This window comes from Sciurus carolinensis, chromosome 3 (genome assembly GCF_902686445.1).
Source record: "Sciurus carolinensis chromosome 3, mSciCar1.2, whole genome shotgun sequence".
NCBI classification, from domain to species: Eukaryota; Metazoa; Chordata; class Mammalia; order Rodentia; family Sciuridae; genus Sciurus; species Sciurus carolinensis.
The window spans coordinates 6,538,665-6,600,568 of record NC_062215.1 but is presented as its reverse complement, the minus strand read 5'-3'; the positions used below and the strand labels follow the sequence as shown (position 1 = coordinate 6,600,568).

Here is a 61,904-nt window from a genome sequence, read left to right as displayed (position 1 = left end):
AAGAGAGACTATTAGGGACTAGGGAAGGGGGCTGGGGAGGGGGAGAGAGGGGAGGACCAGAGAGAGTAGGGAGGGTGGAAACCACTAAGCAAGACAGAGGCATGTGGAAATGTCACAGCAAGACCTGTTGATCTGTACAATCAACACAAGTTAATATTCATAGTTTAAAAAGATTCGAGTAGCCAGAAGAATGAGAGGTTACACTGTTTATGGATGATGCAATAAAATGCATTCTACTGTCATGCATACCTAGTCAGAACAAATCAAAGAACAAAAAGAAAAAGATGTGGGTATAGAGGGGATAGTGGTGGTTTCATTGACAAAAAACAAAAGTCAAGTGGAGGAAAGATGTTTGAGAATGGAGATTTGATGAGTCTACGGGGAAGATGGAACCTCTTGCTTAGAAACTTCTTCTCTATTTTTAACCCCAGGGGCACTTTACCACTAAGCTACATCCCCAGCCCCTTTTGGTTTTTCATTTTGAAACAGGGTCTAAGTTGCTGAAGCTGACCTTGAACTTGGGATCCTCCTGCGTCACTGGAATTACAGGTGTGTACACCTGGCTCCTTTTTATTTATTTATTTATTCATTCATTCTGGTGCTGGGGATTGAACCCAGGGCCTTGTGCTTGTGAGGCAAGAACTCTACCAACTGAGCTATATCCCCAGCCCATGGCTCCTTTTTATTATTTTATTTTGAGACAGGTTTTGCTAAGTTGTTTAGGGCCTAAGTTGTTAAGGCTGTATTTTAACCCATCAATCATTATGCATCATCCTGGGAGGAATTTATGCATGTGGAGGAAGAGAGAAGAAAAAGAGAGACAGACAGTTATAGCCCAATTGACCAGGGGCCTCCTTACATGAGTCAAGTAGAGTCAGTTCAGGGGTTTAAAAGGCAAGCATGACACATCCTTAAGTATGTGCTGGTTCTCGTGGCAGTAGCAAGCCCTGCTGCAAACCAGCCAGCTCCAGCAGCAGCCTGAACCAGAGACCAGCACAAACCTGGGACCCTGCAGGAAGGTTTGGTTTCCACCAATCTTTACTCGATTTATTATATTTGTCAATACCAAGGCTGCCGGCTGCTTCCTGCCACTGTTTATTAATAACTATCTGCAACACATGCTCCTTGGGGAAGTCCAGGAAGACAGTCCCAGGGCACAGGCTGGCATCCTGCCAGGCGTCTGAGACAGCCCCAGGGGATGAAAGCACTACCTTTCCCAGCTCCTTCCAAGGGAAGTGAATCCCACTGTGGCTCCCTCTCCAGGTCTTTGCAGGAGTCCAGGGCTCAGCTTTGGTGGGGACAGATGACACAAAAGATGGGCCATCGGCATTAGAGTCTAGAGATCATTCAGAAAACGGAGGACCTGAGGAGACAGGAAAACCTGCTCCAGGTGGCTGGGCAACTTGGAGGCAGAGCTGACACTAGAGTCCTGCTTCACCAGGGGCCTCCTGAGACCGGGAATCTTTCCACTGCGCTCCCTGCGAATTTGTAGTTATCGTCACCAAGAATGGAGACAGCAGCGTTCCAGATCAGCTTTCTCGCACTGTATGGTGACGCTTCCAGCAGGCAGGGAGCCAGAAGAGTACAATTAACAGGAGTTAAAAAGCTGCGGGTATCTTCTTGACCTACATTCTAGGTTTTGTTTGCTATGGGGTAACTGAGGCGGGCCTTCTGGAACACGCCCCAGCTAATCCGCGCGCTCCCCCTGCATCACTCGGAATAATCCTTTACCCACCCTCCGAACCCCTCTGCCACTGGACAGTGGGTGCAGACACAGGCCCGCGGCCACCGCCCTGGAGGTGTCAAGGGGCAACAGGTAGGCAGACAAGCAGCAGATGACGGTGGCAGCAGGGACAGGGAGCGCGTGGCTGGCGCGCACGCACCGGGGCGCAGTGGGACTGGCCCGGCCTCGAGCCAGGGGCTTGGGCAGGCGCCGAGAGCTACCAAACGGACGCCGCGGCGCTAGGCAGACTCGCTGACGCGCCGAGGGCTGCAGGGACGCCAGGCGGGCACTCGCAAGGCGGGCAGCGGCTCAGGTCTCGGGCGGAGGCGGCCGCTCTCGCCGCAGCGCGGGAGGGGCGGGCGCAGGGGCGGGGCGACGCCGGCCCCGCCCTCCGGGCCCCGCCTCCGGGTCAGCGCTTGGCCGCCGGCGCGTTGTTGGTTTCGGGTTGTCAGGCAGCCGCGGCTGCGGGGAGCCACCCGACGGACGGCGGTGGGGGTGAGGCTCGGCCATGCCTGGTGTCGCGGCCTGAGCCCCCCCACCCGCCGCAAGCATGAAGGACAGCGGGGACTCCAAGGACCAGCAACTCATGGTGAGACTCTTCAAGCCCCTCCTCACGCCCCTCCACGACCCCGGAACCAGACCACCTCAGTCCGCGTCCTACAGACACTGTCCCCTAAGAGGACACGCAAGGGACAGAGCCTGGGACTGTCCAGAGCAACTTCGCCTAAGTCCCAGAGAATAGGTGTCCAGAAGGTATCATGGCCATCCATCTGAGGATGGAAAGTTAGCCCAGCTTCAACCCATTCCCCCCAAGGACCGCCACCCCCAAAGCTGGAGCAACCTCAGGGACAAGAGTGCTCTCTGATCTGGAACAGGTTGGACCTTCTGTCCTGAGAAGGAAAGTGGGGGTTTCCTGGTGAGCCAGTGGGGTTCCCCCAAAGGGGTTTGGAGTAAAGATAGCTGAGGACCACAATAGGAAGACAAGCCCCCACCCAACCACCCGGTGCCAGGAGAGATGCTTGGGCTGGGTAATAGCTGGCCCATGGACTGCAGCAGAGACACTGTCCAAGTCAGGACTCTGAATACCTGGGAGAAGTTCTGGAAGTGGGTTTGGGACAGATGAGGACGTGGGAGTGAGGGTGGGGGCATGCAGGGACTGAAGGTGTATATTCTTGGTTATCAGCAGTCCTGGTACGGAATGATAGGAGGGCACTCAGTGGCCCCAAGGCCTCCACCAGTCTTGGGTAGGGGTCTTTGTCTCCCAGCCCACTTCTGAGATCCGGGAATGGGCCTTCAACACCAGCAGGTGTGGTGATGCAGCCGGAGGATAAAGTTGCCACCCCTGCACCCTCTGTAGGGTATCCTCACTTCTGCAAAGGGAAGCCAGGGCCCCAGCCCCAAGAAGCCACGGGCTCTGGAACATCCTCTCCAGTAGGAACAGGGCCCTCCCTTCCCCCAGTGGAGTTCAGCCAGGAGGCTGATGGGCAGGGCAGGAGCTTCTGAAAGTGAAGTGAGGCCCTTAGTTTCACCCACACAGCCAGCAGGTGTGTCCCTTTGATCAGCAGAGGAAACCCTCCCTGGGGAAAGATCCTGGCTGCATCCCAGCTGCCAGGCCCCATCCCACAGCCCACGGTGCCTGCACCTTCAGGTGTAGTGTGTCATTCACAGACACACAGCTGCTCCGGTGCCCAGGGCTCCGAGTTCGGCCCAAGGGAGCTATGGATGTTTAATTTGGGTGACTGATGCAGCCTGAGCAGACAGGCCTCTCCCCTGATGTGGGATTGTCCCTGAGGCACGGGCTCCTGGAGAGGCTGGTAGACTCACGCACAGCCTACATGCTGTGGACCCTTTGCCCTCTAACCTAGGCAGTGACCTTGACTCACTGGGTTTTCCCTAGGACCAAGGAGCCTGGGTAGCTAGACAGGACACTAGGAAACCATGGCTGTGCCTACAGGACCAATTCTAAAGCCCTCTCATCCTTCTCTCCGTGGCCTGGCATGGCCCTCTCCTTCTCACCCTGGGGCGCTGGTCTTCTCTCCCAGGTGGCACTCAGGGTCCGGCCCATCAGTGTGGCAGAGCTGGAGGAAGGAGCCACCCTCATTGCCCATAAGGTGGATGAGCAGGTATGTGGGGCGCAGCCAGGAGCTGCAGGGAGAGGCTGTGCAGATGGCCCAGTGCACCTGGCAGGGGCAGGAAGGGCCTGCGGCTCCCGGGCGCTTCCTCCTTTACCCCCGCACTCCTGACCGTACCGCCGATGACCTCACCAAGGAAGCCAGGGGCTCTTCTTTCAGGAAGTCTTTCAGGTCTGCTCCTGGGAGACTGAGCGCTTACGTAGCCTGGGTGGGCCTTGGTCACTCATCTCTCAGGTGCCTGTGGCTTGACTCTCGTGTTATTTACGTGACCAGAGCTGTAGCTCACCTCCAGGGGTTCCTGCTTTGTAGTCTTTGTCTGCTCTATTGATCCTCATGATGACGGGGGCAGGACACAAGGGACAACAATACTTCTGCACAACGTGCTGGGGACCATTCTAGGAGCTGGAGAACTACAGTGAACAGAGAAGATCCTGTCCTCCCTCCATTACCTACAGTCCAGAGCAGGGAGATGAGGCATTAATGGATCGAAAAAACAGAAATTTGAAGCTAATGAGGGCTGTAAAAATTGCATAGTGTGGGAGAGTAAGGGGAAAGACGGGCTAGTCTTAGAGGTCAGGGAGGGCTTCCTTCAGAGATGTGCTGAACTCAAACAGAGGGTAAGAGATAAAGAGGAGCATGCACAGGGGAAAAATTTTGACCAGAGGAACTTGCATGTGCAAAGGGCCTGTGGTGAGAGGGATTATAATGCAGCGGGATAACTGAGAAAAGCCTGGCTCAAGCTGCAGAGAGGGGCAAGAGGTGTGAGATGAGGCTGGAGACATGGGCAGGGCTGGGCCACACACTCTGTGGACACAGCCTGGGTGTTTGATGTCTCCGGTGCTGGGAAGCTCATGGCATGGTGGTGAGAGCAGGTTTGGTGCCGAGTGGACGCATCACGGTGGTGCTGTGGTATGAGAGCTCCTGGCGGCCTCTTGCCTCTGCTCCGGGGCTGTGCCGTGGCCTCCCCCAAGGGCTGGGGCTCATGGGGACGGTGTGATGTGCTGATGGCCGGGGAAGTCAGAACGGCACCACGCAGCACAGAGCAAGGCACCTGGGGGCACAGCAGAGCCCCTGGACCAGCCTCCCGATGCCCTTCCCCGGATCCTGCCGGGTTCCTCAGAGCCCTCTGGGAGGTGCACTGTGACAGAGAAGACACCTGAAGCGGGGAGGCCGGCTGCGGCAGGTGAGCGCGCGGAAGGACCGTGTGGGGCAGGTGCTGCCCCCACCGGCTGCGCGGCCCTCAGGTGCCTCATGGGCTGGTCCGTGGGGACGAGTCGTAACGCCTTGTTTAGAGGGTCTCTGAGGGATGAAGTGCACGTGCTCACCTAGTGCCCGCCCAGGGGAAGTGCTCACAGGAGGTGGTCAGCCTCACCTGCTAGGCCCTGAGGTCCCCAGGGCCACGGGATGGGCTCAGAGAGCTCAGAGCAGAAACCTTCCAGCCCAGGCCACTCCCTGTTTGTCCAGCTTGTTCCCAAGGAAATCGCGTCCTCGTGTTGAGACAATGATGTGTCTCTGGTCTGCTGCTGGCTCCCGGCCGCCCGGGGGCTGATGACTGTTAGCGTATGGGAGCGCTCCTCGAGGGCACGGCCCTCCTCCAGGGCACGGCCGCGGTGTGCCCGCCTCAGCAACACGCTCTGTTCTCTCTCGGCAGTGGGAGGGGCTGCTGGCGGTCCTGCCTAATCTGGGTGAGCTGCACCTCCCCCCGGCAGGAGGCCACCAGCAGTGGTCCCCACAGGGCTGGCCCTGTGTGGGTGCAGAGGTGCAGAGAGCATCGTCTGAGCCTGCGGCCACAGGGCTCCTCTGACTGATTCCCTGCAGCCTCCTCTGTCAAGACGGCTGACCTGGGGGCCTGGCCTAGTCCCCGAAGCCACAAGTGCTAAGCTGGGAACCGCCTAAGGCAGGCTGTCCCCCTGACAAATGAGGCCCTGGTAGCATAGGAGTTAGTGGACAGCAGATGTCCCTTGCCTCGCCTCAACCCCGCCTCTCTCCAGTGACCGAGATTCCTCTGAGGCTCTGGCCTGGCGGGGCTCAGGGTTCCAGCCTTGCTCAGTTTTGCAGACGAGGCCAGTTGGCCGGTTGACTCTGCCTGCGTCCCCCCAGGGCCTGAGGCCCGGTGGTCGCTGGGCAGTCTGGGAGCTTGCAGGACAGGACAGAATGGCAGTGACGTCCTTCCAGACAAGGTGCGCCTGGGCCCATGCAGCCCGCACCGTGCCCTGCCTCCTCTAAAGAAGGCATTGCGGGGCCGTCCACCTGCTTTCCGTTGCTCCCTGGGTCGCGGTCATCTTGACCAGTGTGGCCCAGCCCCTCTGAGCGTCCCCTGGCCTTGGGCTCTGGGCCTGGCCTCTTGCTTCCTGCTTCTGTCTGCCATGGTGACCGGTGGATTCCTTTCCCGCTGGTGTCATCTGGGGCCCATGGGTGGAGAAGCCCTGAGTGGCGTAGCCTAGAGCCCCTTGGTGGTCAGCAGGGAGGGGACAGTGTTGCAGCCCAGCTGTCCTGAGCAATGGGGTCCTCATGAGGTCCCAGGGCAGCTTTCCTTAGAGGCAGACATCATTGTTCTCCGGGGACACCTGACCTCAGGAGATGATAACCAATCTCAGCAGAGGTGGATCCCCCACGGGCAAAGCATCCTTGGGGACAAGAGGTCGGTGCTCCTGGATTCTGCAGAAGCTGGAGTTAGGGATTGGATTGGTAAAGGGGCCAGTTCAGGTACCTTTTGGGCCTGGGGTCCCAGGGCTTCAGGTCGACTCAAGGCAATCGTCATAACACCTTTGCTTTAAGGTCCTTAAAGGACCCTTTGTTAGAGGGCTCGTGCATTTGCCTGCTATGCAGCCGGGGGTAATTTATGTCCATTTATCTCAAGGACCAAAATATGGGATGTTTTCAGGCCCCAGAATTAAAAATCCTCCTGCCTCCCACCCCCTGTGTTGGAGAGCTCAGTGTGTCCCCCGGGGCCACCTCCCTGCGGACATGTTCCTGGAAGAGAGTATTGGAGCCTGTGCCTCAGCAGCATCTGGGGTGGGACTAACCCTGAAGCCAGGCCCTGGAGGGAGGCCTAGGGGAGGGAGGGCCCTGGGGGAGTTCCAGACTGGGGGAGGAGCCTTCTCCCTCCCCCTGCCCCCACCAAAGCCTGCTGACCCTCCTCGAAGCTTCCCAGCTGTTTATCTGCAGGACTTAAGTGAGTGGACAATGCGTATGATCCTATAATTAGCATTTATCTGCTTGCCGCCCAACTGCCACCCCCTTGGTTCCTGGGGTCCTGTGGATCCAGGCAGAGGTACAGGAGGCCCAGCAGCAGGACAAAGGCCAGTTGGGCAGGACCCCTGGGAGGGGAGAGAGGAGCAGAGCCAGAGGGGCTGGCGGGGTGTGCCTGGGATTCAGAGGACCCAGCCCTGCCACATCCTGGCTGGGTGTCCATGGGCAAGCCACAGACCCTCTCTGGGCCTCTGCTGCCTCCTCAGAAGGGAGAACAAGAACCTGCTCCCCTATCCCAGGGACAAAGGTGATGATGTGGGGGGGGGGGGGCTTCACAAATGTGGGGCAGTTGTGAAAGGTCAAAAAGCATTAGGTGACAGATATGAAGAGCCAGAGGCAGTGACTCCTTTGGGGCAGCTGCCTGGAGCTCCCCTGCCTGCCTGGGGGGCAGGAGAACTACCCACCAGCCATCTGGAGGCTACTTAGCCCCATTCCCCCAAGAGCTGAGCATGGTGGCAAAGGACCAGGGAAGGAGGAACGATCCTTTCCCTCACCCCTTCGCCATCCCTCAGTGTCCCCAGCCCCTCCCACACTCTTGACCTCTGAACTATTCGTTCTGGACATATAATGTGGTTGGGTGATACAATATATGGTCCTGTGGCTGACTTCTTTCCCTTGGTGTGGTGTTTGAGGTTGGTCCACGTTACAGCTTATTTCAGAACGTCCTTCCTTTTCAAAGCTAAATACTACAACATGGCATGGATTGATCCATCAGCCATTTGGGTGGTTCCCACTTTTGACTGTTGTGTATAATGCTCTGAGGACACAGGGACTCTTCACGTAGTGCCTGGATGGGTATGGGAAAGGATTCTTGTGAAAAGTGCAGATTGGTGGGCTCCCCTTTCCCAGAGGTTCTGATTGCGTGAATCTGGAGTGCCTGGGAATCTGTGTCTCACAAGCACCACTCCTGGGGGACTCTGATAGAGGCAACTGCGGACCCCATGATAGACACATACTGGACACTCTTTAGGTTACACTCTGTGTCATTCTGAGTCTGGGGGTCCTCAGAGTCCTGTAGCCAGCGGGGATGTGACCAGATCAGTCAGATGGGACTGTGTCCTAAGCAGCCTGCTGGGCGGCGATGGTTTTATGAGCTCTGCAGACCCTATCCTGGGCTTCTCTCTGCAGCCTGAAGACTGACAGGGCCCAGGGGCCCCTTCCTGGGATCCAAGTCTACGACATTGAGGCCACATAGGTGGGTTGAATCTAGTTAGAAATATAACCAGCGCCACATTCTCCTTCTTAAAGACAAAACAAACAAACAAAACCCAGGAACAGCTACCCAGGGCTGAAATCCACCGGAACCAGGTTTCGTTCCTGTGAGCGTAAAGGGGCCATGAGCCCAGCTGGGGATGAAGCCAGAGCCAGGCTGCGGCTTCTGAGCAGGATGGGGCTACCTCCCTGTTGGTCCTCCCTGACCTCCAACCGGGCCAAACCTGAGGCCCAGAGAATTGATGCCACGGGTTCAAAGGTCACACAGCACTGTCACGTCTGGACCCCATTCATGGCACTCCCCGCCCCCCAGGGATGTCCTTGACTTTAGAGGCTGGAGAACAGTGGAGGTCATCAGGTTTCATCAGGGACCATTGGCCCTGAGGGGACATTTGGCAGTGTCGTAACTGGGGGGAGTGGTGTGCAGGCACGGCGTGGGTTGAGGCCAGGGGTGCTGCCAGACATTCGACCTCCGCCTCGAGGAATGAAGAAGCAGGACTGGGAAGCACTGGTGTAGGCCGGGGCCCCTCCCCCCGAGGCCAGGAGGGAACCTGCCAAAGCTGCAAAGCTGACCAAAGCCCCAGCAGCGGGGTGCAGCGGGAAGAGCCCCCACACTTTGTGCAAAGCACTTGTCACCTGGACATGCTGGAAAAGAGCCTGGTGCCCTGTGGGATGCAGCTCATGGGTCAGGCAGCCTTTCTGGGCCCCAGGGCCCCACTGCCCAGCAGGATCTTGGGTTTCCAGGCTCAAAGGCTCCGAGTGGGCTGGAACTCCTCTTTGTACCTGCACAGAACTAAAAGCAGGCTGGGAATGGAGGCTGTGGAGTGGAGGCTGTGGAGTGGAGGACCAAGCTGAGTTAGGAGGCCTGGGGCTGCTAGGGCAGCTGGGCTTGCAAGGCAGAGCCCTTCCTGACCACCCACCTTCCCTCTCCTGGCCCGTCTCCTGCTCTCTAGCAGCACTAACAGCCCCTGGCCATGGGCGTTCCCTGGGGGTTGGAGGAGAGGGTGCCCATGCAGAGCCCAGCCCCTTAGGACTTCAACATGTGAACTTGGGGCAGGAGAGAGGAACGCGGCTCAGGTCCTTCACCTAATGGGGCACCACCCACCCATCGTTCACTCTGAGAGTCGGGCGGGCGGCTGGGGCGAGGAGCCTCGATTCTGGAACCAGCTTTGAACCTCTCTGATTCTGTGCTTGGCAGAGTGGCTTTGGGTGAATTATTTATCCAGTCTCAGTCTGTATCTACGGTCCAGCCATCACAAAAGTGGCTACTCAGAAGGCCGCTTAGCCCAGTGCCTGGCGTGCTCAAAAGGCAGCTTTATTCAGCACACACCCCTTGGGCATGTGCTGTGTGCCAGCCAGTGTGACACTTAGAGGGAGCCTTGGAGGACGCACAGGAGACTCCTAGAGTGAGGGCCAGGGCACAGGGCGCGTGGCATGCTTGCCTGGGCAGATGCACGCGGGAGTTCTTGGGTCTATGCTGCAGGATTCCTGGCAGGAGGGGCAGAAGGTGAACCCCCCAGTTCTTTCCAACTCTGCGTCTCTCCCAAGAAACCTCAGCAATCAGCTGAGGACCATCGCCCGAAGTCTGCCTCACCTTTTGCCTTGCTCATGCTTTTCTCTAGAATGTTCTCCCCCAACTCTATCAGTCACCTGCTGCTCATCCTTAGCGCCAGCACCACCTCTTCCAGGAAGCCTTCCTGTCCTGGCAGGATTAGGCGTCTCCTGCTAGGTGCCACACTCACCCATTTGTTTAAATGACCACGGAGTGTCAGGAGGCAGGACACAGGCCTCACTTTGCAGCCCCCCTGGCTGGCCTGGCCCAGGGCTCTGCCCCTGAGGGCCCCAAGCTGGTCTCCTTAGCATTCCAGCCCCCCTCCCACCCACCCCTAGCTGGGCTTCAGTTCCCCCGGTCAAGGGCACAAGGGCTCCTTGTGTGGCGGAGTGGACAGGAGGGAGGGGCAGGGGCTGGGCGCAGACAGATGGAAGCAGACAAAGCCTCTCTAAGTGGGCATGGAGGCAGCTGTGCGGGCAGCACGCCCACGCAGGAGCATTCGGCTGTCAGAGGAGCCGGAGGCCCAAGGTGCCGTGAACTTGGCAGTGCCGGGAGGTCTTGCAAGGTCATTGGTGGGGGACGGGACCAGATCCTGGGAGAGGCTTAGAGAGCATTGAGGAGGTGACCAGTGGCTGGGAAGAGGTGGGTCCCCAGGTAACAGCACAGACCCTAACACCTTGCCCTTAGCTCTCTCTGCCCCCCGGCCTTGGCCAGCCGAGAGGTGGCCTTCTTTCCCTGCACTGAGCCCCTGCCCGGCCTGTCTGGAGCCCTCGCCATTAACTGGCTCACCTGGAATCGCATCTGAGTGGACAGGACTCTGACTCCTGGCCATCACCGGGCCCCTCCCTCCTGGAGAATCGCAGAGGGAGCCTTACGCCTACCTGAGGGGCCACGGCAGGTTAGGGTGTGACGGGCACAGGTGTGCGCCTCCCCCAGGGGTCCAGGACTGCAGGGAAGGGGCTTAGGTCCCAGGACATACACAGAATGCAGGGGGAGTCTGGTGGGGTCCCCAGGTCCTTGTCTTCCTGGGACCGGGCCTCCTCACTCCTCGAGCTCGACAGGTAGAACCAGAGGGACCCACTGCAGATCTCCTAGGCCCACAAGCTCAGCTGGACTCCTGGGTCCTCACCTGCCACCTCACACCAGCCTCTGCTGTCCCCTCCGAGGGACCTCTCCCTATGCCTTGTCCCTTTGCAAGCTCTTTTGGGACACACTGGCCCTGGCCCTCCTGCTGACCCAGGGAGGGAGCACAGCCACGGGCTCTGGCTCTGCGGGGCGGCCCTGAAAGCCTGTGCTCACCTCCTCGACCAGCAGCTCATTGTCCAGGGACAGATGAGCACAGGCCCTGGTGGGAGCAGAGGGTGAGAGGGTCCAGAGGATCAGCGGGTGCCCGCCTGAGGGCCAGTCTGCCAGGGCCCGCCCATGGCCCTGCTGAGTCCTAGGGACGTGACTGTGCCTCAGTCTGTCCATCTGAGAAAAATAGTTGTGAATTCACGTGAAAGGGCTCAGTCAGGATCAGCGGTGGAGAGTGTGCCCGGGGCGTGGAGGCTGCCCGCCCCTCCTGCTAGTGCTGAAGGGGCTGGTGAGGCCACCAGCTGGCACGCTGCTGAGCACCCCTGGCCCCAGGGAACAGGCCCCGCTCCCTAGGCGGCGAGCGCTGTTGTGGCTCATTTCCCCTGGCTGTCTGGCAAAGCCAGGACTCCAGGGAGCCCAGGGCCCCAGAGCAGCAGTTAGAGGTGCCAGTCACCTGGGACAGGAGGTGGGGGACAGGGAGAGAGCGCCAGCCTTGTGGGGCCACAAAGGACTGGTGACCTCTGTGCTGAGGGAGGGGGCCACTCAACTTCTTTTATTTTTTGTCTTTTAAAAGTTTTGTTTTGTTTTGTTTTTGCTTTGTAGCTGTTCTTCTACTTCATTTTGTTTTTTGTTTCATTTTGTTACCACTCTAGATTTGATGGCCATCATGGGTGGGGGAAATAGGTGACCTCCCCATCCCCTGCCTCCACCCCTCTCTCCTCTTGACAGTCCCTTGAAGGACCACTGAGCCCTTAGCATGTGCTCACGCTTGTCTCATGGGATCTTCACAGCCCTGCAGGCAGATGGTGCTGCTGTCCCATCTGCAGAGGAGGAGACCGATGCTCAGGCTGGTCCCAGTGCTTGAGCAAGGTTCTGCTTATAAGAGGCAGAACTTGTATTCAGAGGCTGTCCCTGTGGTCCTCTCCTGCCTGGCTTCCCTTGTCCTGCATCCCCCAAACTCAAGCCCTTCCACGAGTCTTTGAATGTCTTCTGTTGTTCCTTGAGCCAGGCCCTGACTCTCCCGCCCCTACCCTAGGCCAGGACTCCAGCAAGGATCCAGGCCCTTCCTCTGTCTTCACACACAGCCCAGAGCAAGGCCCAGCACACTGAGGACGTGGGCAGAGTGGACTGGGATTAGAGATTGTTCTGGAAAAGGTCACCCTGAGAGTGGGGGCAGAACCCAGTCAGGCCCCTTCTGTACCGTAACTAACACACACGCTCATACACACACACAGAGCCCTGCAGGGAGCCCCCACACCGGCTCCAGTCAGGGCCCCACAGCCAGACCCCCAGCCCAGGCTTGAAGCTGTCAATCACCCCAACCTCCTCTCAGACACGGTGAGCGGTGAGCGGCTCCCAAGCCCAGCTGCTTTCTTCATGCCTGTCACCGGCTGCCAGCAGCTCTCTGCCCTGCCCTGCCCTGGGCTGCCAGCCGGGCGTGGAGGGTCCAGGCAGCACAAGCAGGGTCCCAGCTGCTGCACAGCTGCAAGGCAGGTGGCCGAGTCTGGGCTTCAGACTCAGACCTGGGTTTTGAGCCCTAGCCCCCACCAGCTCGTGTGTGGCCTGGGGCAAGTGCCTCTTTGGCCCCTGAGCCGCTCATCTGACCAGTGGAACTGACGACTGTTTTCCTGCCTGATGCTGCAGTGGCAGTAGCAGGATGCAAGGCTGGGTGGGTAGGTGACCTGAAGGTCACAGCTGCCAGCCCTGTCGTCACTCCTCCTGCAGGAGAGGCAGCGTGGTGGGCAGCGTGGCTGATGGATCTGAGCTCTGCAGAGTTTGGGGCACCCCCACAGTGGCTCTGCTCCCCTGAGACAGGGCGGGTCTCACAGGAGCCCCTGTTTGTCACCAGGGAGGCTTCTCCTCTGGGCCTCTGAGGCCGAGTGTCTGCCCCTGACACCCAGAGAGTGGACAGGGGCAGGAATGGGCCCTGGGCTCCGGGGACCTTGAGTGACACTGGTCTGCCCTTGGCAACCTGCAGATGGTGGTTCTCATGGACCCAATGGAGGACCCCGACGACATCCTGCGAGCACATCGCTCCCGGGAGAAGTCCTACCTGTTTGACGTGGCCTTTGACTTCACCGCCACCCAGGTGAGGGAGGCCTGGGCCTGGAGACACTTGGGAGCCCTTCTCAACCCCTTGTCCCACCCAGGGCCTGCCATTGACCCTCATCTTCCCTCCACCATTAGCTCGAGGGTCCAGTCTTCAGTTTTCCCCATTCAGAAAGTCCACATGTGCCTGCATGGCGGGCACACCTGTATACACCTGTGTGGTGGACATACCTGCCTTCCTACATGGAGTGTACACCTGTATACACCTGCATGGAGGGCACACCTGTATACACCTGCATGGTGGACATACCTGCATTCCTACATAGAGTGCACACCTGTATACACCTGCATGGCGGGCACACCTGTATACACCTGCGTGGTGGACATACCTGCATTCCTACATAGAGTGCACACCTGTATACACATGCATGGTGGGCACACCTGTATACACCTGCATGGCGGGCACACCTGTATACACCTGCGTGGTGGACATACCTGCATTCCTACATAGAGTGCACACCTGTATACACATGCATGGTGGGCACACCTGTATACACCTGCATGGTGGACATACCTGCATTCCTACATGGAGTGCACACCTGTATACACCTGCATGGTGGGCACACCTGTATACACCTGCATGGTGGGCACACCTGTATACACCTGCCTAGACACATTTGGGTTAGCACCCACCTGCCATCCTGCACAACATAGCCACATGGAACACTCCATGGGGACCCATATCAGAGCCAGAGGAAGGACCCTGAAGCCCATCTGGTGTGGGGGACAGGTGGAGGGTAGTCTCGGGGAAGCGGACACCCTCCTAGGGACCCCCTCCCCGCCCTTGGGAGGCTCCCAGGAGCAGATGGAAGGTGTCCTGGGGGTGAAGGGCAGAAGCCAGCTGTGGGGAAGGCGGCTCAGGTGTCCTGAGTACTCTAACCAGCTGGCGTCCCCAGGGCTGTAAGATGGGAAGCCTCCACCTCCTGTCACCCTCCTCCCAGCCCGGGACTCCTGGGACGGAAACCGCTCCTATCCAGGGCCAGGACAGCTGGGCCTCGTGCTGCGCCCGTCTTGGGCCCTGACGGCTCCCTTTCCCTGCAGGAGATGGTGTATCAGGCCACCACCAAGAGCCTCATCGACGGGGTCATCTCAGGCTACAATGCCACCGTCTTTGCCTACGGCCCTACGGGTGAGGAAGCCCTGCAGCGGGTCAGGACTGGAGTGCCCCGTGGTGCCCCCAAGAGCCAGGCCCTGAGCCCCGCACCAGAGAGCTGGTCTGGCCCCCGCCGCGGCTGGAATCAAAGATGGGTGGGCCCTAACGCACCCCGGCCCCAGCCGAGGCTGCCCCTCCCCGCCCTCGCCACCTCCCTGACCATGGGCAGTGACCTGGAGGATAGACCCGGGGTTTCCGGGAGCACCTGCCCAGCAAGGCTTCCCTCCTTCCGGCCCTGCTCCGCCAGGTTGCGGGAAAACCTACACCATGCTGGGCACGGACCATGAGCCAGGCATCTACGTTCGGACCCTCAATGACCTCTTCCGTGCCATTGAGGAGACCAGCAATGACATGGAATATGAGGTGTCCATGTCCTACCTGGAGGTAAGCCCCACCCAGGCTGGAATGAGAGGTGCAGGGGATGGGGCTGGCCCTCCTGCCTGGAGCCAGTCACCCAGCAGCTTCCCGGCAAGTTGTTCATCGTGGCTGCTCTCCCACATCCCTGCCTTACGGAAAATGAGCTCAGAGAGGTTAGGCCACTAGATCCACAGCACACAGTAAGTGAGGGAGCAAGCACTCAAGCTCCGGACCCCGTGGCTTTAAAGCCAGGCCTTGCTCATTGGACCACGCTCCACAGTAGCCTTGCAGTTAGCACAGAGCCTCCGAGGCCACTCACCTCCTCACAGTCCAGGGCCCTCCCCCAACAGAACCTATCTGCCCCGGGGAGGGGACGGGGGGCACACAGAGGAGGGGAGGTCACAGCGGGCTGGACTCCATCTGGCTCCCGAGGAGCAGATGCTCTTCGGGGCGACAGCCCAGGAAGAGCAGCGAGGCAGAGCTATCTGCAGCTGTCCAGCCAGCAGCCAGCAAGTCCCACTTTGTGGGGTCCCCAGAGAAGCTGCCTAAGGTCGCCCGAGGTGTCCGGCCACCAGGAGGCGCTCCGCCCGGGCCCTGCCTGTCGGAAGGGAGTCCTCTGGAGCCTCTGTGACCTTGGCTCTGGAGCCCCTGTGGGTGCCGAGGCCTCCCCACCCCCACCCTGCCGTGGAGCGGAAGGTGTCACTCCCTGGCCAGGGCTTCCCTCACCCCGAAAGCGTGACCTCCTGTCCCCCTCTTGTGTGGGAGGGAGGGGACCTGGCCCTTGGGTCGGCCTCCTGCTCCCTCACGGGTCCCCTCAGATCTACAATGAGATGATCCGGGACCTGCTGAACCCCGCCCTGGGGTACCTCGAGCTCAGGGAGGACTCCAAAGGGGTGATCCAGGTGGCGGGCATCACCGAGGTCTCCACCCTCAACGCCGAGGAGGCGAGTCTCGCGCTGCCAGCCAAGGGCCCTGCAGAGGACACCTGGGGCAGGGGGTGGGGAGTGGCGCCCAGCTGCGGGTGGGAGCCCGAGAATCCAGAGGGGCAGCAAGAGGGAAGCTCGCACCTGCCATCGTGCCCCACGGCACTGGCCTGGGCGGGTGACCAGGCTGCAGAGCCTCCCGGTTTACATCCTCCAGAGAGCTGAGGCCACCTGCCAAGCCGCTCAGCCGGCCCCACCTGCCCCTTCCCAACCTCTCAGGTGCCAGACCCACCTGCCCCCAGCCCCCAGCCCCTGGGCTGCTCCTCTCTGCCGGACACCTCCATGGGTCCCCAAGAGCCGCCTGCCTCCCCACTCGCAGATCATGCAGCTGCTGACGAAGGGGAACCGGCAGAGGACCCAGGAGCCCACAGCCGCCAACCAGACGTCCTCCCGCTCCCACGCCGTGCTCCAGGTGGCCGTGCGCCAGCGCAGCCGGGTCAAGGACATCCTGCAGGAGGTGCGGCAGGGCCGCCTGTTCATGATCGACCTGGCCGGCTCGGAGCGCGCCTCCCAGGTGAGGCCGGTTCCGGGAGTGGAGGCTGCGGAGGAAGGCGGGCAGGGAAGCGGGCTCTCGGGGCTGGAGGAGAGGCTGTCAGGGTGGGCGGCTCCCAGAGGATATCCCAGGGAGGCAGGGACAAGCAGGGGCCCCCAGGTAAGGCACCGCGGAGCGTCCAGAGGGCAGATGGTCCAGGATATCCAGCAGAGCGCCAGGGCCAGGGCCAGCGGGTGGGAGGACGGGGAGGAAGAGTGGCCCAGGTGAGGAGTCTGTAGGTGGGAGACGAGACCCTCCTGAGGGGCCTGGGCCGAGCCTGGTGGAGGGCCTTCCAGTCAGCCACATCCAGGAGAGGAGAAGGACCCTGTCACTCACCTGGTGCAGGATCCGTCCCCAACCAGTGAACCTTGCTTCCCTGGCCCTGTGGCCTTGGGTGCTGGCACCTCCCAGCAGACGTAGGCCCAGACCCCTTCTGTGGACCAGTATGGGGCTCATGGTCACCTAAGCAAGGAGGCCAGTGATGTCACCGCCAACACCTGAACAGATGCAGGGGACAGTGGCGGGGGTGGGGGCGTGAACGGGTTTCCTGTTGGAACATGTGGGCTGGGTCGCAGCAGGGGGACTTCAGCAAAGGCCTCTCTCCCCTCCCTAAATCCCAGAGCCTTCCTGAAGGGGGTGGGCGGGGCCTGGGGAGGCCTGTCCTCTCTCAGCACCACCCAGGGGCCTGGCCCTCCTGTGGGGTGTCCTGGGCGGAGCCCCTGGGCTGGATGTGGGCCTGCAGGCCTAGGGGAGAGGAGGCGCCCTCCACCACTCAAGCCACACCCCACACACACTCACACACGCACTCACACACACATGCCCTCCACCCCACATGCACACGCTCACACTCATGCAGTCACACCCACGCACGCTCACACACGCACTCACACACACATGCCCTCCACCCCACATGCACACGCTCACACTCATGCAGTCACACCCACGCACGCTCACACCCCACACACGCTCACACACGCACTCACACACACATGCCATCCACCCCACATGCACACGCTCACACTCATGCAGTCACACCCACACACGCTCACACCCCACACACGCTCACACACACACTCACACATACATGCCCTCCACCCCACATGCACACGCTCACACCCACACACACTCACATACGCACTCACACACATGCCCTCCACCCCACATGCACACGCTCACACCCACACACTCACACCCACACACGCTCACACCCCACAACGCTCACACACGCACTCACACACACATGCCCTCAACCCCACATGCACACGCTCACACTCATGCAGTCACACCCCACACACACTCACACACGCACTCACACACACATGCCCTCAACCCCACATGCACACGCTCACACTCATGCAGTCACACCCACGCACACTCACACCCCACACACACTCACACACGCACTCACACACATACCCTCAACCCCACATGCACATGCTCACACTCATGCAGTCACACCCACACATGCTCACACACTCACACACACAGTCTCACACACTCATACCCCACACACGCTCACACACACACTCACACACACATGCCCTCAACCCCACATGCACATGCTTACACTCATGCACTCACACCCACACACACTCACACCCCACACACACTCACACACGCACTCACACCCCCCACACACCCACAAGCTCACACACTTCACACATTCACACACCTCCCACATGCTCACACATGCTCACATACTCATACACACACACAGTCTCTCACACACCCCACACGCTCACACTGGCTCACATCTACATCTCACAGGCGTTCACACTCGTGCACACTCACTTCCTTCACACACACAGTGTGCTCCTCCTTGCTCCCTGATGCCTGCAGCGCCCCTGGAGCCCATGATGGAGCTGAGCAGGAGCCACCCTTGGCCCGCCCCTCCTGTCATTCACAAAACTTGGGTCAAGCCCCGAGTGCCCATGCCTGGCCTGTGACGCAGGACGCAGCCATGCCCTCGGTCCACACCTGTCACTCAGAGGCTCCCGTTCTCCCCCTCGGGAGTGCCCTCAGGACCCCAGGAGGAGGGTGGCCCAGGCCCTCTGGTGTCCCACACAGTCACATTTCAGGGCCCAGAGCAGATGGCGGAGTTCACAGCCCGTCTCCAGGGCTTGGTAGGTGGCTTCAGTGGAACCCCACCCCTGCCCAAGGCCCCAGCTGTGCCTTTGCTCACCCCCAGACCCGGAACCGCGGGCAGCGCATGAAGGAGGGGGCCCACATCAACCGCTCCCTGCTGGCCCTGGGCAACTGCATCAGCGCGCTGAGCGACCGGGGCAGCAACAAGTACATCAACTACCGCGACAGCAAGCTCACGCGGCTCCTGAAGGTACCGGCTGCCCGCCCGGCACTGGCCCCAGGCCTGCGGCTGCCGCGTGTAAGGAACAAACACGCAGATCCCGGCAGTGGCATGAGCTGAGTCCCGGCCCCTGGGAGGCCGAGGCGCGAGGGTCGCCTGAGCTTAGGAGTCTGAGCCCGGCCTGGGCAGCAGAGTGAGATCTGACGCAAACACAGGCCACAGAACAGAACACAGCCAGCTAAATGTGAATTTCAGATAAAGAATTTAGTTTTAGTATAAGTATATCCCACGCAATCTTTGAAACATACTTACACTTCAAAAACATTTTCGTTCATCGTTTGAATTTCATCCGAAGTTCACGTGTACCTGGTGTCCTGTATTTTATCTAGCTAGCTGGAGGGAACTGCATTTGCAGATGAGGAAACCGAGGCAGAGAAGTTAAGGAATTCTCCCAGGGCTCACACTACCAGGTCCCCTGCTCCCACAGCACGGCCACCACTCATACACTGGCCTCAGCCGCTGTGGTGACTGCATCCACAGGCAGGGAGGTGGGGACAGAGGCCAAGCACCGCCATCTACAGAATCAGGAAGCGCAGGATTAGACGGTGAAGTAGCCTCAGTCTCACAGCTGGTAATGGCGGCCAGGTGGGCCTTTCATCCTCCCAAGCTGTTGACACCACGTGATGCCCAGCAGCCGGCCCCATGGGGCGAGTGTGAGAGAGAGAAGGGGGCCCGGGGGCGAGAACACACCTGGGGAGGCCCTGGGGGCAGCCTGGCAGGAGGCCCTCTAGGGGGCGGTCACCGGTGACCTCCCTCGGTATCCCCCTCCTCCAGGATTCACTGGGCGGGAACAGCCGCACAGTGATGATCGCCCACATCAGTCCTGCGAGCACGGCCTTCGAGGAGTCCCGGAACACCCTGACCTACGCTGGCCGGGCCAAGAACATTAGGACCAGGGTGAGGAGCAGGGCGCGGTGGGCACACCTGGAATCCCAGCCACTCGGGAGGCAGAGGCAGACGGATGGCAAGACCAAGGCCAGCCTCAGCAACTTAGCGAGGCCCTGTCTCAAAATAAAAGAACAAGTGCTGGGGCTGGGGCTCAGTGCCGGAGGGCCCAGTAGGGCAGCAAAACGCCCACGGCACAGCTTTCCTGGACTGGCCCCTGCCACCCACCCCAGCCACCACGCCATGGCCTCTCCCCAGTCAAACGGTACCTGCAAGCCCTTTCCCTGCACCTGACTGCCCGGAAGCCCCCGTTCCCGTGGGCCCTCTTCCGACCACTCCCTGTCGGGGCCTCAGCCCAGCCCTCCGTCTCCCTTCCTCCACCTTTCCCACGCACCTCGACAGTGGCCGCAGTGAGAGGTGGCCCCGACAGCCCTTGCTCTGAGCTCTTTGGCGTATGATCTCACTCAGTCCCCAAGCCAGGCAGGTGTTATTGCTTCCCCATTAAACGCCGAGGACAGCGAGACTTAGGGACGTTAGGGGACTTGCACCTGGTCAGCGATGGCGTGGAGACTGGAGCTGGGGGCACCTGTTGGGAAGAGTCTGCCCCAGCTGTGGGTGTGTGGGGGCAGGGAGCCGAGGACAGCAAGGCAGCGCTCGCTGGGAGCCTTCTTCCAGCACTGAGACCAGCCCGCCACCACGGCGGGTGCTTGAGGCTGCGTCCCAAGCTCCAGACCTTGGTGGGGCGGAGGGGAGGCACCTTGAAATGGTTGGCTGACAGTTCAGCATGTGGGTGGCAGGTGCGTGAGGCCAACAGCAGGTGCTGGGGCCGGACGGGGACGGGGAGGGGCGGGCCAAGCAATCCGCTGGAGCTTCTTGGAGACTCTGGGATGCTCTGAAGACTGGAGAGAACATCCCAGAAGCTTGGAAGCAGGAAGGGCAGAGATTCCAAAGGAGGGAAGGTGTGGGAAGGAGATGGTACCTGTGGTGTGCATGGGAGACCAGGATGGCTCCTTGACTAGAGCAGTGAGTACAAAAGAAATCAAAGCCAGCGGCGGGTCTTGAACACCAGGCGCCGGAATCAGGGCATTCCCCTTACACTGTAGGGAGCCACGGAAGGTTGATGAGCAGAAGCAGCATTTTCAAATTACAGATCTAGGAGAGGCATGTAAATGTGATAGGAGGCCGTGGCACTGGAGGTAAAGAGGCCGTTACTGCCATCCAGAAAGACTGGGAAGAGGCAGAGGGGAGGAAAAGAGAAAGGAAGCCCCCCATTCCCGCAGGCCCTAGGGAGTGCACAGAGGCAGGCCGGGTGAGTGTGGCCCCTCTGCCCCCATCCCATGCTCCCCACAGGTGAAGCAGAACCTGCTCAGCGTCTCCTACCACATCGCCCAGTACACCAGCATCATCGCAGACCTGCGGGGAGAGATCCAGCGGCTCAAGTGCAAAATTGACCAGCAGGCTGGGCGGGGCCAGGCCCGGGGCCAGCTGGGGCGGGGTGACATCCGCCACATCCAAGGTGTGCCCCTGGGCCTGTTAGTGGGTGCCCATCTCCAGCAGCCCTCCACCAGGCTGTCTCCCTGCGCTGGGGACACAGGGGGTGGGTTCATCCAGACCCTGGCTCTTTCTGGCTGGACAGCCTTGGGCTAGTCACTCCACCTCTCTGAGCCATCTAGGCTTCCCCTGTAAATCAGGATCACGATCCCTGCTTTGGAGAGTCAGAGATTAGGCGGGATCACACAAGCGAGAGACACTGAGCACTTAGCTGTGCAGGACTTCGCACTGGAGGTGCACCGTGGTGCCTTGGGGACATGCCTGCCACCACTGGAAGGGGCACATCCCCTCCTAGACTTGGGTGTTTGCTGTGGCGGTTTTCCAACAGATGACCATGAAGTGAGGGTCACCTTTCTGTAGCTGACACACAGGTGCCGAGGGGCTCACAGAGCCCGGCTCCCATGGAGGAGCTGGGGTCACCTTGGGCCACAGCCTCAAGGCTCCCGTGGGAGTGTGGCGTGGGAGGGGAGGGCTCTCTAGGCAGTCTTCCTGCAGGAAGTGGGAGCGGAGCTGTGGGAACAAAGTGTGGAGAGGGCCCCAGGGGGCACAGCCTTCCCGGCCTGAGCCTGTCCCCTCCGCTGGCCTCCCCCACCCGCACCGAGCAGCCGAGGTCCAGCTGCAGGGCGGGCACGGCGAGCAGGAGGAGATGGGGCCGCTGCGGGAGCAGCTCGTCAGCGCTTTCCAGGAGCAGATGGACGTGCGGCGGCGGCTGCTGGAGCTGGAGAACCAGGCCATGGAGGTCCAGATCGAGACCTCCCGCCACCTGCTCACCATCGCCGGGTGAGCACCTTTCAGGGCCCCCGGGCCTGGGGTGGAGGAGCTGGGATCTGCAGCCACGCACTGTCCTGTCCCAGGCCTGACCCCTGTGTCTTCCCCGGGGTGGGGCTGTGGCAGCTGGGAGCACGAGAAGTCCCGCCGCACCCTCAAGTGGCGGGAGGAACAGAGGAAGGAGTCCTTCATGAAGGACGACAGCGAGAAGGACTCAGACACAGGCGATGACCAGCCAGACATCGTGGAACCACCCGAGGTGGCCTCGGCCCGGGAGAGCATCGCTGCCCTGGTGGGCAAGCAGAAGCAGCTGCGCAAGGAGAAGGTGTCAGGGCTGGGCGGGGGGTGGGCTTAAGAGGCAGGTGAAGGGCAGGGGCTGGGCTCGGGGTAGAGCACTTGCCCAGCACATGTGAGGCCCTGGGTTCGATTCTCAGCACCGCATATATGAATAAGTGAATAAAATAAAGGTCTATCAACATCTAAAAAAATAAAAATAAAATAAAGAGGCAGGTGAAGAGGGAGGCCTAGGAGCTCAGGCCACAAATCCTGGGTGACCTTGCTAGGTTCTTTACCCTCTCTGTGCTTCACACTCCTCATCTGTGGAGTGGGACAGTCATGATGCAGCCCTCCCTGGGTTGTTGTGAGGTTAAAATCAGTGCCTGGCACACATCAGAGTCAAGACTTTGGGGCTTTCCCGATAACAGGAACCTTCTGGGGTTACCCAATGGGGAGAGGGACTGCGGGGTATAATGAGACCTGAGCAACCAGTTATCCACCTGGCTCCAGCGGTGGGTGGGTGGTGGTCAGGGCGCAAGAGAGTGTGCACAGAGGCCACGTTGGAGCAGCCCCTTCCGAGGGATGGCCTTGGCATGGCGCCCTACCCCATGCCTGGAGTCGGAGGCTGCAGAGGCGAGGACAGGACGGACCGGCGGTGCTGCCGGCGCTGATCACTTGCCGCCTGCAGCTGGCGCTGGAGCAGCGCTGCCGAGACCTGCGCGCGCGGGGCCGGCGCCTGGAGGAGACGCTGCCGCGGCGCATCGGCTCCGAGGAGCAGCGCGAGGTGCTCAGCCTGCTGTGCCGCGTGCACGAGCTCGAGGTGGAAAACACAGAGATGCAGTCTCACGCGCTGCTCCGCGACGGCGCGCTGCGCCACCGCCGCGAGGCCGTGCGCCGCCTGGAGCAGCACCGCAGCCTCTGCGACGAGATCATCCAGGGTCAGCGGCAGATCATCGATGGTAGGGCGCGCACCCCGCCTGTCCGAACCGCTCGCTGAAGGCCCGCCGGCTCGCGCTGAGTCCTGCCTTTCCCGCGGCAGACTACAACCTGGCGGTCCCCCAGCACCTGGAGGAGCTCTACGAAGTGTACCTGCGGGAGCTGGAGGAGGGCACCCTGGAGAGGGCCACCATCATGGACCGCGTCGCCTCCAGGGCCCTGCAGGTGGGCACCTGGGCGGGACTGGGCACTTGCGCATGCGCTGAGGGGCTACCGCCCAAGGCAATGCCTGTAGTGGATGGGACCAGGTGTTAGCTGGCACTCCAGGGAGGCGACTTCCTTTCTTACCCCACCCAAGCCTTGCCAAGCCTGAGTAATCCTCATATGTGGGCATTCCACTTTGGCACTCGTGCCCACCCAGGGTCTGAGGGTCAGGATTGGTCATCCGAGACATCATAAATGGCCCCAGAGGCCCTCCCAGGAGACCAAACCTCAGGCAGTGTCACTAGGGATGCCTAGCAGACCACAGCTTAGCCCTGAGGATCCAGAGCCCTAGGCCTCCCAGCCATGTTAGAATCCCTGACCCTCTGTGTACTTCTGTCACCCCAAGCAGTTGCCTGTCCCAGGACCGCCTCTTCTGACTCTGCCCTGCTCTCTCCTTCCCCAGGATAGCTCCTTGCCCAAAATCACCCCAGCAGGAGCCACAGCAACCCCAGACTCTGACCTGGAGAGCGGGAAGACGCTGAGCTCGGAGACTCAGCACCTGCAGAACAGCACCCTCCCACCCCTGGGCACGGACAGGTGAGGCAGCTTCCTGCCAGGTCCTATCTGGGATGCCAAACCCAGTCCTTGCTAAGTGGGGAAGATGAACTAGAATGGAAGGGAGGAGGTGGCACGGGTCTGGAGCTGGGACTCCTGGGCTCCCTGTCACTTTACACCAGCAGCTTCTCCCCTGGGGAGGGGTGGGATCTCAGGGCAACCAGCCTGGTCAACAGCCACCCCATCCTCTTCTGTCAACCTCAGTGATGCCCACCACATGTTCAAGGCCAGTTCACGGGCCTGGCAGGCGAAGAGCTCCTCTGTGCCCACCCCGCCTCCCATCCAGGTTGGCAGCCTGGTAACCCAGGAGGTGAGCTCTGGGCACCTGTTGGCTCTGGGAGTTCTGCTGTTGGGCCGGGGGTTTCCAGGGTGGATACCCAGCAAAGAGTAAAGTCTTTGCAAAACGGCCACCACCTCTCAGACCCTGCAGCCCGTGCTGAGTGGGACATGGGATCTCTGCTATGTTCAAGGCCTTCCCTTTCCCAACCACTTCACCCCCAGGCCCTGCCTCCCAACAGCCTGGGTAGCCAGATCACCTCTTCCCCAGACAGCAGCGAGAACCTGTCAGAGATCCTCTTATCCCACAAAGGTGAGTTGCCCCCTGCCTGGCACCCTCTAAATTGCTCAGCTTGGGGTTGGTAAGTTGAGGATGTGTCTCAGTGGTAAAGCACTCCTGGGTTCAATCACCAGTACCAAACAAAACAAAACAAAACAAAAAAACACAACCAGTTCACCCAGCCCAAAGCCCTTTCCTGTGCTCTGCCCTGCTGAATGAGCCCATGCATTGAATGCAGCCACTCTCTAAAGGCACCAGTGCCCTGAAAGATTGCCACCTGCTCAGGAACACACAGACGAACCCATTGAACCCTTGCCCCCTCTGTAAGGTGGGCTAACCTCCTCTGTTAATGTTCTAAATAAACCTATGGGGTTAGTTCTACCATCCCATTACAGATGAGTATGTCTTAACTGGCAAGCCGGGTGTCCTGTTTCCTGCTTATTTCTGCCAAGGCCGAGGAGGGGTGTAAGGTGGCCCTGACCCCAGGTCCTGTGCTTTGGTATCTGCTGCAGAGAGGAAGGAAATCCTGACCAGTACCAAGTGCATCTCAGTGAAGGCTGCCCGGCGGCGCTCGAGGGCCCTGGGCACGGAGGGGCGCCACCTGCTGGCGCCCGCCTTGGAGCGCAGCAGCCTGTCCCTGCACTCTCTGAGTGAGGCTGATGATGCCCGGCCACAGGGCCTGCTGGCCTGCAAGCGGCCGCCCAGCCCCACGCTGCAGCATGCTGTCAGCGAGGACAACCTGTCCAGTAGTACAGGAGAGACCCCATCCCAGGCAGGTGGGCATCGAGGTGATGGCCCTGGGCTCTGGCTACGTGGTCAGAAGAAAAGCCCAGGCAAGAAAAGGGAGGAGTCGCTGGAGGCGAAGAGGAGGAAGCGGAGATCTCGGTCCTTCGAGGTCACAGGGCAAGGGGTGAGGTGTCTGGCTACCTTCCTGTGGGTGGTGGCCCAGGGCTAGCCCCCCCAGAAGCCCCAAGGCACCTCAAGCCCTGCACTACACACACGGGCACCACCCTCAACGCCTCTGTCCCAGGCTGGCACAGGAGCCTGGCACAGCCCTGTGTCAGGTCCTGGGGCAGCGCCTGGCCTCACCTCACTGTTCCCAACCAACACAGCTCTCCCGCCCCAAGACACACCTCCTGGGGCCCCACCCCTCAGAGAGCACCTCGGACCACAAGACGCCAGCGAGTAGGCACCCGACCCCTGGTGTCAGGCACCTGGGAAAAGTCACGCTGCCTTTGGCCAAGGTCAAACTCTCCCCAGGCCATAACACAGGTCAGCACCCTCAAGGAAGGGAATGGGGAAGGAGAGGCTTTGGCCAGCCCAGGGAGGGACGTGTCCAGCTCCCTGCCCCTAGGACTGCCCCTGGATGAAAGCATGCTTCTTGAAAAATACTCATGGGACTGGCAACTTGGCCCGAGGGAGTTCAAGGCCATTGGGCGATGGTGGAGCAGATGGCAGGGCATTCCTCAACTACTGACCCTGGCCCTTCCCCTGTTGCAGGCCCTGGAGACCCCTCACCCCTTGCTGTTCCCTCCAACCCAGCTGGCGTTTCCCGACGGGCTCCTCGTGGACCCCACCTGCCCCATGGTTCAAACACCCATGGCAAGGATGGACGCTTCCGGCACAACTGAGGGCCTGCCTGGAACCAGCTATTCTGCCCCCAAGACTGAATGGGTTGTAGCAGGGAATGGGAAATGGAGTCTGGGCATAGGGGGTCATGTGGGAGCAGGAGCTCGGAAGGTTGCAGCTCCCGAGACCCAAGGGTTGTGGGGTGTCGGCCCAACCCTTCCATGCTTTCTGTGCCACAAGGAAGGGAGGTGGGCCCAGGAGGCCCAGCCACAATGGCTGGGCTCCCTGGACCCCAGTTCTGGGCAGAACACTGTTGCCAAAACCCTGCACATATCTTGGTTAGTCTTGACCTTGGCAACGGGGAGAGGAACTGTTAGTGAGATGGGACTCCCAGGCCCACACCTGGGGCCAGGGCATCTGGATGGTTGGGGAGGAGGCCGGTAGGCACTTCACGTGTGATGTTTGGGGGTTGGGGAGGGAATCTGGTTTTGTTACTTGGCTGTGGCTTTTTTTCTCCTTCCTTTTTAACAATAAAATCGCATTGGGTTTGATGGTTGTGTTGCAAACTAGACCTCGTCTAAATGTACGGTGGCTGTTATGGAGATTCAGCCAGCTCTGCGCCCATCTCCAACACCCAGTCTTCCCTAGCTGGCAAAGCACCAGCCTACAGACACCGCCGGGGAAGGGGGTTTCTCCAGATCCCAAGGACCCTCCCCAGGAAGGGGGCAGCTAGAGCCTTCACACTAGCCCATGCCCCGCCCAGGAGAGAGAGGTCAGGGACTTAAGGTGGCCAGCCACAGAAAGCCTCACAACTCGGATGAGGTGGCTGCCCCCTGGAGGTCAGAGCTCAGAATTGCTTAGCTAAGCCCCTCAGATGAGGTGAGAAAATCCCTGCCTGCCTGACCCAGGCTGGCTGGTGGCGCTGAGCATTTGAATGCTCTTACCTGACCTGTTCCCTGGGAGAGAAGGGGAGCTCAGGGAGAAGCTCAAGGAAGGGCAGGGGAATCCCCAGGCTTGCGACTCTCCCTGGGTGGCTTTTTCCCAGGGATGGGTGGTTCAATCATCCCCTTGCCTCTCTGGGCATCCATTTATTCAGGACCAAGTGCTACCTACATGCAAAACCAGCTGCTGAAGCCAGACATCTGGTCTACCACCGCTCACCTGGTCTCCATCCAGCCCAGCGTTGCCAGCACCTGGTTACCCAGGAGCTAGGCTGGCAGTCACCTCCACACTCGCCTCATCCCTCCCAGACCCTGGAGCCCTCTAAGCCAGGCTTTTATTTCCCAATGCGGAGGCTACTTGGGGGTCCGGATGAGGGTGTGGTACACAGGTTTGACGATGAGGTGCAGATGCAGGGCATTCTCTACCAGGTACTCGGAGTTGCGCCGCTGCAGATCGGCGTGCGCCAGAAAGTCTCCGGCCTCCTCGCTGCTCTGGTGGAAGCTGTAGGCGTGGCGGACCAGTAGGCGGCCCTGCTGGCGCGCCCCCACCAGCACCGTCTTTTGGAAGCTCACTCCTGCCGCGTCGCCACCGCTGCTGGCCGGGGTGACCACAAGCCGTGGCCGGCCGTCCTCGGGGCGCGCGGCGGGCAGCGCAGTACCCGCGGCGTCTGCGTAGACCGGCCGCAAGCTGACTGGCAGCCAGCGCGGCGAGAAGAGCACGTTCCACGTGATCCGGCGGCCGGCGTCGTGGCCGCTTGGGCCCAGCTGTGTCTGGAAGCTGGTGCTGCGGTCGTCGCGGGCCGGGTTGTTGATGACCCACGGGGCGCCCCAGGCGGGCGCGAGGTAGTTCCGGGGCAGGAAGGCGCTACCGTTGACGTCGAAGAACTTGGCGTAGTGCAGCGGCGAGGCGGCGTGGAACTGGTAGGCCTGCAGCAGGAGGTCCGCCACCGCCAGGCCGTGACGCGCCAGGACCGCAGAGCGTGCCTGCAGCTGGAAGAGCTGCGCCGGCGGGATCATGGGGTATCGGATGGCGCGCAGCGCCCGCTCTGCCACCGCGGGGGGCGGCCGCGCGCGGCCCAGCCACACCTCCAGCGCGTGAAACAGCTCCAGTTCGTCCTGCAGCACCAGGTCCGAGCGCTGCAGGAGCTGTGCCAGCAGCTCGGGGCTCACGGCGCTCCACTCAGCGCTGCCCGCCACGGCAGACAGGTTCCAGGCCAGGAACTGCAGGCAGCTCTCACGCAGGGCCTCGTCCCCGGTGCTCACTGCGTAGTGGTACCAGCCCACCGCAGGGCCTGCGCCTCCTGCCAGGTGTGCACGCATGTAGTCGGCCACGCCTCGCTGCAGGGAGGCCACCCGGTACTTGGTGGCCAGCTTATGCAGTGGAATGGCCTGGGCAAGCAGTACCGTCAGCTCTCCGCAGTACAGGTACCTGCCCGGAGAGGCAGAGAGGTAGGATGGAGTCAGGACAGGGTCACTCCACCCGCGACTTGGATGGAGAACTTTGTGGTCAGGGGCTGGCCGGTGTAACGGCCGCCACTTCCCTCTTAAGGACCCTTCCACACTGTTCCTACGTGACAGCCACTTCTTTGGGTTTCTGGGGGCAGGTGAAAATCACATGTATTTTGAGCATGTACTAGGTGCTAACTGTAGCTAGAACAGATGAAGAGAGGCTCCTGCCAGTGTGGAGTTTGTAGTCTGGGTCCAGAGCCATGTCTTATCACCTCCTAGCCTTGAGCCTGGGTGAATCATTTAACTTCCACCAACCTTGGAATCATCTGGAAAGGAGGAGCAGCATGCACCCCTCAGCGTTAGGGAGACAACAGGAGGGAGTGAAGAAGCTTGCTACCGAGTGGGCAGTCAACACAGCTTCCTTCCTGCCCCAGCCGGTTCTTCTCAGTCTGCTGCTATCCACCTGCTCATCCTTCCTGCCACTGTACCCCTGCTCCCTGGAACACACTTGGCTCTATAGGAGCCCTTCTGTTTTGTCCCCCTTCCTGTGGCCTCCCTGCAGCGAGGTGTGGCCGACTACATGCACGCACACCTGGCAGGAGGCACTGGCTAACCTTTCAGCTCCCTAGCCCTGTGGTTCCAAACCTGGGCAGACCCCAAAACCACATGGGTACTTAAAAAAAAGATTGCTGGTCTCAACCCCTAGACCTGAAATGGACCGTCCAGGCTCAGGAATTCGTAGTTTCTAAAATCTCTCCTGGCCAGTTTGGAAACAGCTCTGCCAGCGTTGCCAGGGGTGGGCAGTGACATCAAACCAAGCAGAGCACGCAGGTGAAGGCAGCGTAGGACAGCGCCGTGTGAGGGAGGGCGGGTGGAGAAGGAGTGAGGGGTGGCGCATTGCTGTCCCGGTGACATGGGGGAATGGGCTCCTGTGACCCTGTGGGTGGAGGAGCCAGGGCTGGGGACAGACGAAGGCCCGTCCCCGCCTTCCCACCTGATGAACTTGTCGAAGACAGCGGCGCAGTCCCGGGGCTCCTGCAGCACCGCCTCGCTCTGGTTGCTCAGCATCTCCCGGAACAGCTCGCTGTGCAGCCCCAGCAGCAGGCGGTGGGCGTGGAAGACACGAACCTCGTCGGTGCCCGCAGCCTGCACACGCAGAACCACGTCGCTGGCATTGCCCTGCTGCAGCAGCTCCCGCAGGCGGTGGAGCAGCATCTGGGAGTGGTCGATGGAGGTGCCCGCCGCCTCCCCGCCCACATCGGCTCTCTGGGCTGCAGCAGGAAGGGACATGGCATGGCCTGAGAAGGCACCTGGCCCCAGGGCCTCCATCTAGGGTGCAGAGGGGCCAGCTGGAGACTCACATGCCTGGGCATGGGGGAGGGCAGAAGGCCTAGGGCGGCTGTGTGCGCATACCTGTTGGTGCCTATGAGATTTGTGGGTGCATGGACGTACGCGAGGCGCGGGTGAGGTGGGCAGGTCTTACGGATGCGGACCTGAGAGGATGCTCTCCTAAGGGGGCCGGTTCTAGGCCCTCTGTGATATCCATGAACTGGTGTCCACGATGCCAGCCACCCCCCAGGAGAGGACTGGAGAAACTTGGCCCCACCCCTCCTGTCTCTGAGCAGGTGTCCACCCTCCCCTCGGAGGAGCTGTGGGAGGGGCAGACTCGCTAGCAAATATCGAGCACCTGTTATGCGCCAGACGCTCTCCTAGGAGCGTGGAGTATGGCAGTGGATAAAGAAGCGCACTTCCGTGGTGCTGGGAGTGAGGGAAGCCCTTTTCCAGGGCCGGCCCTGCCCCTGCAGTTCTGGATCTGTGAGGCAGATAGGGACAGGAGAAAGTCCCAAGGGCCAGCCCTCTCTGGATCACTGGTGTGAGGCTGACCAGTGGGCTCCTCCTTCCCACGGACGCTGCGGCGGTTAGATGGGGACGTGCGCTCAGTTACAGAGAACCCATTGACAGTCGCTGCTGGCAGCTCTCCCCAGCTGAGAGCAGTGCAAGGAGGCTGGCGGAAGGAGCCAGGAGGGTGTCTGACAGCAGCAGATGGCGGCTGGGCACACTCGAGTGTGCACACACACGCGCAGGCTATGGCACGCCTGCTCTGGTGGGGACAAGGCTCACACAGGGTGAGAGACTCAGAGAAAGCAAGGGAGAGAGGCTGGAGTGCATTTCGCAGCCTGCCTGCCCAGCTGTCACTTTGAGGGGCCTGAATGCTAATGGCGTCCCCATTCAGCCTCTGCCGGGACCCAGCTGCCTGGGACAATGGACAATGGAGGGTCTTTTGTCCTTAAGACCCTGCCTGATGCCCAGCCCTCTTCCCTCTCAGGCTGCCTGCCCTCCTCCCTTCTGGGAGGTGTCTGTGGAGCTGTCCAGTCCACCCTGGATGGCTGGACACTGCCCCCTCCCGGCCAGCCGCTAGCAGTCAGGGTCAGAAGGGCCTGACCTTGCACCCTGGCCCACGCCCCACCTGCCCACAGCCCCCTCACCTGCACGAGTGGCCAGGCCCACCAAGGTCAGCATGGTCCAGAAGCTGCCCCAGGACCCAGGCTTGCAGTGGCCTATCCTAAACATCTTTGTGCTCCACCCCCAGGTCCACTGCAGGGACACTGAAGTCCAAGCCACTCTGATCACTTGCATCCCTCCTCCTTATATAGGATCCAGCACAGCGGGACGACGCCCCCCTTTCTGCCGGCCCCCTCCCCCCACCCAGCTTCTGCCATGGATTGGTGGAAACTGGCCCCTGCTGTTGCCCAGGCAACCACTTAAGCCAGAGAGTGGCAGCCACAGGGACTATTGTGCAGCCCTGGGCCCCCAGGGGAACAGATCCGGCACCCTCCTCCCCCACTTCTCCTTATGACCCAGCAAGGCTGTTCTTCTCCCAGAAAGTTTTAGGCTTCCTGAAGGGCGAGCAAGGAGCTCCAGGACCACTGGCAGCCACCAGCCCCAGGGTCCCCAGCCCCTGTCCCAACCCCCAGGCCCAGCCTCCACCCTGGCTCAGAGCACTTGGCAGCTTCGTGCTGAAGTGCCGTGACCAGCCGACCACGACGGAAGGGCCTGGAAGAGCGAAGGAGGAGATGGCTCCGGCTCCCATCTCCCCGCTCCCATTTTGGGGTGGGCTAGCTCTCCAGAGAGGGCAAGATCTCCAACAGGGGTCCCTGGGGTCACTGGGATCATTCTCATGTCCTTTGTTGAAAAAAGTTTCTGGCATGCTCTGGATTGGGCCACGGGCCTTTAGGAAAGATCTTCCCTAGGGACTGTGGCCTCAGCGAGCCCAGGTGGCAGGGCTGGCACAGAGGAACTCGGCCTCCCCCAAGCTCCACTGCAGAGGAGCACCCCTGCCCAGTGCAGGGCTACCCCCCGGTCAGCAGCCCTTGGAGTCCTAGGGCAGCACAGTAGCTCAGAGGGCGTGGGGACCGGAGACCCTGATGCTGGGCTCCCGTCCGCCCCTCTTCTTTCTTCCTTCAATTCCCTCCCCACGTAGCCCCACTCTCCAGGTTCCCGTCTTTGGAAGGCTTCCTCCACCAGTTTCCAATTCTGGCTGTAACCTTTCCCTTCCCCAAATTCCAAGGAGACTTGCAGCACCCCAGGCCGCCTGCAGGGAAACTGAGGCAGAGAGCGGGGTGGTAGTCTCAGCTGGGAAGTACAGCAGTGTGCTCTTCCAGAAAGAAAGGCGACAGAGAGAGGGGCGGTCTAGAGGCCGTGAGAGAGCGTGCGCGAGGGCGGGCGGGCGCTATCCAGGCCTCACCTTTGCACGGAGGGAGCAGGACGTGCCCCAGCTCCTCCAGGGAGGGACATCCTTGAGGTTGATGAATGAGGTGGGTGGCTCCCCAGAAATCCCACTGAGTTCCTCGGAGGCCAAGGCCGGGTTAAGGACGGGCGGAAGGGTCTCTGCCCTTGCTCTCTGGATCCCAGGGCTCAGCTCGATGCACAGAGACCCAACAGCCCACTCCCTCCCTCTCTGGAGCCACAAAGAAAGCAAGAATGGAGTCTGGCACCAGCGTCATCCGGGTTGGCAGAGTCAGAGCTGCCCTGCTCAGCGGAAACCCCTCCCAGCTGCCCCCACTCTAGCGCCTGGTCCCCCTCCTCCAGATCCACCATCCCTTGCCCACTGGCTGCCCGCCTGCCCTTCCTGTGGGCTGCACCACATCCTGGCTCACCCAGCAAGTCGAAGCCTCTGTGCAACAGGGCAGCTCAGGCCCAGAGGCACCCCAGCTTCTGTGCACAGTGCTTGCCCATGGAGAGCTACTGATCAGAGAACCCAGTGCCCACCAAACGGCCATCCCGTAGACATGCCTCTGAACACCAGCCTCCAGGACGATCTGCACCAGCCTCTCTTGAGGGGTGGTTCACCTGCTCAGGAGTCTCTTGTGCTCATTTAGGGAGGAATTCCTAGGGGCAGGCCTGGGCATCTGTATTTTCTAAACACCCACCCCAGCTGATCACTGTGGACTCCCCAAGTTAAAACCTACCTATCCGAGTTAGACAGGTGGCATTCCAAGTGTAAAGGGGAGCCAGGCACAGTGGCACACACCTGTAATCTCAGCAACTCTGGAGACTGAGGCAGGAGGATCACAAGCTTGAGGCCAGCCTCAGCAACTTAGTGAGGCCCTAAGAAATTTAGTGAGAACTTGTCTCAAAATTAAAAAAAAAAAAAATTAAAGGACTAGGGGTGTGGTTCAGAGGTAAAGAACCTCTGGGTTCAATCCCCAGTACCACACACACACACATACACACACACACAAAAAGCGTGAAGGAGCCTGGGAGGCCTCATGTTGCCAAGAAGATCCCAGAAGGTCACCTCTGACTCCCCCACCCCTGAGAGACCTCCTCCCACCATTTCTAACCTCCCTAATTCCTGACCCTTCTCTACCAAGTAGAAACGAACTTTCCAGATACCAGTGTGTCTTTGTCATTTTTTTAGTGTGCACCCTTCAACTTTTTGCACACCGTAGAGTGTGCACACGTGTGCATACGTCTGTGTGCACAGTGTGTGTGTGCACGTGTGCACGTGGAGGAGAGCCGGGGCAGGAGAGAGGCAGCAGGACATTCATCCCGTAGATCACAGATCTGCAGCACCAGATTTTACTTTGCTCTGTGGCCGGGAAGCTCCCTCACTGAGAGCAAGTCTGGAGACCACAGCAAGAAGTTCCCCGAGACAAGCTGGGTGCAGTGGCACACACCAATAATCCAGCCACTCAGGAGGTGGAGGCAGGAGGATCGCAAGTTCAAGGCCAGCCTCAGCAACTTAGGGAGACTCCGCGCAACTTAGCCTCCCTTACATCCATAATGTCCCTATCCTGAGGGTTCTAGGAGTGACTCGGGTACTTCACTGGGAAAGAGGGACTCCAGGCGCCTTGTATCCAGGGGGAAACTCCTCCTCGAGGAGGAATCTTTCCCTGAAATAACCCCCAAACTGTCAGAAGCTGTCCCCCCAACTAGGGTGCCTTCCCGCTTGAGCACTGTCTGTCTGATCCGTGGCCACCTCCTCCATGAAGCCCAAGTGTACAGCCATCTCTTATTTTCCCAGAAGGCTGTGTGAGGAATGAAAAGCAAACAGCTCTGGAGGAGGTGAGGCAAGAACCAACCCAAGTCCAAATTCCAGCTGCTGTACACTAGCTCTGTGACCCTGACCTATTGGCTTAACTTCTCTGAGCCTTGATCTCCTCTCGTGTAGGACGGAGGTAACCTCCTTACGCTCAACATGGTTGGCCTTTCCAACTCCTTGAAGCAGGTCAGTGCCTCTACTCACTCCTGGCCTCCTGGGGCAGGGAGGTGGCGGGCTGGGGAGCTGTCCGTCCTACTTGTCCTTTCCAACACTCCACCTTGGACTTGTAGTGCCTGCCTAGGGTGCCTGGCCCAAGCCAGCTGGGCCTCAGAGGCTTGCAGGATTGGGTACGGCCACCTGGAGGCAGCAAGGCCCCAGCTGTGAGCACCCGGGCGGGCCTTGGGGTCAGGGTAGGTTGGCTCCAGACCAGAGGCCCAGGATCTAACTTAGGAGCCAGGGAGATGCACCCACATGTCCTGCTACATGTTCGAGAGCATTCCAGAGGATGGGATGCGGAAAGTAACGCAGGGCTGGGTCTTAGTTCCCCGGAAGTCCCCTGGATGCCCGTGTCCTGGGGCCCATGGTGGCTGCCCTGGTCACACCTTCCCAGGTGAGGGGAGCTGCTAGATGCAGATTCTTCCTCTTCCAAAGCCACCAGCTCCAGCTGCTGTTTACTGATATTCTTGAGGGCTGCTCCACTTCACCAGGGCGGGAAAACAACAGCCCGTGGGCCCATCGGTCCTGGTTTCCCAGCACCCCTGGCAGCCACTGCACGCGTGGCCACCGCTGCACGTGGCTTCCTGCCCTCCCTCCGGGCCTGCAGCCCCCTGGGACATCCCTCACCCCATCCCAGCCCCTGCTGCCTCTGCCGCCTGACCCCCTGCACTGGGTCCTTCAGGCCTCTCAGGGGATCTGAGCCCTGCCCACGGCAGCCTCGCCTCCCCTCTGGCCCTTCTCCCCCAGCCTCTCAGCAGGGTGCTCTCCCTTCCTGCCCGCAGGCCTTTCAGAGCATGATGCCCACGGATCAGCTGCCTGACTCCTTCCGCCTCCCCCGCGTCCTCACCTCCAGGGTGTGGCTGCCCCCGGGTAAGCTGGCTAGTTTGCAGGGTGCCCTGCTCCACGAGGCAGCCTGTCCAGAGCCAGCTTCTGCCTTCCTGCCGCTTCCCCTCCTTCCCCTTCCCAAGGCACAGACAGACCCCCTAACCCCACGCGGGTGCCAGGCTCTCTGTCCTCAAGCCCCCACCTGGCAGACCCCTTTCCTGCCACAGAGTGCGGGAGGGGGCGCTTTGCTCCTGGTGGGATCTGCTGAAGGCTGCCCTGTGCCTCCGCCCCACCCTCCCTCCGCCTCCCTCCTCCCCGCCACCCCCACTCTGCACGCTGACAGGCTCAGTGCGGCTGGAAGGACCGAGGGGCAAACACCACTTGGAGAGCTGGGGGTGACGGCAGCTGGTGATGCTGGCAGGGAGCTGTGGAGACACCCAGGAAAGCCCCTGGTGACCTGGGGCCCAGGACCCTGGAGCATGGGACTTGAGGGACCGGAGACAGGTAAATGATTGGGGGGTGGAAGGCAGGGGGCAGGTGAGGGACCCTGAGGCTTGAGACTGGCGGGAGCTGATAACGAAAGGGCAGTGGGGTGGGGAACCAGGCTTAGTTGGGGGTCCTCCATCACCTTCGGTAGGAAATCAGAGAACAGAAAAACCTAAAGAGACTTGAAATGTGGTTTGGGGGCTAGGGGCCACAGCAGGTGGAGGCCCTCATTCCCCACTGACCATAGACGGACTGAGTCACCTTACCCCTGGGGACTCAGTTTCCCCATCCCAAACACAGAGCCACCCAGCTTCAGCGCTGCTGACCTGTGAAGCGAGACGCTCTGACTTAGAAAAGAGGGAACCTAGTAACAGTCTCTCCTTGGAGAGGGGGCGGCTGTCGGGTGAGCTGTGCAGCTGCCGGGTGCCGCCTCGCCAGCCACTCCGCCTGCTGATTAAAGGGGCAGCCGCTCCACCCGCTGCAGACCCTAGCTTCCAGTGCGCTCAGTGATCCTCACGCTCCGTCTGCCTCCCTGCTCTGGAGGCTGAAGTCCCCAGACAGCCAGCTGAGACTTTGTCCCATCAGCAGTGTGGGGTAGAATATTCATGGCCATGGAGCCGGGGGTCTGCACCGAGTAGGGTTGAATGGAAAGCTGCTGGCGGCCCAGGTTGGAAAGAAAACGAATGCTCTAACCCTGCCCTTCCGCCCTCCCTAGCTGGCCAGCCGCGAGCAGCCCTGCTGCCCACACCCAACGGGAGTGGGCCAGGCCAGGAGTTCGAAGGCCACTGGCCGGAGAGCCCAGAGAGGTCACCGTGTGTGGCTGGTATCATCCCTGTCGTCTACTACAGTGTTCTGCTGAGCCTGGGGCTGCCTGGTGAGCGGGGAGCTGAGACGGGGTCTTAGGCGTGGCCAGAAATTGGGGTCCTCCTTCAATGGGAGCCAGTCCTCTGCACCGGCCCCTGAGACCCTGGTGGCCCACAGTTCTCCTCTTGCCTTAATGGAGAGCGTGTTCTGGGTCACACAGGAGCAAAGCCTGGAGGGGAGTGGAAGTGAGGCCAGGGACTTGCCACGTGCAAAGCTGACCCTTGCAGAGGGACTGAGAACCCTGCTCAGCTCCCTGTGCATCTGCGCCCAGAGGCAGAGCGTGCAAGGGCTGGGGACGGACAGAGGAAAGGACAGGGGGTCTTTCCTGGGGAGCACCTGAGGCTGGTAAGTTAAGGGCACCTCATCCAGGGCAGCCTGTGCTCCAGAGGACACAGAGTATCTGGAAAGGACCCAGGAGGGGGATTCCACAGGACAGGTAGACACCCGATTGTGTGTTCACCCACGTGTTACCAAGGTAGTCAGTGGCCCGGGGTGTGGAAGGACAGGGAAGGGCTGACAAAGTGGGGGTTTTGTTTTAATTTTGCAGTGCTGGGGCTGGAACCCCAGACCTTGGGCTCTTCCGTTCAGCTACATCCCTAACTGGCAAAGTGGGTTTGGGGAAGAATCTAGAAGCCAAAACTGGCCCCAGCACTGCAGGTGGGGAGGGACAGTGAACACTCTGGAAAGCAGAATCCGAACATCCCCTCTAACACCTCTGGCCTCTCTCTCTGTGACCTTGCCCGCCGTGACCTCTCCCGCCATGACCTTGATTGCCCATCAGTCAACCTCCTGACCACAGTGGCGCTGGCCCGCCTTGCCACCAAGACCAGGAAGCCCTCCTACTACTACCTTCTGGCGCTCACAGCCTCAGATGTCACCACCCAGGTGGTCATTGTGTTCATGGGCTTCATCCTGCAGGGCGCCCTCCTGGCCCGCCAGGTGCCCCAGGCTGTGGTGCGCGTGGCTAATGTCCTGGAGTTTGCTGCCAACCACGCCTCGGTCTGGATCACTGTCCTGCTTACTGTTGACCGCTACAATGCCCTGTGCCACCCCCTGCGCCATCGGGCCACCTCGTCCCCTGGCAGGACCCTCAGGGCTGTGGCCATCGTCCTCAGCGCTGCCCTGCTGACTGGCATCCCCTTCTACTGGTGGCTGGACGTGTGGAGGGACACGGGCCCCCCTGGCACGCTGGACGAGGTCCTCAAGTGGGCCCACTGCCTCATCGTCTTCTTCATCCCTTGTAGTGTTTTCCTGGTCACCAACTCAGCCATTGTCCTCCGGCTACGGAAGAGGGCACAGAGCGGGCTGCAGCCCTGGGTGGGCAAGAGCACGGCCATCCTCCTGGGGGTCACCTTGCTCTTTGTCCTTCTCTGGGCACCCCGCATCTTCGTCATGCTCTACCACCTGTACGTGGCCCCCGTCCACCGGGACTGGAGGGTCCACCTGGCCTTGGATGTGGCCAACATGGTGGCCATGCTCAACACAGCGGTCAACTTTGGCCTCTACTGCTTTGTCAGCAAGACTTTCCGGGCCACTGTCCACCAGGTCATCTGTGATGCCCACCTGCCCTGCACCCTGGGGTCACGGCCAGAGGGCATGGCAGGGGAGCCTGTGTTGAGGCCTCCAGAAATCCCCAAGGGGGCAGGATGGCAGAGGAGCGTGTGACTCGCCTGGGCCTGCCTCCCACTCCCCGGGCTTCCAGTGGCAACACTGGGGTTTGACTAGGAAGATAATCTTCAGGACTGGAGGCCTTTCCTAGCCAGGGGTGCTACTTGGGGAACAGAAGTCCCCAGGGCGTGCTGGAAGAGGGTGGTCTTAATGTACATTGGAGGCCCCCAGACCATCTTGGCCATCCCTGGGGGACACAACCCCTCAGGTGTCAAACATCCTGGTTTGATTGTCCATTACTCCATGCTGGGAGCCAGAACAGATTTGGGGGCCCAGAACAGGCTCTGGGGCTGAAGTTTTTGTTGTTGCCATTGAGGATAAAGGAAGTGGCCTCTCAGCCCTGGGGTCCAGGAGCTCAGGAAGGAAGCACTAGGCTGGAGTGGCCCCGACCCTCAGAGCCCATTCCCCTGGGAAGGTCCTTTCCTCTAGCATGGGCAGAGAGGAGGTGGCTGAACTCAGGGGCTGGGAGGGGCTCTGCCTGGCCCCCGCCCAGCCTCTGAGCTGCGAGTCTGGGAAGGCAGCCGGGAGAACGTGGCAGATGGAACTCCCACCTGCCCAAGCCTTGGGTAAACACATTAGCCGGCTGAGCTGGGCCCCTTTCTGCTTCCCGGTCAGCCTGAGCTGACCTTTCCCCTGAACGCAAGGTTCAGGCCCAGCCTCAACCCCCGCCCCCACCCCCACCCCCACCCCTCAGTGGGTGATATGGGCTAGAGAGCTAATGTGCACCAGGCATACAACTGGTGCAGAATAAATGTCCAGCTCCCCCCTGTGCTCTCTGCTTCCCCCCAGAGCAGGGACATCCAGAAGAGGAGTTTGGGCCATGCCACGAAAGAAGGTGGGCAGGTGCCCAGTTCCTTAGCCACCATACTCGGCTCCAAAAAAATGCTGAAAACCAAAACGTCATTCCCAAGAGTGCCACAGACACATAGTGACACAACCTGACCTGAACCGAACTGATTTCCAGTCCTGGTGTGGCCGTGGTATGTGAAGGTCGCTAAGAGGAGGCAGGGTAGACCTCTCGGGGTGCGGAGACAGGCTAGACGGCTGGGGCCGGTGTGGGGCGGGGCAGGACTCTCGCGTTCCTGGCTGTCAGATGACTTATTCTATCACTGACCCTTTGTTAACATTTGGGGATGTTATTTGTCAAATACCTCTCAATTCTTCCCAAACCTATATATGATTTCTGCTGGTTTGGGAGTTGGTTGAAGAATTATTTTCTGGACTCATGCGTATTAGTGTCCTCTGTGTGTGTGTGTCAGAGGTGGGGGGCTCTGGGTGTAGCATCTACCACTGAGCTACACCCCTAGCCCTTTTTATATTGAGACAGGATCTTCTAAGTTGCCAAGGCTGACCTTGAACTGTGACCCTTCATCTTAACCTCCCAATTAGCTGGGATTACAGGCATGCACCACTGCGCCCAGCCACATATTAGTTTTCTGGGGCTACTGTAACAAAGTACTTCAGACCCGGTGGCTTAAACGACACAAAGGCGTTTTTTTGCAGTTCTGGAGGATAGAAGTTTAAGATCAAGGTGTGGACAGGCTAGGTTTCTCCTTCTTCCTTCACTTGCTAGCAGTTGGCTGCCTTGTGTCCTCATTTGGTTTTTCCTCTGTGCACCCAGACCCCTGGTGTCTCTCAGTGTGTCCCAATCTCTTCTTTTAAGGACACCAGTCAGCTGCGTTAGGTGGGGCACACTGTAATCCCAGCACCTCGGGAAGCTGAGGCCAGAGGATTGCCAAGTTTAAGTCAGCCTCAGCAACTTAGTAAGACCTTAAGCAACTTTGCTAGACTCTGTCTCAAAATAAAAATGGCCAGGGATGTGGCGATGTCCCTGGGTTCAATCCCCAGTACAAAAAAAAAAAAAGGACACCACTCAGATTGGATTAGCTCAAACCTAACAGCTTTGTTTCAACTTAGCTACCTCTTAAAGGTCCAAACACTGTCACATTTGGAGAAACTGGCACTGAGAGTTAGATCTTCAGCATATGAATTTGGGGGCACACAATCCATAAGGCTATGGTTATTTTAAACTAAAATGTTAGTTTGGCTGTGCATCCAGTCTTTGATGAAAGGAACTTTCCTCGTAGCTTTTCACGGATCCATGCCTCATCTTTCTCTTCTCCCTGGTTGGTGTAACGGGATTCAAAGGCAGGCTTGGATCTTTAAACATGAGTTCTCCTTTCTTCTCGAATTCTTGAGAGCCCTTGCAGGTTTTGAAGTATGAGACCTCACTGAAGCATCTGAGAGCGGTTCTTTCTCAAAGTCACTTGCCAAAGCCTAATATAGATCTTAAATTCCACTCTGAGAGTAATCTTTTCCTTCAGAAAAGTTTTTCCTTCCTTTCTTCCTCCCCCACCTCTCCATCTGTCTTTCTTTTTTTCTAAGAGAGAGGGTCTTGCTAGGTTGCTCAAGTTGGCCTGGATCTCCTGGGCTCAGGCGATTCTCCTGCCTCAGTCTTCCAAGGAGCTGGGGCTACAGGCTATTTTCTTAGTCGCATTGGGTTGCCAGCCCCCGGATCCCGCTACCATTCTTACTTCCTCTCAGGCCAAATGTTCTTCTTTGGCTTGAGGGAGCTTCTGGGTTCCCATTGTTGCCTCTACCCCCAGTAGTGTTTCTTCTTCCGGGTTGGATTCCCGGTTTGCACAGAGACTCCTGTGTTACCATTACAGCCTCCATTCCGACAGCACTTTTTTTGTTCTCTGGAATGAATATCAAGACACCCACCCAACTTGCTTACCCATGATGTTCTCACTCCCCCGCCCCAGCTGTAGCCTCTCCCCCTCTGACTTCCAACCTGAGTTGTTCCCTTGAGGGGCCCCTAGTACTCTCCTCCTTCCAACTTTTTTTTTCCTTTGGCCTGTATTAGTCTGTTTTCTGTTGTTATAACAAAATACCAGAGACTGAGACATTTATAAAGTACTGAGGTTTATTTGATCTACAGTGCTGGAGAGCAAGTGCCAATACTTGGTGAGGGCCACAAGCTGCATCATAACAATGCAGAGGGTATCCTGTGACAGAATGGGACAAGTGTACCAGTTTGGGTCTCTCTTCCTCTTGTTATAAGCCACCAATTCCATCCCCAGGGCCCCACCCTTATGACCTCTTTTAATATTAATCACCTCCCAAAGGTGCCCCTTCCACATACCACTAACGTGACTGGGGATCGTTCCTAACATGTGAACTTTTGGGGAATACGTTCAAATAGCCGCAAACAGAGCACAAGTTGACTGGATAAAAGGGATTCACAGCTGTCCACCTCCTGCTTCAGGGTCTTTCGTAGGCGCTCAATACGACAGACACACGGATGTCCTCTGATCCGGACGAGATGGCAGTTTGGTCCCTCCTCTCTTCATGTCTGCACCTAGGGAATGGCCTACCAATGGCAGGGGCCTGACGGGAACAGAGACAGGCTTCTGGAGAGAGTGTGCAGAATGTCTTCAGCACCCCTGGCCCAGGGCAGGAGTCCCCAGACAGCCAGCCTTGTTTCTGTATGAGACACTGAGCCCCCTGGCCAGCCAGGCTGTGGATGTGCTGGCAGGAACCACGCGGCAGTCTTTGGTGTGAGTGTCTAGGAAATCTTGCCACCACCCCCAGCATGCACTGCCCTCCTCAATGAGGGACGCGCAAGCCCCTCGCTGGCTCCTGAGCCCAACTCCAGCGGCTCAGACAGCAGGGGGCGCTGCAGGACCGGCTGGCTGGACAATTGGTAGGAGCAGGAGGGTGGACCTTGAAACCAGCTGGGGTCATTGAGTGGGAGGGCTCAGCTGTTCCCCTGGTCATCTCCACCCTGTAGCCACGTCCCCCATGCTGGGTTTGGCCAGCCCGGAGAACCGCAGGTCCTGCAATTTCCCTACACCACTCCGGTGGTTTCCTGTGCGTGGCACGGTATGAAGGGCCCTTTCATCACCCCTCTCTCCACCCCTCCATCAGCAGGGTCCTGCCAGACCCTCCTGCTGGCCTCGAATCCTGCTGGCCAGCCCTCCCCACCATGGGGGGCTCTGCCACCTGGCTTCAGTCAGCTTGCCCCTCTCCAGTCCAGGTGCACCAGGACCCCCCACACCACCCCAGGCCAGTGGTTCCTGTCCCGGGCGGGCAGCTGCTTGGGCATCCTGCCCAACAAGGGAGTTTGAACCTTGGCGGGGGTCCCACCCGGCAGGATGGAGGGAAAGGGGCCAGGAAGGTGAGGAGGGAGGGAGACTGCCAAAGCCCATGGCGAGTCATGGGCAGAGGTGGGAAGGGGACCAGCGGGCTCCGTCCCCTGCCTGCCACTGTTGTCCCTGGAGATGCCCCAGCAGCTGCTGAAGTCCACTCAGCCGTCCCTAGGCTTCAGGCCCTGTCCCTAGCTGGTGGGGCCTGCCGGGCCTCTGGGGCACCTTGGGCTGTTGAGTTCACTTGCCTTGCTGGGAGGAACGGGAGGCGACCCAGCACCCGGCTGCAGGATGCCTGAGACCTGCCCTGAGACCATCAGCTCCTCTTCAAGGAGGCTGGAGAGGCCCCGCCCTGGGGAGAAGTGAGCGCCCCTCACCTTCCCATGGAGGGTGACCTGGGACCTCCTGCAGCTCTCCTGGGGAAGGTGGCCGGGGCTGACTCCAATGGCTGCAGGGGGCTTTGAGCAGTGAGGTCCCACCTGCCCTCTCCTGACTCAGCTGCCTTCTTCTGGACCATAGGGGTGGGGAATGGAGGAGGGGGTGGTGAGGCGCAGCGTCTCCCTCCTCCCCAAACCCCAGCCTGGTGGGAAGGGCTGGTTCCCCCACTCTCTCAGCTGGGCCTGGGCAGGGGCTCCTCGCCTCTGACCTTAGTGCCTTTCCATGCTGCCCAGCCTCTTCCCACGGCTGCCGGGTGGAAGAGGTCATTGTGTCTGTGGTGGCTTCTTCCCAGAATCCTCGATGTATATTTAGCAGGCAGGGCAGGGCAGGCGGGCAGCAGAGGAATGCCAAGACGCCCGGATTTACCACACCCTCCCAAGGGGGGCGCAGTGCTTTGAGAGCCGGGGAGGGTGGCGGGAGGGTGGCGGAAGGAGGCCCTGAGACGGAGGGAAGGGCTCTCCCTCCCTCAGGTGTGCGTGCCTCGCTTTACCCCAAGACTGCTGCCTTGGGCGAGCCCACAGTTCTCCTCCAACGCGTATCTGCTTTCCTCAATAGATCTGTCTCTGGGGAAAAGAAGACAGAGGGAAGGGAACAGGGGGACCGAGTTGTCACTAAGTGGAGGCTGCGGTTCCGGAGAGGACTTCCGGGCGCCGGAGGCAAGGGTGCTGCTCTTTATACATAGAAGGACCACGTGATCCAGTCTCCCAGGGTCACGGAGAGACCGTGGAAAAGACACTGGGACGGAGCTTCGTGGTGCAGGCAGCTGAGCAGGGCTGACTGCGAGAGTTCCTGCCACCCATCAAGCGGCTGGGACCCTGGGGCAGGGACCATGTTGGCAAGGCGCACCTGGGCCGGAAGACCTGGGAGGACCCGGCGCCCCCCCTCTCGGAGCCGTGCGTCCACTTGGGGTTGCAACCAGCTCCGGGGAAGTCAGTGGTGTAGGTCAGGACGGCAGGGTTTTTCTCTGTCCTCCACTGAGAGTCCTCCAAGGCCCATCTTCAGTGATGTCACCGCCAGGTGAGCAGAATCCTGCGAACCACCTGCATTCCATTCCCTCAGGTGTCAGGGACACTGGGAGGTTCCGCTCACAAGGATGATAACTTGTTTCGTTTTGTTGGCCCTGGGAGGGCTGAGGAGGGTGAGGGAGCCTGGGTGAGAGGGGGCGGCCGGGATAGAGGGACACGAGGTGCCTCCGCAGGGTACCCTGGGTTCGGAGGAGACTATAAGGGACATAATGTTCGCACCCTCTGTGGTCCCTGCGGCAGTTCCAGGGAGAAAGTGAGAGACTCCGCGGGAGAAGAGGTGCCCTCCACAGGTATCAGGGCAGAACGGACCTCACTGCGCCTCCCCTGGGTTTCCAAAACTACGTGGACCGGGCTGCAGCTTGCCCTGCTCAGCTGACCACCCTGTGCCCATAGCGGGTTAGCCCTGGGTCCAGGGATCTCACAGGTGCCTTCCAGGACATGCACCCGAGGTGGTCTGAAAGGAAGGGATGATCGGGTGTGGGTACAGATGACAGGGCTCCCCCGCTGCCAGGCCCACAGCCGGCCTACTGATCCCTGCCAAGAAGTAGCAGCTGAGCAGCGGCCCAGGTGGGTTGCAGGGTGGGTGGCAAGCATGGCCCGTGGCCACGTGAGGCTACAGGGTGGTCCTGAGAGGCCCAGTGGTGCCCGACAGGCCAGTGTCATGGTGAGCTGGGGCAAGCCCATCTGCCACCCTGCAGCAGACTGGCTTGCACAAAGTACGGAGGCCGCCGGTGGAGGCGCACTCCAGGCCAGACAGCCCACCGAGCATGCGCAATCAGTGACTTCGCACTCCAGATTCCCAAAGTCGGGAGAAAATGGAAGTAAGGCGACCAGAATGGAATTCAGGGCTAACCAAAAGGGTTATTGCGTTTCCAAACCCTAATCAACCTGAACTTGAACCAGTAGCGTTGGCACGTCTTCCATGAGTTTGGACCAACCACAGTGACCTAAGTGCTGTATGAACCCCTGAACCAGCACACGCGCTGGAGTTCTGGTCCTGTTTTTAATCCTCGATAAATCCTTCTCTGCACGCTCACCGGTCCTGGTCTGTGGATTTCGTTCTTCGAGTGCTTGAGACAAGAACCCTGAAAGAAGAAGAAATCGGTGGTGAGCCGCTGGGGTCTGCTGCCACGCTGGAGGGCAGGGCCCGCCTTTAGGAGCTTCAGCCCTGCCGGGCTGCAGAGGCTGGGCTTGTGCAGCTTCCCCCTGACAGCAGAGGCAGTGACTCCAGTTTCACCTCAAAATTCCCGCTTCACAGAGAGGCACCACCTGGTGGGCCTGGGGACCTGGCCTCGTCCTCTCTCCTTTTGCCTGTCCCACGTCCAGTGTCAAGGGGAGCCAGAGCCCGTTCTCACATGGTGCGTGTGAGGCGGCTGCCCCAAACCATGGTGCAGGTCAGAGCCCAGCTCAGTGGCCTGGGCCAAGTCCAGACCATAACCTCGGAGGCCTGGACCACTCCCCTCTCTGAAGGCCTCTTCATGTACTGACCTTGACCTTTCCCCCTAGGAGTTCTGAACCTCTGTATGCATGAGTCTTGGGGATGGAACCCAGGACCTTGCACATGCTAGGCAACTGCTCTTACAACCGAGCCACTCCCCAGACAATAGCCCCCCGGGGGGCACACCTGAAGTCATCTTTTGCCCTGAGTTCTGGACTCTTAGTTCCCCCACATTCTCTAACTCCTCTGATCTCAGTGTGGAAATAAAGCCAACCCGAATAAGAACACACCAAGGCTATTTATCCAGGCCTTGCTAAGGCCAGGGAGTCCCCTGTCACTTGTATTTGGAAGGGACTCTCAGGTGGCCAAGGAATGGGAGGCCTATGAAGTGGAAAAACAAATGACTTGAGGTGTGCCCCCCCCCCCCCCCGCTGGGGTGGGGTAGAGGGGTATTGTACTGGGGAGTGGGAGGTGCTAATTAGAAGCGAGCCATCCATGTGCTGGCCAGGGGAGCATATTTGGCTCCGGGAATTGGGGGCCGTAGGTTGGAAACAGGAACAAGAATTAGACAATCTGCCCATTATACAAGTCCTGACCCTGTTGGGCTATTCATTATGGGGGAGATTGGCTTCCTGGACCAGCTGGCCTTTACAGCTGGTGGTCTGACTTCCAGGTTGTGACTTGTAGGTACAGGCTGGTTTCTTGAGCCAGTTACCATAGGTAATGGGTGGGTTTTCTGGGCTGGTAGCAGTAGATCGGGGTCCAAGGGTTTTTTTTGGGGGGGGGAGTTGGTTTGGTTTGGTTTTTGGTGCTGGGAGTTGAACCCGGGGCCTTGAGCCTCAGAGTTCTTTTTTTCTTTTTTTTTTGGTACTTGGTATTGAACTGGGTGCTCTACCACTCAACCACACCACCAGTCCTTTTAATATTTTATTCTGAGATGGTCTTGCTAAATTGCTGAGAGTCTCACTTGAGGCTGGCCTCAAACTTGAGACCCTCCTGCCTCAGTCTCCTAAGTCTCTAGGACTATAGGTGTGCACCACCGTTTTGGGCCAGAGTATTATTTTGATGTCTGGTTGGGCCATTCATCCACCCACAACGTGTCAACGAGGTTTCAGGCAAGCACAGCAGGAAGCAAAGATGAGCTAACCTCATTGAGGTCACAGAACTGGTAAATTTCAGAACTTGAACAAGAATCCACTGATTCTCTGCACATTTTCTTTCTTTTTTCTCTTCCAGTACTGGGTATCTAACCCAGAGCCTTTTATATGCTAGGCGAGCACTTTCTACCACTGAGCTACATCCCCAGTCCTTTTTGGTTTATTTTGAGACAGGGTCTCACCATGTTACCCAGGCTGGCCTTGAACTTCTGATCCTCCTGCTTAAGTCTCCTAAGTAGCTGGGATTGTAGGCATGCACTGCTGCACCCAGTATGGATCATGTGTGTGTGTGTGTGTGTGTGTGTATGTGTGTGTGTGTGTGTGTGTGTGTGTGTGTGTGTGTGTGTGTATTGGTTGCTGGGGATCCAACCCAGGGACTTGGGCAGGCTAGGAAGTTGTTCTACTACAAAGCTGGCCCCTATGCTGAGGTACTGGGCCTCTGTAAGAGTAAGGGTGGAGTATCTGAGGGGTCCTATCTGAAACAGAGCACCTTTGAAATACTCCACCACTCTCAACTTCCTGGTAAAAGTTATTATTATTATTTTTTCCCCGAACTTCCTCATGCTGAGAATGAAAACTGAAAAGCTACCCTCTGGCCCCGGGGAACAGGAATTGTGACAGGTTCTCTGGCTAGCACAGCCTCACTAAATCTACACACGTGTACTCCTAGCTTTTGTTTCTACGAGTTGAAAGTGCTCCTGTAGAACCATCAGAGAGACAGACCAACTGCTTCTCCCCAGTTCTGACCAAACTGCATTACATTCAATATTCCTTTTTACTTCATTTGCTTATTTCTTATGTAAGTGGGCAACCAAATCTAGGCAGTGAGGACCCAGGCAGGCTCCCTGGCTTGGTTGCAGACCACCCAACCAGTCACATTGCTCTCATCCATGATTGGGGTGGGGTGGGGTCTTCCTGAGTAGGGAGGGCCAGTCAGTGGTGGAGAAGGGCCACTTCCACCTAGGAGCTAACCTGGGAGTCCAGCCAGGGGGGGAGAGACAGCAGGACTAGGAGGCAGAGAGAATTCCAAGATGGCGCCATGGCCTTCATTCCTTCCGGATGTTGTGACTCCCAGGACTCTGTCATATCTGTGGTTATACAGTGAAAGGGATTTAGGGTGGAAGAGACCTGCACCACAGGGAACCAGTGATGGTTGAATGTCAGGTGACTTGGGGGGACCAGGTGACCTGTCTGGGCAAACTGCTGTGTCCTGGACTGGCCTTATGGCCCTAGGCCACTGCCCATCTCCAAGCCCCAGTTTCTATATCTACAAAGCTGGGCACCGGCCCAAGTAACCTAACCCTACCTATTGTGATCCACATTCTTTGGAGCCCAAAAGAGGCCAGGATTAAGGCTGTCTCCCCTGGGTCATGTGGTCAGGTGAGCGGAGGTGGAGCCTTGGTTCTGAGGCAGGGGTGGGGGGAGCAGAAGAAATCACTTGTGAATGTGGCCACAGCATGGGTGGGCTTTAGGACTCCTGCTGTGTCATCCCTCCACCCCAGTTCCCCTGGGTGCCACCTCAGGGTGGAAGGACCACACCTACAGAGAAAAAAGGTACTTGGTAAGCAACAGGTGTGGCCGTTTACTTTCACAAGGGCTTTCTTCTGCTTCCTGCTGTCTGAACGCTTCCCCAGGCCATGTAGAAAGGGTGTGGTGACAACCTGATAAAGCCTCTCCAATCCTAGAGCCTGAGACCATCCAACCAACCTCCCTGTTATACCCAACGCTGTGCCTCAGGAGCCCGAGTCCAGGGAGGGGAGGTGGCCGGTGGTGGGCGGGGTCTGCAGGCAGCCTGGGGGCATCTCAGGGCCCCTGTCATCATCAGCCTCCTCTGAGTCCAGCAGTGGCCTCCGGCCTGAAAGACTGAGGGGGGAAGTGTCATGTGAATGGCAGGAGAAAGGAGGAAAGGAACCAAGCAGACATTTGAGGTGCCACAGAGTCGGATGGAGACAAAGAGGTGGACGCCTGTCTAGAAGCCAGAGGGCTTAGAGGGGACAGGATGAGACAAAGCAAAAGCAGCCCAGGCTACAAGACCAACCTCTGCTTTGACAGCTGCTTGTTTCCAAGTTAGAATCAATAGTGGATTCTGGGCGCTCGCGTGGGGGAGTTGTGCGCCTACACCAGTCACCTCCCTGGGATTCCACTAGCGAGTCCCTTCCTCCCTGTGGCCAGGCACCTCCCCCGAGGTAGATCCAGCCTGTCACAGTGCAAAGCCCCCAGTGGCTTCCCAGGACCCCGGGATGAATCCTGACCTGTCAGCATGGCCTCACGCTCCCAGCCTCAGCCCTGTCTCTCCCCAGATCCGCCCAGCCACGCTCCAGTCAAGCCGAGGCACTGACCGTGGACTCCCAACACCTAACTCAGACAGGGTGCCAGGTCCTGCCCTCAGGTGTGTGCATGGGATGCATGCGTGATAACCAGTCGCTCTGCCTTCCTTTTGGCTTTGAAATGCAGGAAAGGGCAGACACACCAGGGCCACTGACCTAACTGCCTTGGTTGTGCCAAGTCCTGTCCAGCGGACTCTGTAGTCAGTGTCTGGGGCCCAGCTCTGCCACCTGCCGAGGATCCGGCCACATCTCTTGCTGCTCTCCACAGCATCCCAGTGGAAAGACCAGGTGAGAGACGGACAGACGGCCTCACAGGGGAGCTCTGCATTAAGGGGTCTGAGTGTAAAGAGAGTGAAGCCAGAATTAAGACCAGGCAGTTAGTGTAGAAAAAGGGGATCGGTCAAATCGAGGTAATGAAGCCGTGAAGCCACCTGCTTCTGGAAGTTGGAGACTGCCCCAGGAAGAACGGAATGTCAAGGATCTCAGGAGCCCATTGATGACCAAATTTACCCGACTTTATCAAGGACTGCAAGCATGGAGCTGCTAATTAATGCCCCCTGGGCCCTTGCCTGCCTGAATCACCTTGGCCCTCCCCCTGCCCAGGGCTTCTCACTTTATGCAAAACCAGGCCTAGTCACGTAGGCGGGAAGGAGAGATGAGGGGGGAGAGAACTGGAGAACAAAAGAGACCTTAACCTATAAAAGATGTAGGGTGGGACTTTAGAACATCAGCCATGGCCCCCTTCTCCTCCCGGGGGAAGTCTGTATTATTACTTTTAAATAAAACCTGCTTACTACGCTTGCCTTGGCGTGCTTCTCTAGTGTTCAGACTTCAACATTAGAGGGAGCAGAACTCGTCACCGTTAAACGACAGTATCAAGAGGGTCCCCCTTCAAGCACCCTGGATCTAAAACACCATCAGGGGGAAGATGGAGGCTGTGCCGGAGGTGAGGCTGCGCCCTCGGCTTGCGGAGGGACGGAAAAGGAAAGTTGCTCACGGGGTCACTTTCCCCCACGGCACTCCAGGGCAGAGGCTCTGCCGCTAAGACATTTTCAGTGGTTTGTGGGGGTGCCCACTTTCTCCCCTGTCACTGCAGGGGACAGGCCCTAGGTTGGGGAGGGGAGGGTCTCCAGGTGAACTGGCTCAGGAGAAGGCATCAGAAGGAACTAGACGCGTTTCAGGAGCCGGGTACAGATGCTGGGAAGCCCACCAGCTCCTCTCCCCTCTGCCTGCCCCAGTGTTGCACCATCTGTGGGGACAAATTAGGAGTTGCCTCTCTGGGTGCCAGGAGTTGGGCCAGGAAATGCCTGGGGAGCTGCCACGTCCTGAAGTCACTGTGCCCAGGCCTGCCATTCCCTGAGAGGGTGGGGTGTCAAGAGGCAGGTAGGGGCCACTAGTGGGTAGGCTCCCTGATGGCAGGGCCAGCTGTATGTATTTGAGGGTCTGAGGACTCTGTCCAGTCTTGAGCCTCCCTGGGGAACTCAGGAGGCATCTGGTATCCACAAGGCTTGGGCATGGAGTTGGCAGCGGGAGGGGACAATCCCTCTCTGTTCCTAGATCTCCTCTGTTTGTGGCAAGAACTAGGGCCCAGCCCCTTGGTCTCCCCACCATAGCTGGATGGAGCCAAGTGGGCAGCCTTTGGTCAGAAGACGACGGTCACTTTAGCTGCAGAGGATGGATGATGCCCTGGTCTCAGCTCAGAGTCTCAGGCGCTGAGGAAAGCGGGATTCTCAGATGGCCACCGAGTCTTGTCCCTGGGTTTCCCTCCCACAACCCCACTGCATCCTATGGCAAAGGGGTTTGAGATGTGATTGAGGCTGTTACTGAAAGCTCGGTCCCTGTCTCCGATGCCAATCCAATAACAAGGACACGGTTTTGAGAAAAAGGAAAAAAAAGGTTTATTGCTTTGCTAGGAAAGGGGAAGCTCTGGGACTCCTGTCCCAGAGGCTGTGATTCTCCCATCAGCAGGAACAGGGGCTTTTAAAGAGGTGACTCAAAGCCTCCATTCCACGTATTCTTTGTTGGAGTTGTAATTCACTTGTTAATTTGGGAGGTAGTCATTTCTGAGATCTCTGGTACCATCCCCAAAGTCTGGATGACTTCATTCCTAGGGTGGTGTGTGCTCAGGGACAGACAAACCTGCCTAGGATGGGGAAGAGTGGTGATCCCATCTCCCCTGAGATTAGGGAGAGGGGAGAGATTAAGGAGGAGGAAAGAAAGAGGAAGAGAAAGAAACATGTCCATTGTTGCAGTAACAGAGCAGCAAGGGCTGTACTCAAAGCATAAAGTGGACGCGGTTACAAGGCCACTATTCAGGTGAGCCTCGCCTAATCCATGAGCCCATTTAGCACAGAGAAGGCAAATCAGAGCCATTCTAAGCACAGGAAGCATTCTAGGCATCTAAGGATGGTGGTGCTACATGGAATGGACTTGACCTCTAGGAGCCCTGAGAGACCTTCCGCCAATAGCCAGCAAGAAAATGGAGGCCTCAGAGGCCACAAGGAACTGGAATCTGTCTGCAGCCCTGGGTTAACAGGGCTGCAGCCATTTTCTCCCCTGCCACTTTACTGCCGCCATTATTCTGTCCCCCGCCCCCCACACACCATTTTATAACCTAGATTGTTAGCATGGGAACTTCCTCAGTCATTGGTCAGATTGTTATTAGCCCTTGAAATTCCACTACTTAAGAATAGCTCCCCCGCCCCAGGGCAGACACTCTGCTCCTCTGCTTAATAAAATCTCTTGTGTGAGTTCCCGCATCCAAAGTGGTTTTCTGGGTGATTTCACTGTCAAAGCTCAAGTTAACTTGGAGGGGAATTTTTCTCCATTGCTCCCAGATGAGCGCTCAGCCTGGCCAACACATTGATTTTGGCCTTGGGAGACTCTCAAGTGGACAGCCAATAAATGTTTTGTTTTGTTTTCCTAATATTTTTAGTTGTAGGTGGAGAGGATACCTTTATTTTATTTATTTATTTATTTATCTATCTGTGGTGCTGAGCATCGAACCCAGTGCCTCACACGTGCTAGGCAAGCGCTCTACCACTGAGCCACAACCCAGCCCAAACGGGTGTTGTTTTAAGCTGCTAAATGTGTGGTGATTTGTTGTGCAGCCCTAACGTCTAGTACAGGCACCTACGCAATGGAGGTTCCGGGGCGTACGTTGGTCCCAGCGGAGGAGGAAATGCAGCATTCCACTTCACCCTCCCTGCTCTCTGGCCGAGCCCTGCTCCATGCACAGAGGAGTCCAGTTCTTTTCCACTCAGTCTCTGCTGGAGGACCAAGCACTTGTCCTCAGAGTGCAAACTAGTTACAGATAGATCGACCAGTTGCTGGTGAATAGCTTAGCCTCATAGGCCCAATTATTCAAATCTCTTATAAGTTCGCTTCTCTGCTAACTTTCCCCTATATTTCTGCCCAGTTCTGAGGCTGTCAGATCTTCCAGTCCTTGGCAAAAGCAAAACTCTTTCTAGCAAGTTTTTCAGGCAGGACTTCCTAATTTAAGACTCTTCCACATAGTCCCTTAAGACTCAGAAGGAGTTGCTTTATCTTGATCCCCTGACCTAAATGCCTTGATTTCATCCCGTGACTGAGATGCTTAGTTGTCTACCAAAATTCCCACTCTCTTTAGCATAGTCACTAAGGAGCAAAGACTACATTTCCCAGCTGCCCTTGCACCTAGGTGTGGTCATGTGACAAGCCCCCACCAATAGAATGTGAGCAGAAGAGAGTCCAAGCCTCCTGAGTGAAGGCCCTGAGAAGTAAGTTGACTTCCTCCAGGCTTGCCTTCTTCCAGCTGGATGTAAGTGATAGTGAGACCCCAGGGATTGTAAGAGCCCTGAGATGAGAAGAGCCTGGGTCCCTGAATCACCATGCGGAGGAAAGCCACTGGTCAATCAGAACAGCCATCTTCATCTGTTTACGCAAGGGTGAAATTCCTGAGGCATTTGAACCAGGATATATTTGGGAGCCTGCTTGGGAGTGCCTATTAGCCTACTCTTCACAAGGCGCATCCCTCTGCTGGGCCTTCAACTTAAATCAAGTTGCACAAGATGCTGACAAAGCTCCTGGGATGAAAACCTCCAGCTATCCCTGTATTTCACTTTCCTTGGCCGGCTCCCATCCCTGTCTTGGTTCACACTGTCTGCTTGCTCTGAAGTCTGGCCGACTCAGCCGGCCTGGGCCACCATCCATCTGCTGTCGATGAGTGCCTGGCTCCCAGCAAAATGCACATTTATTCCCCCAAACATAGGGTTCTTTTTTCAGCAAAGGTGGTGCAGTATATTTGGAGAGGCAAGCTGCTCTTCCGCACATGGCTCCTGGTTGCTTGGGACACAGCCAGGGAGTTTATGTCTTCAGCTCCAACTCCCTGAGCAAGAGCCTCCAGAGGTTGGGGGAGAGGTGGAGGGGAGCAGTGGAGAGGGGGGAGGGAGCCAGGAGGGCGACAGGGACAATTCTCTCAGAAAGCAATTAAGCATTTCTTGGTGACCTCAGGGACAATCTCAACTTTTTGTACTTTTCCCCGGGGAGGCTGCGGAGCAGAGGAGGAAGGCATCCATGATTGCCGTTCTTGAAAACTCTGCTTCATACTGGGGCTGTGGGAAGATGCAGAAGCTCGCTGCAGAAAGGCAGCCCGACCCCTACAAACCCGCCATCCAGGCTGCTTCCTCTATGGGGAGCCTTGGAATGGGCCGTAATGGGGCCCAAGACACAAAGGAGCTGTCCATTTCTGAAGTTTAGCTCTGTTCAGATTAATTCGTTGTTGTTCTTGTTTGTCTTGTTTTGCAGTGCCACTGGGCTACCGTCCCCAGCCCTGAAGTGTGGCTCTGGATGGCAGGTTTCAGCAGAGGAAAGAGTAGAGGCCGGACTGTGGGACTGTGGATGGTGGGCTGAACCCAGAATAGCCCCGGGTCTCTGGGGTCTCTGCTGCAGCTCCAAGACACAAAGGCCTGGCTCCTTTATGGGGTCAGATGCTCTGGAGGTTATAAAATGACAAGGCCCATCCTTCAGGGGGCTCCAGGAGGATTCTGCCTCAGCAACTTCGAGAACAAATCTGCTGTTTGTTTGAATCAGGAAATAACAGGCTGCAGACTCCCCAGGGGCCCAGGAATCCAGCCACTGGCTCCTCCTGTCCTTCTGTGAGCTAGATTCAGCCAGCCGCACAGGCAGCATAGAAGTGAAGTGACAACAGCCTGATCCATCCCCACAGATGCTGAGACCCCTACTCAGGGAGGGTCAGTGGCTAACCTAACAGGGCCTCTCCAGATCTTTAACTGGTCTGGTCCAACCATGGCCCGAATCCCTTTTGCTCAGCAAAGGGGCGTCTATGATTTTGACGCCAGGCAGCCCTTAGCAATAATCTCACAAAGCTTCGCGGCCCAGTGTGGGAGCTGTGAGCCGCATCTCATGCCGTCTCCAGGGAGAACGTTTCCTCATTTCCCATCCCTTCCCTGTGGCTCCCCCTCCTCTCCACCCTGTCCTGTCCACCAACTCAAATCCCTTCCCTACACTCAGCCTGGGTCCTCTGATTTTTTCACTTAAAGCTTAAAACTTGGTGAGCCAGGCATGGTGGCCCAAGCCTAGAATGCCAGCTACTTGGGAGACTGAGGCAGGAGGATTCCAAGTTCAAGGTCAGTCCCAGTTGACCCTGTCTCAAAATAAAATATGTAAAACAGCGGGGGATGTGGCTCAGTGGTAGAGTGCCCTGGGTTCGATCCTCAGTAGCACAAACAAAAACTGAGGACCTTGCTAAGAATTCCCTCCAACTGCCCCCTCTCCCAATCTGCCCTGAGTTCTCTCCATGACTGATCCCTCCCAGGAAGCCCCAGTTTGACAGGTGCAATGTCCAGGGTGCTACAGGAAATACCAGAGCCCAAGGTCTTCCCAGGACTGGAAGCTCGGATGGCTCCGGGGCAGAAATAACCTGAGCCTGCTGCCCTTTCCTTCTTGGGAGTGACTCAGCTAGAGCCGTTGGATGGAAACACACATCTAGTGCCACATCGTGCAGCGGGAATGAGGTGCCAGGTCATGGCCGTGAGTTGTGGACGGAGAGGAACCTGGGCCATCGCAGGGGTGAGCTCTGAAAAGATGCTCAGTCTCACTGAGGGTAGGAGTGCCCAGGAGCCACACCAGACCCCACTGTCCACTGAGCCGCTTGGCAAAGCTGAAGGCTGGTGAGGCGCTCAGCTGGCAAGGGCGGCAAGAGGCGCCCAGGCTCCGCCGCAGCACTGTAAGCTGATCCGACCTCCGCGCAGGGCGATCTGGCAGTAGCTACCAAGCGCACAGTCTTTGACCCAGCAATTCCACTTCTAGAAAGGTCACAGCCAACGATTTGTGAAGTGGCCGAGCTGGATGCTTATAACGGGTCGGGGGGCGGGGGCGCTGGCTGGCTTCAGGTCTCAAAGAGCAGATGAAATGGCATCTACCCCGGGCGAAGGAGCCGCATTGCGCATGCTCCCTGCTTGTGCGCGGGGAAGCGTGTCTCTGTCTGCATCCCCAGGAAGCTGGCCGCGTCGCCCCTAGAGGAGCATTTTTCTTTTTAAATATTTTTTTAGGTGTTGATAGGCCTTTATTTTATTCATTTATTTATATGCGGTGCTGAGAATCGAACCCAGTGCCTTGCATACGCTAGGCAAGGGCTCCACCACTGAGCCACACCCCAGCCCAGGAACATTTTTTTTTTAATATACAGCTTTATAACTTGAGAATTATGAGCTGGGAGAACATGTTACCTGTTAAAAAATAATAATAAATGCAGTTTAAAACATGTGACATGACTCCAGGTCCTTAATGAAAATAATATTTCCATTATGTAGGGTGGTTTTTTTTTTTTTTTGCATTTATTTATTTAGGGGTCCTAGGGATTGAACCCACAGGCACACTACTACTCGGCCGCCTTCCTAGTCTTTTTCAAATTTTTATTTTGAGACAGGATCTTGATCCATTGCCCAGACTGGCCTCAAACTTGCAATCCTCCTGCCTCAGCCTCCTGAGTAGCTGGGGATGACAACTTGACCCCAGTATTTGAAAGTGAGCAAGTTCCAGGACTGAATGAGGTGGTGGAGGGGGGAGAGAGCATTCATGCCACTTTATGTTCATGCCATCTGTCATATTTTATAAATATTTCCATTTGTGTTTCCCTGTTCAATCCTCAGGACAGTCTGGTGTTTTCAAATGGAGAAATGGAGGCTCAGAGAAGCAAAGTGACTTCTTAGTAGTCACACAGCAAGTGGCTGAGCCAGGCCTCCAGTCCAGCTTTGGAGATCCCTGTTATGTGCCTTTTTCTCCCTCATTCTGTGGTAGGAGAGTCCTGGGGGCTATAGTCACTATGTCCCCATTTCTACCCAGAACATGATCCGGGCCATGTTGTATACTGGTTTAGACACTAACTGTCCGGGGGTAGCATCAAATTCTGAGTCAGCTGCATCAGGTTGCTTATTAGGCCATGCTGAGGTGTGCATGTTTGTGTCCCCCAAAATTCATGTATAGAAACTTTGTTCAATGTGATAGGATTAAGAGGCAGGGCCTTCAAGAGGTGACTGGTGCCCTTATAAAAGAGGCCTGAGGGGAGCTTGTCACCCCTTCAGCCACATGAGGACTCAGCAAGAAGATGCCATCTTTGAAGCAAATAGGGAGCACCCCTCTGACGCCAGATCTGCCACAATCTTGATCTTGGGCTTCCCAGCCTCCAGAACTGTGGGCAATGCACTTTTTTTTGCTTATCAATTCCTGTTCTGACATGTTTTGTTAAAGCAGCCTGAATGGACTGAGGCTGACTTTCAGTTGCTTCATTGATAAGGCAGAACAATAATAGAAGCCAGCTCAGAGGATGGCTCTGTGGTCTAAGAAATCAGTAGCCTCAACTACAATCAGGCCAAGTTTCCTGCCCCACTGGGGGTTGCTGGCTACTTATGACTCTTGTACAAACTTTTTAAAAAATTATTTTTACTCTAGCATCTGTTTCTCATTGTCCGCCTGCCCACGTTCTTTCTGTCGATCTTCTCCCCTTCCCTTCTCTGATTTCTGGTCTAGCGTTTCCTTCCTGCCCCTGAGCTGGGTCTCAGCAACCTGGGAACTGGGACAGCTCCCACCAGGTAGGGGAGGATGGACGGATGTGGGACCCCCTTCTGAATCTTCTCACCCTCCCTCCATTTAAATATTCAAATATTTGTTTTGTCTGGAAGTGACAATCAACCAGAGAAGGGCAAAGGAGGGGAGAAGGTTAATGAATGACAAGAGCTTTACTCCATCTTCTCCGCCAAGTGGAGTTGAACACTGAGCCCTTAGCCAGGCATCGCCCTTTAAAGAAAAGATGGGCAGAAAAAACAAATTGTTTTCTTAATTCAGCTTCCCCTTCCTTGTTCTAATTTTATTTTTAGAATTAATACATAGTGCTATCATTAGAATCTGAATGTCTCCCAAAGGCCCAAGTTAAAGACATGGTCACAGTCCATGGGCTATCTGGGAGTGGAGTATTGAGATGCTGGTCCCTCTTCTTCCTTTTCTCTTTGCTTTCTGGCTACCATGAGGTAGGTGCCCTCCTCTACCAAATGCTCCCACCATCATATATATACGTCCTTCACCACAGGCCCCAAGCCAATAAGGCCAAAGATCTTGAACTCAAACCTCATACTGTGAGCCAAAATAAACCTTTTTTCTTTTTAAGTTCATTGTCTCAGGTACTTTGTGATAGTAACAGAAACCTGAATAACACAATAATAAAACTCTGTGTGTGTGTGTTCAATTCATAGAACCACCACCCCAATCAGGATCCAGAACAGTTCCATTGCCAAAAACTCCTCTCTCAAGCAGCCCCTTTAGGGACCCACACCATTTCCCCACCCTTAGCCTCTGCCAGGCAACCCCAGATGTGTTGTTACTGTTGTTTTATCTTTGTGAGAATGTCACAGAAATAGAATTATGCAGCATCTAACCTTTTGACAGGTGTGCCCCTTCAGAATCGTGCCTGTAAGCGTCACCTCAGCAGCTGTGCGGATCCACAGCCCACTGCTGTGTTGGTGAGTGGTGTCCATGGCCTGTGCGTGCCAGGGTTTGCTTCTTCATTCATTCACGGAAGGACATTTGGGTTTTTCCCAGGTTTGGGTGACTATGAGCAGAGCTGCTGTAGATATCTGTGCAAAGGCTTTTGTGAGAACCAACGTTTTCGTTTCTCTGGGGCAGCGTTCTCACTGGGAGGCGATCGGCCCCCACGAGGCAACTGGCAACTACTCAAGGTATTTTTGACTGTCACAAGGTAGGGGTGCAGCTGGCTCTGGTGGGTAGAGGTTGGGGGTGCTGCTGAACCCCTCAGACCCAGAGGACAGCCCCACGGCGATGGATGATTTGGCCCAAAGTATCAGCGGTGCTCAGTGAGCAACCCTGCCCTGGGAGCACCTGGGGCTGAGCCTACGGGGTCACCTGGCATGTTGAACTCTGTAAAGAATCCACACACCATCTTCAAAAATGGCTTTACCTTTTTTCTTTCCCAGGGCTCAGGAGTCAGACACAGCATGCTAGGCAGGAGCTCTACCACTGAGCTACAGCCCCAGCCCACGGTAACTGTTTTGCATTCCCACAAGGACGCGTCTGGGTTCTAGGAGATTCACATCTCCCCGGGTCTGCTGCTGTGGGTCTTTTTATTTTAGTCATTACAATGGGTGTGTAGCAGTATCTTATCACAGTTTTAATTTGCATTTCCTTAGTGGCTAATGATGTTGAATATATTTTTATGTGCTTATTTGCCATCTGTGTATCTTCTTTGGTGAAGTATCTGTTCAAATCTTTTGCCCATTTTTAAAATTAGGTTGTTTCATACTGTCAAATTTTGAGAATTCTTTATATATTATGGGTACAAGTGTTTTCATGTGTGAAGTATGTGATTTGTATTTTCTGCTGTCTTTCCATTCTCTTAAGTGTGTCGTGTGTGTGTGTGTGTGTGCATGTGTGCGTGTGTGTGTGCGCGTGTGTGTGTGCGTGCGCGCGCATGTGTGTTACTGGGGATTCAGTCCAGGGGCCCTATACCACTGAGTCACATCCCCATCCCTTTTTATGTTGAGACAGTGTCTCGCTGACCTCAAACTTGCAATCCTCCTGCTTCAGCCTCCTGAGTCTCTGAAATTAAAGGTGGGCACCACCATGCCCAGCAAAAGGCAAAAATTGTTAATTTTGGCTGTGGATGTTGCTCAGGGTATGGTGCTTGCCTAGCATGCACAAGGCCCTGAGTTCAATACCTAGCACTGCCAAAGAAGAAAGTAAAATAAATAAAATAAAAGACAAGATTGGCTCTATGATAACGAGAGGTTTACACTAAACCTTAAAATCAGGTGGTGTGATGATTACTTTTAAATTTTATTCATTCATTCATTCATACATACTGGAGATTCAATCCAGAGCTGCTCCACCTCCAAGCTACATCCTCAGTCCTTTTAATTTTTTATTTGAGAGAGGTTTTTACTCAGCTGCCGAGGTCGGCCTCCCGAGTCACTGGGATCACACCGCACCCAACTGGGCAGTGTGACGTTATTCTCTTCTTTTTCAAAATGGCTATTTTTGGTTATTCCAATCCTTTGCCCTTCTATAGAAATGGCGGGATCATCTTGTCTCCATCTACCACCTGGTTTTGACTTTGATCTCACAGGGTGCCGATGTCTGGGCCCCGGCTGTGTTTCTTTGTACTAGGTAGACCCTCAACACTCATCCGTCTAGGTATGGGTAATTTCTGGGGAAGGAGGAGAAATGCCAATTTTTTAGAAAACTCAAGAGCAGTCATTCACCTGCTTCCTGGAAGAACAGATGGTATTTTGCCTGAGGAACATGCAGGATGCAAATTTGCCTCTCATCCACTACCGAGGCTTAATGAGAAGATCCAGACCAATAAATGCTCTTCACTAGTTTGCAAGGCAGACTTCACGCCCTCTCTACAGCAAAATGGTGACGACACTTCTGTCTGCAAGGTATGACCTGCCTGCTCGGAGCATGGTTTTCACCAGGTCGAATAACTTGCCAGAACTGCACACAACCTCTAAGTAGGGGTGGGAATTCATCTGGCTCTGTCATTGGCAGCTCTGAATACCTGGCTCCAGCCCTCTGTTGAGGCCGTGGCTTAAGAGCTGAGCCAACTAGGGAGGGGGAACGGCTAGTTCTACTGTTACTGGGACCCGTGGGCTGAGCCCCCTGTCCCCCTGCCCCTGGCTCTAGATCCCCTACTCAGTCTGGGAAGACTCCAGGCTCCATACCTTTCTACACGCCAGGGAGGACTGGAGAGCAAAGTCCTCTCTGAGCTGGTCACTCTGCCAATATTACATCATTTATTACCTGAAAGGAGGCCTAGAGTTTGCAACCTGTGCAATGAGGGAAGGGGGTGGGGAGGCGGGAATCATGGGCCACTGGTTAGGGCAGCCAATCCCAGGGGCAAGAGCAGAGGGCGTGGCCTGGCATGACCAGTCCTCCCACTGGCTGGCTGCTGGACCTGAGCAAGGAGTTTGACTTCCTCAGCTCCTTTTGCTCACCTGTAAACTGGCCACTCTGCAATCTGAACTGCCCATCTCGTGGAATTATTGCAAGATTCAAATGATCAGTCACAAAAGAAATTTTGGAAAGATACCGCCCAAATAGTTCAGAGTGGCTCCTCTAGAGAATGAGTGGATCATGGGGATTTCTACTTTCCTCTTCAAGCAGTTCTGATCTCGTTTCAAAAATTTTAATGACTATGAATTCTTTGTATGGTTAAACAGTTTGTGGGGCTGGGGGCACAGTTCAGGGGTGGAGAGTGTGCTTTGTATGTGCAAGGCCCTGGATTCGACCCTCAGCACTAAAAACCAAAGCAAACCAAAAACAGGGTGAAATGTTCACTGCAGTGACTAAATATGGTCATGCAATAACACATTCTGTGGTCTGCAAAGTCTCCACCCCGAAGCAGCTAGTTACTCTTTAAAGCCCACGTCGTGGGTCACGGAGTTCTGCATTTATCACATGGATTTCAGGGCACTACTGGCTGAGTCCCCGGATATTTGAACGCTGAGGGTGCTAGTGAAATCAGCTGGGGTGGGAGATGGGAGGAGAAGAGATGGCAGGCTCCCTGTCAGCTATGAGCCAGGCTCTTCCCTCCTCCCTGGGCCTCCCAGGTAAGGCACTTATGTTCCTCCCTGGCAATCTGGCCGACCAGCCTGCAGGCAGGCCAAGTGGTGCCAGAGCAAGGGACACTGCAGAACAGGACAGAGTTCACACAAAAATCCATCCTGGGGCTCCAGCCCGCTGGAGTAAGGGGGCCAGGCTTCGAGGCCATCCTCCCCAGGAGCCGACTGCCCTAGGGAGTATAGGCGTGCCAATGGCTATAATAGGCATGTCAGGAGGCCCTGTGGCCAGCCTGGGCCAGCAGGGTACAGTGCCCAAAGGCACAGCCGGGGCTGGCACACTTGCACCAAACAGCCAGGAGGAATGGGGCCGTGTGCTCTGTACTTGTTTATTTGCTGTTTGAAGGCCCTGGCAGGTGCAGGAAGGTGCTCTGGTTTCCTCATGTGGCTAAAGGCCCCCCAGGACAGGTCCGCCCTTCCTAGATCCCCTGCCAGATCTGGAAAGTGGCAGGGTTGCAGCCCATCAAGAACCCAGGACACCCCAGGAGCAAGAAAAGAGACCAAGTAAGGAGATAACTGCTGTTCTTCTTCAGGCAGTCCCAACAGACTGTCCCTCTGACCAATGACAGGAGGGCAGGGATGAACAGGCCCTCCAGCCAGCCACATAAACCAGGTCACAGTCATACAGCTGAGATCAAGTTGCAGCTATTCTCAGTCCAGGGGCTCAAAGGGATTCGCCTCCTACCCCCAGGCCCCAGTCAGTTTGGGGCATGGGGTGGGGGGAATTCCTTGTGTGCTGGACAAGTTCTGCCCTGTCCTGGGCTATGGGGAACCAGCTGTCCTGTGCTGGTGAGAGGCACAGAGCCTGAGAGGGCTGCAGCTGCCCGGTTGCCATCAGCAGGCTCAGGCAAGAGTGAAGGGGAACACAGACCTTGGGTCAATGTCACCTCAGATCCCTGCCCTGCTCTGGTCTGGAACTAGTCCAGCCCAACAGGTTGAGACAAACACTAACACACCCTCGCCTCCTCTCTCTGCCCCCACAGAAGTCCAGACAAGGAACCACGGGACGCAGGGCACAGCCAGAGGATGTGCCGCTTCCCTGACTCAGGGGTGTGCAAATTCTACAAAGGGCCAAAGAGCAAAGATATTTGACTTTGTGACCGCGTGGTCTCCATCACAGCTCTACAACTCTGTCTTTGTAGCGTGAAAGGAAGCAGACACAGCCAACATGTCAGCAAGTCAGTGTGGCTGTGTTCCAATAAAACTTTATTTAAAAGAACAAATGG

At 57.6% G+C, this 61,904-nt stretch overlaps 3 protein-coding genes across 11 annotated transcripts; 2 read left to right on the top strand and 1 right to left on the bottom strand.

Moving 5' to 3' along the window:
- The first annotated feature begins 2,151 nt into the window (after positions 1 to 2,151).
- Kif19 (kinesin family member 19) lies at positions 2,152 to 26,569 on the top strand. Of its 8 annotated transcripts, none has more exons than XM_047546247.1 (20): positions 2,152 to 2,312; positions 3,766 to 3,846; positions 13,143 to 13,253; positions 14,315 to 14,402; positions 14,674 to 14,810; positions 15,602 to 15,727; positions 16,086 to 16,280; positions 18,487 to 18,633; positions 19,438 to 19,560; positions 20,899 to 21,064; positions 21,705 to 21,879; positions 21,994 to 22,192; positions 22,832 to 23,102; positions 23,183 to 23,304; positions 23,747 to 23,880; positions 24,103 to 24,208; positions 24,320 to 24,487; positions 25,231 to 25,364; positions 25,567 to 25,726; positions 25,997 to 26,569. In XM_047546247.1, the coding sequence occupies exons 1-20, from the start codon at positions 2,274 to 2,276 to the stop codon at positions 26,465 to 26,467; spliced, it is 3,153 nt and encodes a 1,050-aa protein (XP_047402203.1). In that variant the 5' UTR covers positions 2,152 to 2,273; the 3' UTR covers positions 26,468 to 26,569. The 8 variants fall into 8 exon arrangements, with proteins under 8 accessions (XP_047402203.1, XP_047402204.1, XP_047402209.1 ...); XM_047546246.1 differs by having other exon boundaries at positions 2,153 to 2,312; positions 25,955 to 26,569; XM_047546251.1 differs by having other exon boundaries at positions 2,153 to 2,312; positions 24,400 to 24,487; positions 24,967 to 25,364; positions 25,997 to 26,229.
- Positions 26,570 to 27,068: 499 nt separating this feature from the next.
- On the bottom strand, positions 27,069 to 32,356 carry Btbd17 (BTB domain containing 17). Of its 2 annotated transcripts, none has more exons than XM_047546256.1 (3): positions 32,159 to 32,356; positions 29,408 to 29,684; positions 27,069 to 28,393 (listed from the first exon to the last, which is right to left on the bottom strand). In XM_047546256.1, exons 2-3 carry the CDS (start codon positions 29,626 to 29,628, stop codon positions 27,319 to 27,321), a joined length of 1,296 nt encoding a protein of 431 aa, XP_047402212.1. In that variant the 5' UTR covers positions 29,629 to 29,684; positions 32,159 to 32,356; the 3' UTR covers positions 27,069 to 27,318. The 2 variants fall into 2 exon arrangements, with proteins under 2 accessions (XP_047402212.1, XP_047402211.1); XM_047546255.1 differs by lacking the exon at positions 32,159 to 32,356 and adding an exon at positions 30,900 to 31,023.
- A 3,054-nt stretch (positions 32,357 to 35,410) lies between these two features.
- Gpr142 (G protein-coupled receptor 142) lies at positions 35,411 to 39,233 on the top strand. Its single transcript, XM_047546257.1, is given in 4 exon segments — positions 35,411 to 35,438; positions 35,441 to 35,503; positions 36,201 to 36,359; positions 37,131 to 39,233. Coding segments are annotated over 4 exon segments (1,134 nt in total). The 3' UTR covers positions 38,015 to 39,233.
- The last annotated feature ends 22,671 nt before the right edge of the window (positions 39,234 to 61,904 follow it).

Bases quoted from the DNA above. Each gene is read 5' to 3' on its own strand.
- Kif19 (XM_047546246.1), top strand. From the start codon at position 2,274: ATGAAGGACAGCGGGGACTCCAAGGACCAGCAACTCATG. The intron at 3,847-13,142 runs GTATGTGGGGCG...GGCAACCTGCAG, and splicing joins CCCATAAGGTGGATGAGCAG to ATGGTGGTTCTCATGGACCC. The intron at 25,365-25,566 runs GTGAGGTGTCTG...CAACCAACACAG, and splicing joins TCGAGGTCACAGGGCAAGGG to CTCTCCCGCCCCAAGACACA.
- Btbd17 (XM_047546255.1), bottom strand. From the start codon at position 30,984: ATGTTTAGGATAGGCCACTGCAAGCCTGGGTCCTGGGGCAGCTTCTGG. The intron at 29,685-30,899 runs GTGAGGGGGCTG...TTCCTGCTGCAG, and splicing joins GGGCCTGGCCACTCGTGCAG to CCCAGAGAGCCGATGTGGGC. The intron at 28,394-29,407 runs GTGGGAAGGCGG...CTCTCCGGGCAG, and splicing joins GTCTTCGACAAGTTCATCAG to GTACCTGTACTGCGGAGAGC.